The sequence below is a fragment of the Pollicipes pollicipes genome, unplaced genomic scaffold, assembly GCF_011947565.3.
Source record: "Pollicipes pollicipes isolate AB1234 unplaced genomic scaffold, Ppol_2.1 Scaffold_2555;HRSCAF=2994_pilon_pilon_pilon, whole genome shotgun sequence".
Taxonomy (NCBI): Eukaryota; Metazoa; Arthropoda; class Thecostraca; order Pollicipedomorpha; family Pollicipedidae; genus Pollicipes; species Pollicipes pollicipes.
The window spans coordinates 27,661,394-27,731,662 of record NW_023596136.1 but is presented as its reverse complement, the minus strand read 5'-3'; the positions used below and the strand labels follow the sequence as shown (position 1 = coordinate 27,731,662).

Below are 70,269 nucleotides of genomic sequence, written 5' to 3'. Positions count from 1 at the left end.
AATAAGGGTTGCAATTTGTTTGGGGTTTTACCTCGCGGTCGGAACTAACCTCGGCCAGTGACCTGACCTGCCTGGAGCTCAAATTTGCACGCAAACAAATTAACAAGAAGTGGTCAAAGATTTCGCGTCGCTACCCTCCGGCATTTTGTTCTCTAAGCTCGGAAACGTTGAGGAATACGGGTTCTCGGCCGTCCCTTTCTCTGGCCGAGGCCAGCTCAGGCCTTGCCTTCATTTCACATGGAGATGTAATCACACTAAAGCTCTTGTTACGTAAGTTGCTGGGTGCATTTGCGAGGAACATTATCCGCATAGATAAGGCAGTGGTAATATACTTATTCCTCGGAGAACAACCATGAGAATGGAGGTATAGATGAGTTGATATTTTGGCAACATGCCTTTATCAAAACGAATAGCAAAAGTACCTTAAAAATTGCAATTTTGAATTCATTTCTGCTGTTCGTATTGATAAAAGCATGTTGCCGAAATTTCAACGCATGTCTTTCTTCGTTCTGGTTTTTCTCGAAGGAATAAGGCTATTGCTACTGTCTTATCTATGTAAAGCTCTTGTTTGTAGAGGTCGTGACAGCATACGAAAATACAGTTAATAGATTGGGCATGGTCAGATCTTCCTAGAAAAGTGAACTTCATGGAAAACAACCCTCCAACTTTGTCGAGGTCGATGAAAATAGCACAAGAACATATTTTACTATGACGCTATTATGCGAGGTATGTCAACAATGTCAAACAAATGCCTTAAAGCAGTCAATAAATAGAAGGAGAGATGCGTACAATTGCAAGACCACATCTATTTGTGTTCTTAAAATATGAAGTTAGAAGGTGGGATTGACGATGAACACATTATAATTATTGAACCAGAGCATGAGGAAGCAATTTTCGCTTCCGGAAAATTAAGAAGCCACCGGCGACATAAACTAATCCACAATATCAGTTCTCACATTGCTATTGGAGAAAGTTTGATGCCCATGGCTTTCCATGCACCTGATGCTCCAACCATCTCGCACTCCGGCTTAAACCACAGGCACTGGGCTGAAGATATTGAACACAGTCTTGGGGGCACCGGGCCAGCGGGCTTTCGAGTAGGTCCCAGCAGCGTCTTATTTTCAGCAATGTAATCTGACACGTGCTGTGCAAAGAATATACGCTCTCCTACAAGGAAGCTGTTGGGAGGGAGGAGGGCTGCCCCCTCCTAAGATAGCAGCGAACGCGTCCCCCTTCCCCTGCTGACGCCAGTCACGAGACGCCGGGGTTCCCACCCGCCCTGTCAGGGGCCTTCTGCTTGCAAGTGCCTGCAACTGCTGCTCAGTCCCTGCTCAGGGACTGTTCTACGTGTCCTCATAAATAGGTCAAGGAACGTCTTAAAAAGTTGAGCTGCCTTAACCAAATCTCAACTTGATTCTTTCCGTGTGACGTCGTAGGGTTCCTGCTCAGCATTCTCAAAAAGTTGGGGCACCATGGAACCCAACGATTCCTCGTCCCCACCCCTTTGCGGTCATGCATAATATTGGGCCATTTTTAAAACAGCTCAAGCGCGCGTTGGCTGCCAAAATGCCTGTGAACCGAAAACGGGCCCCGTGCATCTAAAATGAACACGATCATCCAGATGAGTGCGAGGATGTAGGGGCTATGAGCGTCTAAAGAGGCCCTGAGCGGCGCGTGGTGCCCCCGAGTACTCAGGGAGGCATAATCTCAATGACCAGGGGGCTCCTTAATGACTAGAGAGCCCTTCAAGACCATCAAGAGCTCAAAAGGCCCCTGACTAGCTGAGAAAGCCTCTGTGCAGCCAGTGGGACGCTGAATAGAGATGGAGCCTGGAGCGTTTAATGTGAATTCTGGACATCCAGAGTAACTGCAGAGGGCGAGGAGCCACAAGCAGCCAAATGGACTCTTCAACGGCGGGAGCGACGTTTCGGCGCCCAAAAGAGCCTTAAAAAGGAGCGTCCAGGTGTTTGTAAGGGCACGCTCGGATGGCTCTGGGCATCCAAACGGCCTGCTCAGTGGCCAGTATTCCCGCAGCAGCAGAGGGCCTTTAAGTGGCCAGACCAACCCCTGAGAAGCTAAAATGACCTTGAGCGGCCGGAGGGGCCCTGCGCAGATGAAGAGTCTCGAGCGTTCATTAGGAGCCCCGGGCATTCATAGGCCCCCTAGGCGCTTAACGGATCGACAAGCAGCCAAAAGAACCGTTGCACGATAGGAGGGGCTGCGGAGTGGCCTCCTGAGTAACTGACAAGGCCCAAGTGTCCAGAGTGCCGTGAGGCTGCATCTAAGTGATACTGCCGACCAAACGGGCCGCAGAGCGGCCAGTGGGTCCTCAGGAGTCAGACGAGCACTCAAGTGGCTAACAGTGTCCCTTGGTGACCATAGGGCCCGGGCGGCCAGCAAGGCCCCTGAGCAGTCAAAGGGCAACGTCAGCGGTCAGAGGGACCCGTGGCCTCACCGCTGACCTCAGAGGTCAGCGGTGGCCTGTTGCCAGGATGGCTCTGAGCTGTGGATGTAGGTTCCTATTCAGCTGAGGGGCGGAGCGTCCAGCCCCCCCCCCCCCAAGTTGGGCTCCAGCCCCCCCCCCCCCAACTTTGGCTCTAGTTCCCCTCTTGCAAATCTCAAAAGGTAACAGGCCAAGTCCGATGAGAAACCCGCTTATTGGCGTATTATTGGGGTGCGTTTCATTATTTTTGGGTCAATGGCCAGAGGCGTCCGAGCACACAAATGACCCCAGGAGGCAGGGGTGTCGCTTTCCAACGTTGACCCGACTTACCCCAAACCTGATTTCTCCCTGGATGTCAGCCATTTCAATTCAGTCACGCCCAGCCGCGTTTTCAAATATTCTCGACAGTCAGAATGTTATGGAACAGCACTCCACTCCGACTCTATGTGCTACTGGATGGGACCAGAGGGTTAAATTGTGAGCCCGGAGTTGATTAGGGTTATGAACAATGGATGCATGACAATGTGAGAATAGCAGGCGAATGCATGGAATACAATGAAGCCAGTAGATTATAAGAACTATTGTGGGCAGCGGCAGCCCAGCGTATGGAAAAGATGGACGAATCGAAATTACAACTTCAGTCAGTAAACGCTTGAAGCCTAAGACATAGTGGCGGCAGTGATAGTCGAAATGCTCTGTAGGGTGTGCCGTAACTCGACTCATGTCAGACGGTCGTAACACGGGAAGAACCTCCTCACTGTTTACACGAACTCCTCCAAATGTCGTTACGTCCTTATCTAAACCTCAGCTCAATACCTTACTAGGTAAGTTAGTAGTAAGTTATGTGTCGCACTAGGAATTGTCCAGCCTCACACCTGCATATCACTCTTAAACGGGCACGAGGTGCAGCACGATTCTGTGTGAAGTTCTTGTTGCAAGCGGGCCAGTTTAAATGAACAGCTGGGTACTGCTGTCTTGAAACGTGGCAGGGGGACACCAAGGAACAAAATGAGCCTCATCGACGATCTTGCAAAATTGTCAACTCCGCAGAGCTAGGTTTTGCAAATTGTTGCAAATGCTGAAAAACCCTGCACATCACACTTGCTGCTAGGGAGGACCTAAGAGGACCCAGGAATGCTCTTAAAAGCTTTAGGCAGTTTAAGTTTCCTCAGTCATGAAATTCAGATTTGCTTCCAAAAATTGCGGGATCCTGCAAGACAGATTTAAGTGAGGCAAAGCATCGTAGAGCCCTGGAACCAACCCCCCCCCCCCCGTCGTTTTCACAAGCCACACAAGAGCCTCCAAAGAAAAAAATACCGTCGTGACGCTATATTGGCAAGCTACGATGGTTCCGCGTCAGCTGATTCTGCAGGAAGCACGCGGTGGGATTACCGCCGATACACTTGTTCGCGCGACGAAGATACTTGTACAAAGTGCTACTACTATTGGACTTCTATCACCTTGAGACATTTATTTACGGAATTTACTCATAAAAATGAGAATTTCATGGAAAGTCCCGCGCCATTTTTAAAAATTAGGAGATGTATAGCTGTGCTCATCGCATATAAGACGAATATGAAGTGCACGATCTCTTAAAAAAAACTTAGCATTGGTAGCATTGGCGCATGTGTTGGTTTACTCTTAAAAGGATTGCTCCACATTTACATGGGGATTTGAACTGGAATAGCCGTCTTGAAGACCTTTCGGCACAGTTCACAACCATGCCCTTCTTAAGATCTAAACCCCTCTTGTTTCTGGGCTACACGCCCGCGCAAATGAGGACGGCATTTCGGGTAGAGTATTTCAACGCCATTTTGACATTTATGACGTCATAAGAATGCCATTCAAATTCTATCTTTTCATAATCCACGGGCGATCAGGACTGAGAAAAATAAAGTGGTCGAGTCGGTCATGTCTGGTGTTTGTGAGCACAATTTCCAGATATAGCGGCTGTCAAGCGGTTCTCAATCAATGTTGTGGAAGTTACGATGGCGCGATTAAATATTAGATAAGACAGTAGTATTAGCCATATTCCTCGGAGAAAACCAGGAGAGTGGAAATATAGTTGGGTTGATATTTCGGCAACATGCCTTTATCGAAACAATAGCAGAAGTGAATCCAAACTCGCGTGCCGATTATCCTGCTCGGCTTTTCACTTTTTAACCGCAAGCCATAGTTTTTACGGGACACCAACATTCCGGGGATTAAACAAACAGCGATTGCCAGCCATTACCACAATACAGTCCCTATCTAAGAATTAAAATGCACGAACATACGTGCGCATGCAAACGAATTCAAGTAAATAGGCATCACGCATCACGCTCCACTCAAACATGCAAGCGAGTTGAAGAAAACAGGCATCACACACGGCGCCTCAGTTATGCATGCAAACGATTTCATTTCAACAAGCATCGCACGTCATGCGAAGGCGCGATGTGTGATGCCTGTTTAATTCAACTCGTCTGCATGTTTGAGTGAAGCGTGATTTGTGATGTCTATTTGCTTAAATTCGTTTGCATGTACACGCATGTTGACCTATCTTAATTCTTAGATTGGGACCGTATCGTGGCAATGACTGACAATCGCTCTTTGTTGAATCCCCGGAAAATTGGTATCCCGTAAAAAAAACGGTGGCCTGCTGTTTTAGAAAAAAGCTGAAAAATCTAGTAGGATCATCGGCAGGCAATTTTGAATTCGTTTCTGCTATTATTTCCATAAAGCCGTGTCGCCGAAATACCAACCCAACTACATCTCCATTCTCTCCGTTTTCTGTGAGGAATGAGGCTAATACTACTGCCTTATCTATGTGAATAATGTTCTCCCCTAATGCACTGAGCAACTTATGCAATTTAATAATGATGTATTGAGAAGCATGTCCAGTAAACAGAAAATTGTGCCGTCTAGAGCAGCCGTTTCTACTTTAAGAAAATGCAAGTAGTGATGAGTGCGCTTGTTTCTTCAATCTGCTGCTTGCTTCAATATCTTCAAATGTGGAACATTCCCTTAAAGATTCCGCCCGGAATAGTGAGTTATTGGGGGTTGTGGACGCCTCGACTGCGCGGTCATATAACACCGTTGATATGTGTTTTACTCACAGCTGCGCAGAAGTTTCAAATTTTGTTTTTACGCGCGGCACGAACTCCTTAGATTGGTGTAAACGGGGTGTCGAAAAAATAACTTTTTTGCGCGTATCACACATATGTGAGTCCTTCTTCCATTGCATTTTACAGACAAATGTGTTTGAATTCATCTCTAAGCACTTTCGAACCTTGGATGGCGTGCCTGTCACGAGATGGTCCGTAAAGAATCTGCCGAAATGCGTCGCTATGAGCCCTTGAGACGCACCTCGACCTGACCCAGCCCGGCAGCTGGTTCTCCTTCATCTATACACTGCTGCAGAATTGTTCACAGATTTTCTCCGTGATTTAGGTTCGGCCCTGACTCCGTCTAGACGCATGAGCAAGAAATCCGTCCTGCCTGCAAATTGCCCGTGGCCCCATTTTGTTCATTTTCCTTTTCGCGCCGGTGCTTGTCGCTGCCAGGCGGTTCATTACTTGGAGCAGCGGCCTCTCCAGTTATCCTGCATCTCAGACACGTGGTATTCCAAGTTGGCCGCCTGCTCCTTGGGGGGGGGGGGGGGGAGGGGGGCTATGTGCAGCTCTGTGAACATCTCAGACGCGTGGTATTCTGAGTTGACCGCTTACCCCTGGGGGGGGGGGGGGGGCGGGGAAGGGGGCATGAGCAGCTCTGTGAACGCCTGAGCAAAGCTTGCAGCCACAACATCAGCTTTGCGCGCTGCTTGAAAGCATCAAGAGGATGGACTCAACCGTGTGACCCGGCCCAATGCTGTTGTTTTGGCGATTGGTCAAGTGTTGGACTTCGAAATCGGCTCATCGCCCCAGATAAGCGCGCGAAGTCATTAGCGGCCCAGACGTTCACCTTGTGAAACTGCAACGTTGATCGCCGTCGTTTTTCTCCTGATTTTGGACTGTTTTGTACTCTTGCGCGGCTGCAGGTACAGATAATCTATTGCAAATTTGTGTGTGCTTGGCTCGAATGCTACGCATCCTTACCTGGCAGTTTTGCTGCTATTTTCCCCACGTTCTGGCGACGCTTGCTCTCGGCCCTACCAGAGACGATCTTTACCACCCTACGGATTGCAGCGGGGCGGTCAGCGCGCTTTTTTAGACAGCGAATCGGCTTACAAATAAAAAATTATCCATCACACACAGTTTGAATGGGCGCTCCTGACCCTTCGCAACTTTCCGCTGATTGACACCTCCCTTAATCGATCCATTAACTTAAGCACGAGGAGCCTCGCTGGGAGTGACCTTGCACGCGGTCCCCATCTTGCGGAATAAAAACAGGCCACGGAACCCGTCCTCCACGTTAACCCATTTACACCCTGCGGCGACAACCGTCGTTGGTCCGGGTCCACGGCGAACGAAACCGCTCAACAGCGGACGGCAGCTGTATCCGGCAGTAGTGCAGTCAGCAGCAGGGACTAAAGTGCACACAGTAGGTGTCAAGTCACGTTTGGGACGCTCTGTAGATAGCGTAAAGGTCAATATGCGACAGAACGTTGAGGAGATGATCGATATGCTGTGAACTCTCACCCAGCAAATCGGGGAGCTGAGGGACGGCGCGATCGTGACGAAGTACTTCAGACCACCCGGAATGAACCTGCCCTGTTTTACATTTTGATGTCCTTGTGTGATCTCATTGGGGATGTTCTCCTCAAAATAAACCAAAACAGAGATAATGCTAAGACTCACGGTCCCCAAAACCCAGACCATATGGGCGATGGCTTGAACGCTGGAATTAATTTCCTTTTGCACAGGATACTTTCGAAATTTAACGTGGATTTTGAATAGAATGTCAATGACCTTTATTTTGAAAACTTGCACAAACATGCCTTCCGATCTGTGTCAAGAAATATGTACATACCGTCGGGTAATCATTCATAACTCCCGGTCGTGAAGGGTTTCTCAACTGCACAGGACAGGCCGGCTCGGGAACGCACATCCGTTTGCTGACAGGAGCCCGGTCCACATCGGGTGCTGGCACGACTCGCCGCCGCAGGGCGTCAGAGACGTTGCCCCCCCCCCCCCCCTCCTCCTTCCAGCGGTGGTGGTGAGCATGGTCTGCGGTGACACGCGAGGAGCGTGTCACGCCTGCCCGGCTGCCGTCAGGCGGACCGCGCAGACGGCAACGACACAGCCCCCTGCGGAGGCTCGTCGGCCGCTCGCCCTCGTCCTCGTCCCCGACCGGCTCGTCCTGCCCGCTCGGCCGGGGACCGCCGGCCGAGCGCCCTGGTCATCTATCGCGAGCACCTGCGACGCGGCCGACACGCAGTGCGGACCGCCGATTGGTTCAGCCGGCGGGCGCGCTGATGGACGGCCCCTGTGGCCGGCGGCGGTAGTTCGGAGTTCAGCCGCTCTTCCGCTGATGAAGCCCGATACAATCCAGGCCTAATCCGGCTCACATCCCCGAGTCCTCGTGTTGTCACATCTCAAGCAAACGGCACGAACTTCTGATCAAGCTAAGGGTCAGACATTCAGTGGTCAGAGGATTGTTACGAACACATCGATGCTAGATGGAGCTGATTATGTTCAGCATTAGTATTATGAGGTGCTAGGACTGCTCACCAATACCATGGTTTGGAAAATATGCTCAAACATAACTTAAGCAATACAATAACTTGTGATCGAGACAATGTGTACCGGGCAAAAGATGTAATGCAATAAATACGCCTGGCATGTGGACATTAACTATTAATGAGTTATTAGCCGCGTATTCTGTACGCACCATGACAAACGCTTTTACACAAAAAATCGTATGCAACCTTCAACGATTTTCGGCATTGCGCACAATGCACATCGAAAGTTGTTTCGTGCTTATTTTACCTGTATCGCAAAGGTAGATAGAAAAAGACATGAATGGAATAAAGTTGAACGGTAAATAGTTGACGGAGATAAGCACCGCCAGGAATGAGACTCGAACTAGAAGAGGTTGAATAAACAAGAAGTGTAAGGGATGGAAATCGACAGGGGCAAATGCCGAAACGGAATAGTCGGGGGACAAAAAACCGAAAGGAATGGAAGCCCATCAGCATAAAGGTCGAATAGGAAAAATCAAAAGGCAAAACACTGTTAGGAATAAAGTTCGCAGGGATTGAAGTGGAACTGGAAAAGTCAACGAACAAAATGTCGACAAGAATTAAATTCGAAGTAAAAATAGGTTATAACAAGAATAGCCCAAAAACGCAAGTGCCGGTAACAAAGAAAGCCAATGCAAAATATATCAAAGGCAGCTAAGTCAAAATAAGTGTCAGTTTTTTCTCGAACTTTTTCGCTTTACAATCTGACCTATATCTGTCGATTTTTAAACGTTTCTTCTTTTTATAGATGAGGCAAGAGCAATAGTCCTATTCCTCGGATAAAACCCAGGAGAATGGGGATGGAGATGAGTTGATATTTCGGCAACATGCCTTCATCGAAACGACTAGCAGAAGTCAACTTCTGCTATTCGTTTTGATGAAGGCATGCTGCCGAAATATCTACGCGTCTATATTCCCATTTTCCTGGTTTTTCTCCGAGGAACAAGGCCATTACTACTGTCTTATCTACGTGCATACTGCTACTCGCAAAACCACTCAACGAGCTACGTAATTTTGCCTATTTTCATCCACTTTTTTGTTCGAATTCTGTCTGTCAACTCTATCCATCGACATTTCAGACTTCACTTTCATTTCTGTCGACAAATAACTGTACCTTCATTGCCAAAAGGATGCTTTTCATTGGCCTTTGAAGGCCAATAAAATATATCCCATTCGAATTTATGTCATGCAGCTTTGTTATTCTACTTTAATGTCTGATACGTTGTTCCCATTCGACTTTGTGTCCTCCTTTTCCGACCCAGCTTTTATTCCTTTCAGCTATTTGCGTTCAGTTTTTTCTTTCGGGTTTTTCCATTCGGTCTTTCATTTATTTTTTTATCGAGAATTACCTTGTCACGCAGTAATTGGTACATGCTTTTTTTGAAGGCCACAACCTAAAAGCAGCTCCTCCATTTGGAAGAGCAGCCCATTTAGAATTTAAAAGCAGCCCAACAGACTGGAGTCAGACTTGGTTCGGTGAGTGTCTCAGTCACCCATAGCCGTCACGTTTACCAGTCAGACTGATGTTGAGGTCAATGTGACGGGTCAACAGGGTCAGTGATTGAGGTTGTCACTAGTTCGACTTTAGACGCTTTATCTGATGCTTCTGATGGAACTTACTTGTATAGTTTTGTTGGCCCCACTAGGTCACATCCACGCGCCGTGTTCACCTAGCTATATATAGCCACCCAAACAGACAGGAATCGTGGCATTGCCCTGGCATCGCCGCCACATACCTGACCTCCCTTTTTTGTGCGCGTTGTTTTCTTATGCGTTTCGCAGTAGCACACAATCTAATCACATTTATAGCGCCGTGGCTTGACCATTTTCGACCGTTGGTCAGTCCTATCCTGGAGCCCGAGCGCAGCTAGCCAGCGTGTTTTCAGGCAAATTGCAATACTTGTAGGCCCCGTAACCTTTGAAGGCCAAAGTTGTGAACGTCTGTCAGAGTGACAACCACACGGTAATCAGGGCGTTCAGCGTGTCCAGCAGACACCTAAAACTATCTTAAGTTCACCATGCTGAATATGCTCCTATTTCAGCCGATGTCGAAACTGCGGACCCGGTCAGCGCGAGTACGCCAGTCCCCTTATCGGGGTTTGTAACTGCGTGGCAGCACCCCGACATTTACGGGGTTGGTCTGCTTACCTCGGGATTGCTTGACCTTCATGATATCCACTATTGTTTCATGTGGTCCTGGAACATACTGCGGCACACATATGCATAACAGCATACATCCTGCGAGTGACTGCGACAACAACGCCAGCGTGAATGTGGCTGAGACCGCCTGATGTTGACTAGACCGGGCATTTAAGAAATGTTGGCCTCCATAGGTGGTACATACGTGACGGTTTATACAAGGTCGCTCTAGTGTTGTCCTTCTGTATCCGCCCACCCGTTTGCGATTCCCCGCCCCCCCCCCCCCCCGCCCGATACACTGGACGGGTTGCCACCGGTCAGGCCGGGGTCACCCCCCCCCCCTCTCCGCGTTCCGACAAGGGCAGTTCCGCCGTGGAGGTGGGTGGGGAGGGGGCGGGGATGGCACCCCGGGCGTCCACGCCGCGGTCGATGGACGGCCGCACGTGGCGGGCGCGGCGGTCCTCTCGGCGCCCCTGCGTCCTCGAGAGGCGCCTATCGACGCGGCCCGCGCTCCGCCGCCGCCGCCGCCGCCACTGGCTCGCCAGCGGCCGGCGCGGGAGCATGGGCCGGCCTGAGGAGCTGCCGTCGCCGGCGCCGCGGCTGCGGCTCCTCACCGCCGCCGCCGACTTCGGGCTCGCCTTCTTCGGCGCCACGCTGCTGGTCACCTGCGCATGGAAGGCGCTCTGGATCCTGATGGACGCGGCCGTGTTTCCCGGCCGGACGCTGCCCTCCGCCTGGACGTCGTTCGTGTTGGGCGCCGTGACCGTCTACCTGCAGACGTTCCTGCGCGACCGGCTGCAGCTGGCCTGTTTCGGCGCCGGCGCCGGCCGGGCGCGGCGCGTCGCCGCCCGCGGCGTCCTGCTGCTCCTCTGGCTGGGCGTGGTGTCGCTGTGGCGTGGCATCTTCCTGCTCATGGACACCGACTCGGGCCTCAGCTGGCTCTCCTACTGCATGTTCGCGACGGCCGGCCTGCTCGTGCTCGGCAAGCTGCGCTTCCTGGCGACGGCCGTGGCGCTGCCGCTCTCGGTCGACGTCGACCTGGCCCGCTCCTTCTTCAGCCACGAGTCGCCCCTCGGCTCTACGGTGAGTGCGCCGCCGCCAGGGAACGGCAGACCAGTGCTGGCTTACCCCGAGTCCTACGCACGATTGCATGGCCCAAGTGCTACGCACGATTGCATGGCCCAAGTGCTACGCTCGCTGGCATACCTCAAGTACTACACTCGCTGCCATGCCCCAAGGGCTACGCGCGTTGGCCTGCCCCAAGTGCTACGCGCGCCGGCATACCCCAAGTGCAGGCGGGAGTTCAACCGATAAGCAGGTTGTGTTTATAATGGGAGGTTATGACAATGTGCATTAGTCCCGTGTTCAAGTGGAGGGGGTGACCTGCTCGCTGTGAGGAAGCGATTCGACCCTTTAGAGATATGAATGTCCAGCGGATCGGTTTTGTTCTCATAGGGTTCAAACTGACAATCGAAGTGTTAGCTCTTGTTTGATATATACAAGCTTATATGTATATTATATATATATATATATATATATATATATATATATATAGGTATGCATATATATATATATATACACACATATGTATACATATGCATATGAACACACATGTATATATACATATGTATATATATATATATATATATATATATATATATATATATATATATATATATATATATATATATATATATACATGAGTGTGTCCCTGTATATACATATTAAGCCAATACCGCGTACCAAGGAAGAAAACCACAACAGAGCAAAACAGATTTTGTAATATCGCGTTTTTACTAGACCTTGAATAGGACTTTCCATGAAGAATATAGATTTACGCATACTTAAAGAGTGCTGTACAGTGAACATGAGCCGCTTTTACATGCTCTCAGCCTGATTGGCTTACTTGGTACGGAGATGGCTACAAACACAAATAAATACACAAAACTGATAATTGTATCCTGAGCAAATGGCTTTGAATCATTGGTGCAGGACTTGGGCATGATCAAATTGGGTAGAGCTTCACATTATTAGGCCTTGACATTTGCCTGCTTACAAGACCGCGGAGATTAAAAGCCGTGCCCATTGGACCGGAAAGGATGCAACAGCACACAGGCTAGTGACGTCGGCTGGTAGTGGACGTCGGGATGAAAAGCAGAGGGTAAACAGCAGAGGGTGACAAGAAAAAAACAGTTAATAAGCGCTCGAGGTCACCTGGCAAAACATTTGGAGTCAAACTTGCTACTGGATTCAAATGCAGGATATATTGTCAGCGTACCTGATGCCAGCGGTCAGACAAGAGAACCACACGCATGTTACGCGCCGGCCGGACACAAAACGCTCTCAGCAGCTCGCGCTCCCCCATCACAACCACAAGGCGTTGCCTCTACGTGAGCAGGTTTGCTGTTGGTGTAACGCACCCCCTGCATCTATGTCATTATAGGATACTATGACGTCCGCGGAAGACGCTACACTTTTCCATGCGTTGCCTGGCAAAGCTCATGTGTACGACAAGTACCAAACTGCTGGATCCGCGCCTGGTGGATCACATGTGTGGCACACCAGCGGAATTTGATCATTCTTGATTTAACAAACCATATGATAATTCAGTTCAGTCAAGCATCGGCTCAAAAGAGACAAAAAAACGGAGCACGTGACAGAAACCTAGAGCCACCCGTCATTCGTCATGCATGTCTCCAAAAACAATTCCTTGAGTCGCTCCTAGACAGCCAAAAACGGGCTCAGATTTTGACAGACTGTGTGTAATCGATTGACAGGTAAAGTCGCCAAGTTTCATAGCCCCAACGGTTTGGAATGCAACATAACACAACATAACAACACAACATAAAACGCTGGCCGGGAGTTCAGTACACCGTTCTACAGGAGGATATGGCTGACACACATACCTTATCCTGCGAAGGAGAGCGTTGGTTTCCATGCGGTCCTTTTTTCAGCACGAGTCAGTGATATTGCGTGTATCACGGCGTGAGTAGCCGTTCTGACATGGCTAGCGGCGGGCCACTGGCGCCCGGCTCATACATCAGAGGGGGAAGTTCTCAGCACGCACTGAAGGCCGTCCGGAGGCCCGCTCGCCAGCACGCGGTCGGCAGGGGAGCTGCCCATCGTGCCCCAACTCGCAATGACGCTCCCGTGCTGTGGGCCCGCCGACCTCGAGAGCTTCCTAGATTTAGCTGCTATGTCAAGAGATCAAAAATTACATGAAATGTAGCGTTACAGGTAGAACATAGGAAGCAGTGACGCGAGGCTGGAGGGATCCACGTGTGTGTATGGCAGGTTGTGTAGAAGCCGGCGCGCGGCTCGTGCGTTGCCAGATACGCCACACGCGTCGGCCTTATGCGCTCTTGGACACCCTCGTTCTGTGTGTCCTCCATTCACCGACGTTTCTCGAATCAAGAACGGGACATCTTTTTCCCAAATGATGGCAAATTACAGATGAATCCAGGTTTCGTCTTGTCACGTGAATGCATGCCAAATGAGCTGCAGCTTTAGATCCCTCGCTCGTCAGACTACGTGACGACTAGTCGGTCGAAGCTCGGCAACACTTGCGCCGGTCCGCGTTCTGGAAAAGGGAGGGTCCTGCGCAGGGGCAAATGCAAGCGGGCCATCTCAGACATGCCCTGAAGGAGCTGCAGAAGCAGACATTTTGCCGTTCTAGGTTTGTGTTGCCCCTGCTTAAACCTCAGCTTCCTCCAAGATAAGATGCTATATCCGCCTTCGGATTGCCCGCACACGCTGTGCGCTAGGTCGATAGCAGCGTTAGGAGGTCGGCTGGTCGGAGTGGCGTGACACGCGTTAGAGGCGAGGGAAGTGAATGTCCACCAACTTCAGGAGTTCATAAACGGGAGGAGTGCAGTACTAATGTCCCTTTGATTTTGTTTGTTTTTAAAACAGATAAACGGGACTGTAATTTCGCTATTTGATGTCCCGTTCGACTGGGTATATGCGCTTAATTATTGTATTCCATAGCGAACAGCTGAAACATGTCAACAACGTATGAAAACAGCCGGCAGGTACAGAGATATGACCTTATTGCGTCGGGTCGAAGTATTGCACCCCGTGCAATGCTCTGGCGTTTCTGTGTCCAGAGTAATCGTGCGAATGGTGATAATGATGTGTAGTGATACATGAATCCCGCTTTCTTTTGACATCAGTCGTGATTTTAGTTTAGGCGTATGTGTGTAGGCCTGCACCCGCTTGTAGTCCATGCAGTTGGCACGGTTCTTTGCACCGTGTTAACACAAGACATCGACAAGGATAGACTCTGCACGGATTTCCACGCGTGGTTGAACCATTCTTGCCCCGCTCTCCGCGGGCACGTCGCGGTATCGACAGTGATAGCCTCTGCGCGGGCCGCCATGTGTGGCTGAGCCATTCCTGCCCCGTTCTCCGCGGGCACGTCGCAGTATCGACAATGATAGCATCTGCGCGGGCCGCCATGTGTGGCTGAGCCATTCCTGCCCCGTGCTCCGCGGGCACGTGGCGAGCTATCGACTGGCTGGTGCCGACCTGGCGTGGCTTAGCTCGCCCCGCGCCGGGGCCGGGCTGCGGGGGTGGATTAGTTCCGCCGCAGTGGCGGACAACAGAGCCGCTTGATGCCTCGCGTCGGCTTAATTCCTTCTTGACCCATCTCATGTGCATTCATCTAGTCAGCAGAGGCCTGTCGACAGGCGCGCTTCACCGCTACCGTTTCATGCCAAGAGGTTTTGAGAACGGTCTCATGAACTTCAAACATCTGACAGAACGGCTGCTGTTGGTGGTAGGTGATTATGTAATCATACAAATGATGCCTTGCTTACAATACAGCTACAAATATTTCGCTTTTAATTGCATTCTTTGTTATGAAATATCGACGGCATAACCTAAGAGGGGCCTCGGCTGGCGGGCATTGCTGAGCACGATTATCGCAGCTTACCTACCATATCAAGCGTTTGCCAACGGCCAAACGCTAAAACTTCAGCTTTTACAAGGTTCAGTGCACATCGGTGCAGCTTCCTCGACCCAACCAATAGTCACAAAAACAGATGTTATCCCAACGGATTAGCTGTGTTTCGCTCCCCAACTTGGCTCGTAACACGCTGCTAAGCGCAGGCTGGAGTTGTCGTATGGCCCACCTGCAGCTGGTGAATACAGGCTTGTCAGCGCTGACATGACGGCCGTATCATCGGGCGGTCCACCTGCAGCCGGTGAACACAGGTTCGTCAGCGCTGACATGACGGCCGTATCATCGGGTGGTCCATCTGCAGCTGGTGAACACAGGCTCGTCAGCGCTGACATGACGCTCGTTCACAGATGGCGGATGAGTACCACCTGCGCAGCATGGACGCCTTCCTGGCCTGCGTCATCACCTGTATCAGCACGTTCCTGTGGCGCGGTGCCTGGGGTATCATGGATAAGTGCCTGCTGCCCCAGCAGCCTGCCGTCTCGTTCGCCATCTCACTGGTGAGGCACGGAGCCACCGCTGTGGCTGATGGGGTGGGATGTTCGCCATCTCACTGGTGAGGCGCGGACCCACTGCTGTCCGACGGAATGGGATGGAGGCTTGATAGTCCAGAGGCCAGGTATTCGTCACCCGGAGAGAGCCTTGCGCCCGGGATGACCACATACATAGCTGTCATCTGGTGACTGGTCAGTGTGTGTGTGTGTGTGGGAGGGGGAGGGGGGGGGGGGGGGCGAGGGACGTGAGCCAACGCAGGGCGCCGGCGACAAAGCACTGTATGGTATAAAAAGATCCCGCTGTGACCCCCTTTGGTAAAAAGCTTGGGGCCAGTGAGGTGCGGACTCGGGTGTCGCTGCCTACGTGGGTCGTGGATACAAGGAGTTTTTCTAATTCAAGGGGGCATTCCACCTTTGTACGGGGTTTGAATTGAGAGAACCATGTTCATAATCATCTCTGCAGTTCACAGCGTTGGCTTTTTTAAGGCTTCTAATCATCTGCTTTCTGGGCTTGACTTGATGCACGTGACTTTGCGCAGCCTCTGATCCGCCGCCTACCGTAAGACACCCGGACATGTATGACATCAAAGGAACGCCACGCGAGCACCACATCTCATTGTCTGCTTTGAGCTCATGGTCGAGAAAGAAAAGCATGGTCACTTAAGCATTCGTTCATTCAAGTGATGCAGCGCCATTTATTCCAACGACAGTAGGCAGTTGGATGAATGTCAGATTTGACAGTAGAAATAGCCTTATTTCTTGGCAAAAAACTTGAGAATGGAGATATAGAAATATAATGAAGAAATATAATCCATCTATATTTCCATTTTCATGGTTTTTCTCTTGGGAATAAGGCTATTACCACTGTCTTACCTATATGAATAATGCTCCTCGCAAATGCACTGAACAGCTTACGGAATGTTAGATTTCGCTGTTGAATGCGCGTCTGGAGCGCGGTTGGTTGGTTGGTTGTTGGATTAAAGCTCTTTCGGCCAGCCATGGTCATTCAGGGCCATGGAATGAAGGCGAGTGGATAACGGTGGGAAGAACTACGTGCACCGGGGGGCCAATTCGCTGATCACAGGGCCGCAAAGGGACCCTACGCGGGAAAAGTGCCGGACGCTCGGACCGAGCCCTCACCAGGGGACATTTAAACCCACTGATGGCTGGTACGGGTAGCCTGCCTTGGGTAAACGGGGTGTCCCAAGGATCAGGATAAAGCAAAACTGACCTCTTTAGGACGGATACTGAAATGTGACACGCGTTTCACCATAACTACCACAGGCATTTGGCCAGTCACCTGGATATATATATATATATATATATATATATATATATATATATATATATATATATATATATATAGTCGTTGAATTCGCATGTGCAAATCAATAACGCAATCTTGCGGCGCATAGAAGCACTAAAGTGAGTCACGCCGTTTGCCACAACATTAACTCTGGCGCGGCAACTCTGGCTGCGATTCTGACGTCATAGAAATGTCCGATGGCGTAAACAAAAGATGACATAATAAGGACCATATTTATGGGCTGGTGAGATTGTGTTATTCAAAGCAGGTTTTGAAACTTAAAATTATATAATAGCTACAGGTGAGCTTTTCCCATCATAATTTATACTGTCCCAATATCTTCAAGTGTGGGACAGTCCCTTTAAGTGCACCACCCCAATGAAACTCATGCAAAACGCTCGGAGTACCTTGCTTAAAAAGGCAGGCAGCCGGAGGGATAAGGAAATACTCACGAGCACGAATACAGTGTAATGAAGCATTTTGGTATATTGGCATTAGTGTAATTATGTATTATCACGTTAAAATAGACACGCTCGTTCATGCAAGCGGGCATTGTGTGATGAGACAATTCGCATCTGACACCGCGCCGTTCCTATGGTGGACGTGACATTAGGCTAGGGCCCAGAAGGTAATTTTGCTCGTGATTGAGAGCCGAAATGTGGCCTTTCCTTGTTCAGCCCGCGAATAATACTGAAGGTGATAAAGCCTCCATTATACCGCCCCCTTTAAGTCAGCAGTGCGCTGCTTCCGAGCCGGTACGCCTCGCCTCGTCTCATGGATCATCATCGCTGTCGTGGCGACGCGACATTCAACAACAACCTGGCACCGACATTCTTGGGATCATGCAAACATCCCCGTTGTGACAGTGAATCGTGGAGTGCTGATCCCGACGTCCGGTCTGGTTTGCGTTGCTCCGGTCCCGTGTTCAGGACCGTGTGTGATCTGACACACCGGGTGCTTCCCGCCAGGGCCTGGGCTTCGGCATCACGACGCTGGCCTATGTCGTCCAGTTCCCGGCTGTCAAGTGGATGCGCTCGCTCTCGTTCGTGCCCGGCCTCTTCGTGCACGATGCACTCGCGCTGTTCGGCTTTCTGGGCGTGATAAACGTGTGGCGCGGTGTCTTCCTCTTCTTCGACACGGTGCTCCACGGTGAGGGCCCTTGGTGGGTGCGCGTGGGATGTCCCCAGCAGCGGCTCAACAGCCATCGTATAGCGTAAACAGTGCCCTCTCGATTATTATGATCTCTCAGAAAGTATAGCTGCTTGGGCTTTTTATCTTAATTTATAGAAGGACAGCTGCATCCTGCCCTTTCATTCGGAATAGCATAGGACTGTTCCGATTGCACCTGACCGCAGTATGGTAACCACGACCGTTACTCCAGCTGACCACAGTCTGAGCCAATCTCCGCCTCTGCTCCAGCTGGTTTGCCGGCCACGTTGCGACTGCCGGTGGCGGCGGCCGTGGTCGCGACATCAGTGCCGCTGCTGATGTTGCTCCGGCTCTCCAAGAACCTGCTGCTGTGCGGCGTCCAGCGCGACGTGCTCGGACCGCTGCCCTTCAACTGTAGGTGTCTGTCGCGCTTGCTGCAGGTGAGGGCGCTTTTGGGGCGGGGAGCCTGCTGCACGCCGCATGACCTTTCGACCCGCGGGACCTGGCCGCGAGCCAGGTCAATCGGGTCGAGGTCATGATCTTTCGGCCCGAGGGGTCTGGCTGCGAGTCACGAGGTCGTGGTCCTTCGAGCTGGAGAACCGGTAAGGAATCGGCTGTCGGCTGCGCTCGGCTTCCGCTTCTGCCGCTATTGCCTCCGCTTCTGCCTCTGCCGCGGGAAAGTTGACGTTGGTGGTGGCGTAGCATGTTGGGCGGTATGAAAGCATGAAACAATTAATAAGACCTCATCATGATCGTCTAGCACACACGACAATAGAACATTGGAAGTTCGGGATGACGTTTGGGTGCGGCACAGTAATGGCTGGTGTGGATCGTGCATTGGTCTGCCCATGGCTAGAGGGTTGCCACATTTGTCCTGTCATGTTGGTGCAACATCTCCCGTGAGGTGTCGCTTGTTTGCCTTGACAACCGCTGGACTTTCACCTTCTTTGAGCGAGGAATCACAGGCGCTGAAGTCTTAGTTCTGATAAATGAAAGCAAGCCTGGCTCAGTCCTACAAATCGAGCGCGTCACACCAGCGTCGCAGCTCATACATATTCGAAAAGAGGCCCTCATCTGCAAAGTTATAGGACACGTATATACGGAACAGCGATGCAGCATATAGGGCCGGATGGGATGGTGTGCTCCGGCTTGATCTGTCCGCGATGCCACAACAGACTTGTGTTCGACTCGAGCTAAATCTTACATCGGCTCGCGAGTTCATTGTTTTGGAGTGAGTCGTGGCTGAGTCCGCTCTCTAGGAAAACTGTAGCTTTGAGTCATGAGCCGAGTCACCCTCTTCGCAAATTTCATGAGCTAAATAGTGAGTTGATCATTTCTAACAACATTGCGTTAGTAAGTTTATGGCACAAAATGGGAACATGAACATGGTAAAAATGGTAGCATGAGAAAACACAGCACACCCCAGACAAATAAGCAGCCCATTTCAGAGTGTTGAAATGAACAGCATGCAACGCAAATAATTAAGCCTTTAGGAAAAATAGCACAAGTTTGTCATTGTATTCTTAAGTAGGCAACACAATATTATTCATCCTGAACCAAAGTTTGCCAAATCTCAGCCAGAAGCCAGAGGTTATTGTATGATAAAAACGGCCTACATTGCTAGATCCTATGCTAAAACCCGTGAAAGGTTGTCTGCTACATATAAAATCCGAGGGCTCGTGACATATTTAATTATTAAATATCAAAACAATGAAGAAATCCATACCTGGCTCATCATTTACTGCTACTTGAACTGCTGTAATCATGCTATTGCTGACGCCACATGAAATAAACAGCAATAGTGGCGAGACAGTTTCGTCTCATATGCGGATGGTATGTCGCGTGATCTCACAGGGATTGCATCAAAACTATTTCCATGCAATACGCAACTTGCAAGTAGCAATTTGGCCTCCAAATTTAATAATTTTAGAGAGCGGGTAAAATGTCGCACAGTACTCTAATCTTTACGCAGGGCGGAGAACTATCTTGTTTTCCCAACTCATTATCGAGGGACCTGATAAGATGACTGTACGGTGTCTCATTCTGTCGGCTGTAGTGCCCGCAGAAACGACGGTCGGCGGCGACCACGTTAGCTTATTTCTAGTTCAGTTGCTCAGTTCAGTGCAGTTCACTTCCTTGCTGGCCGAAAAGCGGGGGTCACGTAATGTGGATTTTTGCCGGGCTTGCTTTTTAGAAAACGGAAGGAATTCGGAAAACTTATTACTTAAGTGAGGAAAACTGATAAAATGTTCGTAACTTATGCTAGCTAATCGCTATTACAAGAAGTGTAATTCGATGTTGAATTGCTGACATGCCATCGCCGACGGCACGGCTAGTGCTGACTAGTGGAAATATGGTTACCCATCTGTGGATGCACTTGGTTGGCACTTTGCTGGTGCCGAAGAAGTCATGAATAAAGGCTAGCAATGGCACAGTGAGTGATTTCATCTCACGGATTTTGAGAGCCTTCAACTGGACACAAGTTTGAAAGTCCTATTCAAACTGCGTAACTTAACATGGAAAAGACTAGTGCATGTGCACGTGGTTTCGCTTTAGAATGCACTCCGAGTAGCCAATGAAATCTTCCGAGTAGCAAAGAAAATTCAGTTTTCTCTGTGTGCTGCAATCGAGAACGCTTGTTGATGAATTCTATTCAACAATGCTATTTTTACGCCCAATTACGCTCTGATGGTACTGCTCGGGTATTCCACCACAAGCCAGTAAATGAAATAGCAAAATAATGCCCACATTCCTCAGAAATTGATAACTATATCTCTTCAAGATTATCTGTTATTCGTGACTTGCTCTGAAACGGTTGGCTAGATTAGAGCAACAGCGACCAAGTTTTCTACCACATTAACGATATCTTCGAATCTTTTGGAACTCAATTTACAAATGTTCATGTTTTGTGCGCTGTAATGTTAACGTAGACAATCGGCAGAAAAGCAAAATACTTATACAGTTTCCAGTTCCCAATCGACTGACGAATGACTATTAAGTCGGTGTTTTACTGTCGAATTTTACGCTTTTACCCCCCGATCTGGCATGACCTGATAAGGCGCGAGAACAGTCAACTTTACGATCTGCTGCTATTGGCAGACCTCAGTTAAGCTTACATCAGTGCCAAGTACCGATGGAGGGACGAAAACGTGCAAAAGATATGGCAAGCATTGATGTAATAAAAATGTTAGTTGTCACGCATGTCTGCGACGTACTTCGATATCTTAATTAGTTAAGGCATGCAATATTCCAATGCGCAGTTTGAGGCCAAATATAGCGATCAATTTTTGTCGCGCAAGTTTTTATGAGTCATTTTCATGCTGAAAGAGCGTACTCTCTGCTGCCTTTGTGACGGGCCGAGTCGTGCAATATTACTCGTGGTAACAAGATCAGTGTCTAAATCGTAGATGTCCAATGTCAAAGCTATCTGTCGGCATATTGAAAGTTCAACGATCGGTAGTTGTTATGTGGAGTGTTCTCGTAAGAGGTAAATGCCCGCAGAGCTCAGTGTGCCTACGCTCAAAACGCCTAAAACAGCAGAGCGGCCACCGTTGCTTTGATTTGGCTAGCATAATTTACCACTGGGTTCTGACCTTATATAACCTGATGAAACCATTTTGATGAAAATGGGGTAGATGAGAGTTTATAAGTTTGTCGTGTCATTACTGAGTTTAGCGAAAATCTTCAGAGAAAGGTAATATTTGGGCCTTGATCACGTTTGAAGTGATCCCTTGGGTCTTTTATCGACGTTTTATGATGGCGGAGTTGCACACTGACTGGCTGAGTGTCATGCTATGTAACGCGATCTAAGATCACAGTGCCAAAATGTTAAAGGTGTGAGGTCTTGTGCTACCACAACAGGTTAGGCTAAAACATTCTACCACGACTATTTTGATATTTTTAATGCTTCCAGGCCAGGAGTAAGGCTTAACTGAGTTAAAGAGCGCATTGTCGAATTATCCGCCCCATGAAAAGGGAGACGAACCCCTGCCGGAGTCTGCGGCTCGTGTGCGCTGCAGATGTGCTGGTCACGTGAGGTTTTCCTCCTTTCAACCGACTGCTGCCATAATGACGCCTGACATTTGCAGAAGCTCGGCTCTCGTGCACGGCTCCCGTCTGAGCCGCCATTCAGGAGATGTAGCGGCGGCTGAGGTCGCTTTGCATACTGCGCTCGGCTCAAGTTCCACACCGCGAGAAAGGCTCAGATTTACTTAGCTAACGAGTCAGCGAGCGAGCGGGCGTGGCTTCTCGGAGCCCGCCGGATGACTCACTTTTACACGGATGCTGCCGCCCTGATTGATTAATGCCGAGCGCGAAGACAATCTGACGCTTGGCCAACTTGCAGGCGACTTACCAACAACGGTTGAACCGTTTAAGTGCGGCTTTTGGGAAACGTTCGAGGAAATGCCGAGTTGGAGCCTAACGCTATCTGAAGCGTTTCGATTTATTCAAGCGCCGCCACACACAATTTCGCCGAGCACATGCGGCCGGCTGGTCCGGGGGCTGGGCCAAGGGAAGATGGTTCGCTTCTCCCAGCGTCGCTTCGACTTCAGGCCTACCGCTCGCCGTTGTCCTGCGGCTTCATGCACCGCGCTCCTTCGGCCAGCACCTTGGGAGGACGGGTGGGAGATACCAGTTTTGGTAAATCGCACGGTTGCATAGCACTTCTTTGATGTTGGCGTTCGAGTTCTGCAGTATTGCCGTCGGCGGTCGTATTGTCCTGCAGTATTGCCGTCTGGCGTGCGCCCGCGTCGCGCGCCAGAGAGAAAGAGAGAGAGAGAGAGAGAGAGAGAGAGAGAGAGAGAGAGAGAGAGAGAGAGAGAGAGAGAGAGAGAGAGAGAGAGAGAGAGAGAGAGAGAGAGAGAGAGAGAGAGAGAGAGAGAGAGAGAGAGAGAGAGAGAGAGAGAGAGAGAGAGAGAGAGAGAGAGAGAGAGAGAGAGAGAGAGAGAGAGAGAGAGAGAGAGAGATGAGGAGAGAGAGAGAGAGAGAGAGAGAGAGAGAGAGCTGCTTTAGGAGGCGGCTGCTCTTTGTCCGCGTCATGCGATTCACCGCTGATACGGTGCACCGCTGAGTGGCGCCTGGTCCTGGCCAGCCACGGCGCCTGGCGCCTGCGTGGTGTCCGCAGCGATAGCCCACGTGCCCACTGGCGCCTACGCAGTGTCGCACTGACGGCCCATGTGCCGAGTGGTGCCTGCGCTGTGTCTACAGAGATAGCCCACGAGCCGGTTGGTAAGTGCGTGGTGCCCGTAGTGACAGCCCACGTGCCGACTGGTGCCTGCGTGGTGTCCACAGAGCCAGCCCACGTGCCGAATGGTGCCTGTGTGGTATCCACAGTGACAGCCCACGTGCCGACTGGTGCCTGCGTGGTGTCCACAGTGACAGCCTACGTGCCGAAAGGTGCCTGTGTGGTGCTGCAGTGCTGCGAATCGCGTTTAGAATTTAGCATTGCGTGGTGCCGCCCAGGATGTGTGCTTACAACTGGTGTTCATGTTTGCTCTGAGCATGCGGAGGCGATGCGATGCGTATTATGTGTAGCACCAGACGAGACCTGAGAGTTCCAACGTCCATACTCCGCTGTTGTTCAAAGCTCGGTAACCGCAGTGAATGGACGGAATGTCGCCTGGCTGACTCAGGCGCAACAGTCGCCATGTCTTGACTCTCATCGAGGAAAACATGTCTTGATATCGATAAGGAGAAGCAACATGACTGGGCATGCGATAGATTGTCGGGGAGCTGCATAGTACGATGAAGTTTGAAAATTCATGGACGAGTTATTGCTGATAGAGGCATGCGCACTTGTTGAAATGTCAGCAAATGAAGCAGCTGGAGCGTTTGCAGCAGAAGCTTGGAATCAGTCCAGTGCGCTACCTCTAGTCAATTATCTATCACACTTCAACAGGCCACGGACTTTAAGCACGTCCAAATTCATTTATCAACACACCGACGCAAAAGACTGGTGCACATGTATGCTCAAAACACCTAGAACGTTACACACAGTTCCCCTGATAATCATACACCCATCAGGACGAGTCGCACGCCTTATTGTCATACGGCTGCGGGCTCGGCCGGTCTGACGGGGCACGCCGCGGCGCGTGGAGGCCCCAGGGCTGCGAGAAGAGCGCAGGCATCTCCTCCAGCCGCACCCCCCGCGTCTCCGGCACGGCCATGAAGAACACGACCAGGCCGACGGCTGTGCAGCCGCAGAAGAGATAGAACGTGCCCTGGCGCGTGATGGCGTGCGTCAGAGTTAAGAACGTCAGCGATACGAGCAAGTTGAAGAACCACTTGACGGCCGTGGTTATGGAGATACAGGTGCTGCGGGCCCACAGCGGGAAGATCTCGGAGGTGATGGTCCACGGCATGGCGCCAAGGCCAGGCGAGTAAACCGAGATGTAGAAGAACATGCCAGTGATGGGCAGCCATGCATAGTCGGTGGGGCACCAGTCGGGCGCCCAGGTGAGCCCATCCACACCCAGCGCAGCGGCGTCGGCGCAGCGGCCGGCCGCCGCCGACGAGTTGTAGGAAGAGACGATCGGCAGGCAGGAGCCGTTGACCGGCCCGGCCGCCAGATCCTGGAAGCAGAAGCCACAGACGCCGGCGCGCTCGCAGGCGTCGCAGGTGCTCGCCGCGCAGCCGGCCGGCCCGGCCACACTAACGGCCGGAGAGGCGCTGGCGCTAAGTTGGAAGCCGGCGCCGAGCAGCAGCAGCGCCAGCGCCGGGCCGAGGGCACTCCAGAGCAGGATGGGCCGGCGTCCGGCGCGCTCCACCAGCGCCAAGCTCACGAACTTGGCCAGGAAGCTGAGTAGATTGGGGATGGAGGAGAGCCAGATGGCCATGCTCGCCTCGCGCACGCCGGCCAGCGTGATGATGCTGGCACTGTAGTAAACCACGGTGTTGACGCCCGACACCTGCTGGAACATCTGAAGGCAGCAGCCGGCGAACAGGGCGCGTCGCGTGGATGGCTCGCGCACCAGCTGCGTCAGCACCGACCCGCCGCCGCCGGCCGCCGCCCTCTCTCGGAGTAGTGCCTCCTGCGCGTCAAAGTCAGCCTTGATCGTCTCGTACTCGTGCTGGACGTGCGCACCGTCGCCGCGCAGCCGGCGCAGCACCTGGCGGGCCTGCTCGTCCCGGCCCCTGGAGACCAGAAAGCGCGGTGTCTCCGGCATGAACGTGAACCCAACCAGCTGCAGGACAGCCGGCACAACACCCAGGCCCAGCATCCAACGCCAGCCCTCGCCGACACCAGAGAGAGCGCCACACACCAGTGATGCTACCAACGTCCCGAGCGTGATTGCCGACGCTGTAAGTGTGACGAGACGGCCGCGGATAGCGACTGGCGCCGACTCGGACACGTACATGGGCACCGCCATGCTGGAGAGACCCACGGCGATCCCGACCACTAGCCGACCGACTAGCAGCACCTCCTTGCCGCCGGCCAGCGCCATGACCAGCGAGCCGGCTAGGAACAGAACACCGGCGCAAAGCAGGACCGGCTTGCGTCCAAATCGGTCGGCCAGCTGGCCGCCGAGCAGTGCTGCCACGCCGGCGGCGCCGACCGTGGCGGACACTATCAGCTCGTGTCAGAAGTCGGTCAGCAGGAACTGGCGGCGCACCAGCAGCATAGCGCCTGACACCACGCCCGTGTCGTAGCCGTAGAGCAGGTTGCTGATGCCGCCGAGCAGAGTGAGGAGGTAGACGAGCGCGCCGTGACCGCGGAGCGTGGCACCGCCACCACCGTCACCATCGTCACCGCCACCGCCGCCACCGCCGCCGCTGCCGCCGCCGCCACCGCCGCCGCCGCCGCCGCCGCCGCCACTCACTGCCACCTCTGGAGTCGACATCGCGCCGCCGCCGACTGGGCGCGGTCCGAGGGCCTCACGGCGACGCAGATACCATGTGTCCCTCGCATTTTTACAGAGCCATATCAAGACGCATTTGAAATGATAATGTTGGCAAGTGCGGTGTCCGAGTGCGTTCCGATTGTGATCGCTCGTATTGACAAAGTGCTCGGTGGCGTTGATTAGGGGTGACTTGGTGTTCTGCCTGCTGTTTGTTGTCGTCTCCCTGGCCTTTTAGGCACCAGCGCATTCGGAGCAAAAAAGTGGACTGAAGAACGCTGTGTTGGCCACTTCCTTGTGCGTGGTGGCTCATCGGAGAGTGGAGGCGGGGAAGGTGTACATAGTGAACTGCCACATCTATTCCGCTGTAATGACAACGAATGTTTAAGGAAGGGAGTCTTGAGATGGAGCCGATGTGTGGAAAACAAACTCAAGGCATGGCCGCAAACTGGAGGATGCTGCTCAAAACAACGAAACACAAGCGTTTGACTGTAAGCGGTTGTCAGCTGCTCTAGCTGACAGCTGTCATGGCTGGCAAGTGGAGGTATAATCACGGTCACGAAATGGTTCCCGTGATTGCTAGTGTTGGAAGTATCCCACACGGAAAATGTATGGCACCGACACTGGTGCCATCTTTCATTATATTCACTACAAGTCAAGACATCCTGGCCGCGGCCATTTCCGGTCACTGTTAGTCACTCAGACCCATCACTGCTGGTTCTAATTTAGCTCTGGTTGCCAGCTATTTGATACCGAAATGTAGCGTATCTAGCTTCGACATAATCATATGAGAGCTATACTCAGTAAGGAGGAGCTGTGCTGCATAGCACGTCACAGTTGGGCTCTTGTTGCATGGTGTGCATGTGCTTGTGTTCTGGGTTGCGTCCCTGCTTGTTGGATTGTTTGGTTCATCATGTTTATGTGCTGTACACTGTATGCAAAAGTGTGTGTTCACGTAGATGAACGCAGGACTATCACTGATTACGCTTATTTGTACGCCTAATACAACACAACAAGCATTTTTATTCTCTGCTCGATCACTGAATACATGCAATTGACCAGTATCCGTAAGGCGTTGCAAGAAAAAGGAAGCAATTTTACTCATTTAACTTTTTTGAGTTTCAGCGCTTGCGTGAGTTCGTACCGTCATCTGTCGTGACTGTGCAGTGCCATGGTCTGTGTGATGTCATGACCTGAGTGATTTAGTGACCTGTGTGATGCTGTAGCCTGTGGGATGCCATGGCTTGAGTGATGCCGTGACTTGGGTTATGCTGTGACCAGTGTGATGTCATGACCTAAGTGATGTCGTGACCTGTGTGCCGCTGTGATCTGTGTGATAGCATGACCTGTGTGATGTCACAACCTGCGTGATACTGAGACCTGTGTGATACCGTGACCTGTGTTATGATGTGACCTGTGTGACGTCATCACCTGTGTGATGCCGTGACCTGTGGGATGTCATGACCTGTGTGACGTCATCACTCGTGTGATGTCGTGACCTGTGGGGTGTCATGACCTGTGTGACGTCATGACCTGTGTGATTTCGTACCCTGTGTCGGTTGTGACCTGTATCGGGCCATGCGCTACGTCGATGATGATCTGTGTCGGCCCATGACCTGTGTTGGTCGTGACCTGTGTCTGTCCATGACCTGTGCCAGGTCGTGACCTGTGCCAGTCCATAACCTTTGTCAGGTCATGACCAATGTCTGCCCATGGCCTGTTTTCAGTCATGACCCTGGGTGCTGACCCACAGGCGAGATCCTTGATCAGCTACGTAGCTCCCCGGCCGACCCAGGCCTGGAGGCCGGGCCGGATGCTTGTGCACATACCGAGAGATACTGACGGCAAGACAGAGACGCTCATCTGAGGGGCGTGGCAGCTTACCTGAGCCGCCGCTCCGGCCGCCGGGGGCGCCACTCACGGACCAGGTCACACGGCGGAGGCAGACGCCAACCGTACGAATCAGTTGGAGCCTGGCGGACGGCCTCGCCCGACAGGAAACCGCCGGCCGCCGACCGCAGAGGCCGCAGCAAAAACGAACGCAAAACGGGTGGAGAGACGAGTTTCAGCGCTTGTTTGCTAGTCTTGTTGACGTCGTGAGATGAGACGACACTTGCACGTATGAAACGCGCTGGTCTCCGGCGAGCTGCGCTCTAACGAGACAGCTAGCGCCAGTCTCTCGCGGGAGCACATATGCATACTGTATGAGCTGCGCCTGCATCATGTGAGGGCACTCGTGGATATTGGCCAACGTGCTAATGTCAGTCCTATGACTATCTGAATGGGCGTGGTAACAGCAGCGTACGCAGAATTGGACAGGTAAGAGGGGGCGGGGAGCACGGCCCGGGCGTTCTCTGTGCGTGCGCCCCCGCACGATAGTGCAATGAGTGGAGTTCTTGCAGTGCTCACATGCAAGTTCAGCAGCTCATGTAAGCAATCAGTTGTGAATATTGCTTGTCCAGGCTGGAGCGGTGAGAGAGAGGCGATGTCCTGGATGCATCACTGGTATGCACTCACATGCACGCCTGCGGTTGTGATTTTGTCGTAAATGGAGATGTGTAGTACGGCGTATGCCAGTATTGTAACTGTTCGATCTGCCAGCTGGTCAGGTCATTTGACGTTGTTTGTTAGCATCCCAGCGACGGCCACCTAATGCTGCCGATTCCACTAGAGTGCAATGGCTGCGTGTCTTAGACGCTAGATGTCTACGCTAAGGTTTATTTGAAATAAAGTTAAGCACGTGTCGTCCGTACATGCTTTCGTTATGGTTCGTCATAAAACAACCGCATAGATGCAATTTTATGCACTGTAAAATATATACATAGAAGCACCAGAAGGAGAATTCACGTTGCGGATGGAGAGGGGAGGAGTTTTCCTGGAGCGTAACCAGCTTGCTTGGCTACCAACCAGCTACCAATAACCAAATGTGAGCGTAACAATGGTCAGATGCTTTGGACAACATACCGCTACATCCAGACGTGGTTCCAAAACATGTTAGACGCTTTTTCGATGCTTTAAAACCATAAACCGGAATGCCGTTGGCTTGCTGTTATCATAAGCAACACGCCCATCTATGTTTCGCGCCTCTAGCCCAGTAAGAAAGCAAACAGAAGTCACCTTTTTGAAACGTTACGCTCAACACAGCGTAACTAGGGGAGGCGGTTTTCCCCAACGTAACTAGTCCGTAACCAAGGATAGGAGGAGCGATAAAAGTGACCCAAAATGTGTAACGTAAGCTTTTGAGAGTCTCAGTAGGAGAGAACAAGCGTCTGCAAGCTTGGTTCACCACTCCTTGAGAAAACGTAGAATTTTGAATTATCCATCTTTTGCGATTTGGTTGATGGTTCTAGCTGCTCTAGATGCCGAGGTATGGTGCAAAACGTAAAAATAGCCGGAAATGGCCGACTCCATCTTTTTGGCTCGTGCACGCGTGGCACACAACACGTGCAACATGACAATGTATGCCAAGTGATTGCTCTTTCCATTCCCTATCAATACATGCTACTCCCGAATGTGTCCTTGCCCCAAGTGCCAGGATGTACACAAAGCGTGTAAACCCGCGGAAGAGACCAAAAGCCATTTTCCTGACTCTTGTGTGGCCGACACATGTAACGTGCCACCAAGCACTTGTGACACCATAAAATCTCGCTCAATGGCTTATCGCAGCATATGTGCACGGTGTGGAGGCGTGTCGCAGCGTTAAGCGTCAAAATCGACGAAATCGGAAAAATACATCCCCATAGCTAATGCGCACGTATCACACGACACGTGCAGTACCACATTGTACACGTTTGTGTGATTGCCCGTTAGATCGTCTATCGAAGCATGCCAGTCCCGACGTACTTTGTTACCTGGCTGCTGAGACATCCCAAAACATGCAAACCCGTCAAAGGAGCAGAAACGTGCAAATCCATAGTTCAACACGTGGGTGCCATGACATCTGGCACGTGTCACCACTAATTACCATCCCGCTCCTACCATTCACCACTGAAGCGCGCCAATCCCGACTGCGTTCGTGCCATGGGTGCCGAGACCTGGCACAAAACGCATAAACCTGTGGGGGAGAGCAAAATCCATATTTGAGCCGCTTCGACCTGCCGTTGCCGAGACATTGGTGCGAGATGGCAGAGTCGGTCGGAGGCAGTCAATTACGGCAGCAAGTCACGTGATCAGAGGGTCGTTAAACCTTGAAACAACTGACGGCGGCTGCCGACGACTGGACGGCACCGTTCCGTTGCGGTGCAAAACCCGCTATGCAGCCCATTAGTCTAGCCTCATTTGCGAGCGGACCATTGCAAAATGTGACCAACCAAAGGGCGGAAAAGAGACAAGATGAACTGACCAACACGCTGATGTCGACTTCAACACCATAATCTGAACAGTTTTGACGGTAGCGGCTTGTATTCGGCGTTGACTTTAAAAACTTGGTGTCTTGCCATTTGTCTTGGAATTTGCAGTGCAACATTGCGTTGCACAAACTCGCGATGTTGCACAAACGCCGCTGTAACTGTAAATATTGGGATACAAAAGGTACGTATCTTCCTACTCTAGGTGCCGAGATGTCACTCAAAGCGTAAAAGTCGGTAAAAAACGGCCGATTTAATCTTGTCACCTCGTGTGCACGTGCCACGTACCACGTGGCGCCTTAAACTTACACCAGCCCGATGGCCCATTCAATTGTATATCTGACTGTAAGTTTCATGTTGCTGCAACCCTTGGTTATCGAGAAATGGATCAGGGGAACGAGGCGTGTCGGGCCGTCAGCCGGACGTCGCGAAATTGGCGTCGCCCGTTTTAAACCTACGGGGATTTTTGCGACCCTTTTCGCTCACCACGCGCTCACGTTATGAAATGCAGAATTTTGACGTGAATCAGACGCGCTCTGCCACCAGGCCTTGCTCGTGCGAAAATATCATTAAAAATTCCTTAGCGGTTAGCTTGCAGGTGATCCGAATGCAGTGACGGACACACACAAACACGCACAGACACACACACACACGCACGCACGCACGCACGCACGCACGCACGCACGCACGCACGCACGCACGCACGCACGTACGCACGCACGCATACAAACATTGCTTCTTTAGTATAGTAGAAGATAAGTAGACCTAATACATAAATGGCCTTTATCCGTACAGGAGAGACTCAAAATCCACTACTAGCAAAACGCGTCTATGTCGTGTGACGGGCGAGGCAAAAATAGGCTTGAGAAAGATCCATTATCACGTAGGTGATTTCATAACTCACCTCATGGAGCCGGATGCCTTTGGCTACCGGTAGCAATAAGTTTGATCAGTGCCTTTCATCACAATTGGCAGGCTCTGGTCCACAGATGTACTATTTGTATGGTATCACATGAGTAACATTGCTTGAAATTGACCGGCTCTGCTTCCAGCCATGCCTGGAAATTTTGCTATGAAACCATTGATTCGTGCCTTCACAATGCTTCGTGGTTTGGGGCAATTCTGTTTTAAGTATTGCAAACAAACGTAAACATTTCCAAGAGATATTACTGACAACAATGTATCCAATAACGTGTGCAGCTTTCACCGTCTAATCTCTCTTATTTGAAGCCAAACGATCTTTTATTCGCAATTATTTTCGTATAATATTTGCTGCTTTCCGGTAGATTACTCCCGCACCTGTGTCGGACAGCTCTGAGATGTTGAAGCGAATTGTGGCCGGCGCCTTCGCCTTTCATCTACATACATTGTGCGATTGGCTTAATTTCGTCAACTGCCCTTTTGCCTGATGCATGAGGCTATCCCCAAAAAATCCCAAAATGATGCGGTAGACAGGTACTTCAGATTTGAGCCAGTTTTCCACACATGTTTCTCAGCTCTTTCGCAATTAGGAAATGTTACGTTTTCCGTGTTGGCAGAATGAGGGAGGTCAAGTCGTATGATGAGCAATGTTGCAATCAAGTTCTGCGTGACCTAATAGTCTGCAGTAAGCGTTTAACAATTTATTACAAATAATTCAGCCCGCATCGCGTTCGGAGTTTGTGATTGAGTCGGGCCGGCCAGGATGTGTGCTTTCAACTGAGTTTCTGCTTGCTCTGTGCATGCGGATGCGATGTTTGTTATGTGTAGACGTCATGCGCGAGTTGGGACCCCGTACGATACCTGACCGTTCGGCACATTATTCAGAGTTTGGTAAAACGGTGAATGGATGGAATGTCACCTGGCAGGCTCAGGCGACACCAGTCGCCATGTCCGGAATCCTATCGAGGAAAATCGGGTCTCTATCGATGAAAGAACGTCCAACGTGACAGGTCATTCGATGGATTGTCAGGAAGCTGCACAGCACGATGAAGGATACGAAACCGTGGGCGAGTTCTGACTGCCAGAATGAACTAAGTGTGCATACTGCGAGCCACCCGACCAGCGTGAACAGAGTGCTTACCCCAAGCTATGCTCTCGATTAACTCTCGAAACGTTGCAAAGTCGTCGCGAGTGTGACGTTTCAAAACAAGAGGCAGGTGCAATTGGCGAACTGTCAGAAAACAAGCCAATTGGAGCGATTACAGCAGAAGTTTGGAATCAGCCCAGTGCGCAACGTCCAGGACATTGTAATAGGCCAAACACTTTAAACACGTCCAAATTCACTTATCAACGCACAGACACAAAAGACTGGTGCACATGCATGGTCAAAACATCTAGAACGCTACGCATAGTTCTCCTGTATATCACACGTCATCAAGACGGGTCGTACGCCTCATTGTCATATGGCTGCAGTTTGGGCCGGTCTGCCGGGGCACGCCGCGGCGCGTGGAGGCCCCAGGGCTGCGAGAAGAGCGCAGGCATCTCCTCCAGCCGCACCCCCCGAGTCTCTGGCACGGCCATGAAGAACACGGCCAGGCCGGCGGCTGTACAGCCGCAGAAGAGATAGAACGTGCCCTGGCGCGTGATGGCGTGGGTCAGCGTCAAAAACGTCAGCGACACGAGCAAGTTGAAGAACCAGTTCACGGCTGTGGTTATGGAGATGCAGGTGCTGCGGGCCCACAGCGGGAAGATCTCGGAGGTGATGGTCCATGGCATGGCGCCCAGGCCAGGCGAGTACAGTGTGATGTAGAAGAACATGCCAGTGATGGGCAGCCAGGCATAGTCGGTGGGGCACCAGTCGGGCGCCCAGGTGAGCCCATCCACACCCAGCGCAGCGGCGTCGGCGCAGCGGCCGGCCGCCGCCGATGAGTTGTAGGAAGAGACGATCGGCAGGCAGGAGCCGTTGACCGGCCCGGCCGCCAGATCCTGGAAAGCAGAAGCCACAGACGCCGGCGCGCTCGCAGGCGTCGCAGGTGCTCGCCGCGCAGCCGGCCGGCCCCGTCACACTAACGGCCGGAGAGGCGCTGGCGCTGACCTGGAAGCCGGCGCCGAGCAGCAGCAGCGCCATCGCCGAGCCGAGGGCACTCCAGAGCAGGATGGGCCGGCGTCCAGCGCGCTCCACCAGCGCCAAGCCCACGAACTTGGCCAGGAAGCTGAGTAGGTTGGTGATGGAGGAGAGCCAGATGGCAGTGCTCGCGTCACGCACGCCGGCCAGCGTGATGATGCTGGCGCTGTAGTAGACCACGGTGTTGACGCCCGACACCTGCTGGAACATCTGCAGGCAGCAGCCGGCGAGCAGGGCGCGTCGCGTGGCTGGCTCGCGCACCAGCTGCGTCAGCACCGACCCGCCGCCGCCGGCCGCCGCCTTCTCTCGGAGAAGTGCCTCCTGCGCGTCAAAGTCGGCCTTGATCGTCTCGTACTCGTGCTGGACGTGCGCACCGTCGCCGCGCAGCCGGCGCAGCACCTGGCGGGCCTGCTCGTTGCGGCCCCTGGAGACCAGAAAGCGCGGTGTCTCCGGCATGAACGTGAACCCGATCAGCTGCAGGGCGGCCGGCGCTGCGCCCAGGCCCAGCATCCAGCGCCAGCCTTCGCCGACATCGGAGAGGGCACCGCATACTAGTGACGCCACTAGCGCTCCCAGGGTGATGATGGACGCCGTAAGCGTGACGAGTCGGCCGCGGATGGCGACCGGCGCCGACTCGGACACGTACATGGGCACCGCCATGCTGGAGAGACCGACGGCGATCCCGACAACCAGACGACCGACTAGCAGCACCTCCTTGCCGCCGGCCAGCGCCATGACCAGCGAGCCGGCTACGAAAAGCACGCCGGCGCCCAGCACCACCGGCTTGCGGCCGAGCCGGTCAGCCAGCTGGCCACCGAGCAGCGCTGCCACGCCGGCGGCGCCGACCGTGGCCGGACACTATCAGCTCGTGCCAGAAGTCGGTCAGCAGGAACTGGCGTCGCACCAGCAGCATGGCGCCCGACACCACGCCCGTGTCGTAGCCAAACAGTAGGTTGCTGATGCCGCCGAGCAGAGTGAGGAGGTAGACGAGCGCGCCGTGACCGCTGAGCGTGGCACCGCCGCCGCCGCCGCCGTCGCCACCGTCACCGCCACCGCCGCCGCCACCACCGCCACCGTCGCCGCTGTGGCCGCGGAGCGTGGCACCGCCGCCGCCACCACCACCGCCACCGCTACCGTCGCCGCTGTGGCCGCAGAGCGTGGCACCGCCACCGCCGCCACCGCCGCTGCCGCCGCCGCCGTCGCCGCCATAGCTGCCGCTCACTGCCACCTCTGGAGTCGACATCGCGCCGCCGCCGACTGGGCGCGGTCCGAGAGCCTCACGGCGACGCAGATAACATGTCCCCCGCATTTTTACAGAGCCATGTCAAGACGCATTTGAAATGATAATGTTGGCAACTGCGGTGTCCGAGTGCGCTCCGATTGTGATCGCTCGTGTTGACACAGTGCTCGGTGGCGTTGATTAAGGATGACTTGGTGTTTTGCCTGCTGTTTGTTGTCGTCTCCCTGGCTTTTGAGGCACCAGCGCATTCGGAGCAAAAAAGTGGACTGAAGAACGCTGTGTTGGCCACTTCCTTGTGCGTGGTGGCTCATAGGAGAGTGGAGGCGCGCGAGGTGTACATAATGAACTGCCACATCTATTCCGCTGCAATGACAACGAATGTTTAAGGAAGGGAGTCCTGAGATGAAGCCCATGTGTGGAAAACAAAGTCAAGGCATGGCCGTAAACTGGAGGATGCTGTTCAAAACAACAAAACACAAACGTTTGACTGTAAACGGTTGTCAGCTGCTCTAGCTGACAGCTGTCATGGCTGGCAAGTGGAGGTATAATCACAGTCACGAAATGGTTCCCATGACTGCCTGTGTTGGAAGTATCCCACACAGAAAATGTATGGCACCGACACTGGTGCCATCTTTCATTATATTCACTACAAGTCAAGACACCCTGGTCGCAGCCATCTCCGGTCACTGTTAGTTCACTCAGGCCCACCACTGCTGATTCTAATTTAGCTTTGGCCGCCAGCTATTTGATACAGAAATGCAGCATATCGAGCTTCGACATAATCCTATGAGAGCTATACTCAGTAAGGAGGAGCTGTGCTGCATGGCTCGCCGCAGTTGGGCTCTTGTTGCCTGGTGCGCATGCGCTTGTGTTCTGGGTTGCGTCCCTGCTTGTTGGATTGCTTGGTCCATCATGTTTATGTGCTATACACTGTATGCAAAAGGGTGTGTTCACGTAGATGAACACATAACTATCATTGATGTCGCTTATTTGTGCGTCTAATACAACACACCAAACATTTTTATTTTCTGCTCGATCGCTGAATACATGCAATTGACCAGTATCCGTAAGGCGTTGCAAGAAAAAAAGAAAGCAATTTTACTCACTTAACGTTGTTGAGTTTCAGCGCCTGCGGTGAGTTCGTACCGTCATCTGTCGTGACTGTGCAGTGCCATGGTCTGTGTGATGCCATGACCTGAGTGATTTAGTGACCTGTGTGATGCTGTGACCTGTGGAACACCATAGCTTGAGTGATGCCGTGACTTGGGTTATGCTGTAACCAGTGTGATGTCATGACCTAAGTGATGTCGTGACCTGTGTGCCGCTGTGACCTGTGTGATAGCATGACCTGTATGATGTCACAACCTGTGTGATACCGTGACCTGTGTTATGATGTGACCTGTGTGACGTCATCACCTGTGTGATGCCGTGACCTGTGGGATGTCATGACCTGTGTGACGGCATGACCTGTGTGATTTCGTACCCTGTGTCGGTTGTGGCTCGTGTCGGGCCTTGCGCTATGTCTGCGATGATCTGTGTCGGTCCATGACCTGTGTTGGTCGTGACCTGTCTGTTCATGACCTGTGCCAGGTCGTGACCTGTACCGGTCTATGACCTGTGTCTGTCCATGGCCTGTGTCGGCCATGACCCCGGGCGCTGACCCGCAAGCGAGATCCTTGATCAGCTACGTAGCTCCCCGGCCGACCCAGGCCTGGAGGCCGGGCCGGATGCTTGTGCACATACCGAGAGATACTGACGGCAAGACAGAGACTGCTCATCTGAGGGGCGCGGCAGCTGACCTGAGCCGCCGCTCCGTCCGCCGGGGGCGCCACTCACGGACCAGGTCACACAGCGGAGGCAGACGCCGACCGTGCGGATCAGTTGGAGCCTGGCGGACGGCCTCGCCCGACAGGAGACCGCCGGCCGCCGACCGCAGAGGCCGCAGCAAAAACGAACGCAAAACGGGTGGAGAGACGAGTTTCAGCGCTTGTTTGCTAGTCTTGTTGACGACATGAGATGAGACGACACTTGCACGTATGAAACGCGCTGGTCTCCGGCGAGCTGCGCTCTAACGAGACAGCTAGCGCCAGTCTCTCGCGGGAGCACATATGCATACTGCATGAGCTGCGCCTGCATCATGTGAGGGCACTCGTGGATATTGGCCAACGTGCTAATGTCAGTCCTATGACTATCCGAATGGGCGTGGTAACAGCAGCGTACGCAGAATCGGACAGGTAAGAGGGGGACGGGGAGCACGGCCCGGGCGTTCTCTGTGCGTGCGCCCCCGCACGATAGTGCAATGAGTGGAGTTCTTGCAGTGCTCACATGCAAGTTCAGCAGCTCATGTAAGCAATCAGTTGTGAATATTGCTTGTCCAGGCTGGAGCGGTGGGGGAGAGGCGATGTCCTGGATGCATCACTGGTATGTACTCACATGCTACGCCTGCGGTTGTGATTTCGTTGTCATTGGAGATGTGTAGTACAGGCGTATGCCAGTATTGTAACTGTTCGATCTGTCAGCTGGTCGGATCATTCGACGTTGTTTGTTAGCATCCCAGCGACGGCCACCTAATGCTGCCGATTCCACTAGAGTGCGTTGGCTGCGTGTCTTAGACGCTAGATGTCTACGCTAAGGTTTATTTGAAATAAAGTTAAGCACGTGTCGTCCGTACATGCTTTCAGTATGGTTCGTCGTGAAACAACCGTATAGATGCAGTTGCATGCACTGTTGAGTGTATACATAGAAACACCAGAAGGAGAATTCACGTTACGGATGGAGAGGGAAAGGAGTTTTCCTGGAGCGTAACCAAAGCGTAACAATGGTTAGAGGCTTTGGACAGCCTACCACTACATCCAGGCGTGGTTCCAAAGCATGTTAGACGCTTTTTCGATGTTTTAAACCATCAACCGGATTGCCGTCGACTTACTGTTATCACAAGCAACACGCTCGTCTTTGTTTCGCGCCTCTAGCCCAGTAAGAAAGCAAACAGAAGTCACCTTTTTGAAACGTTACGCTTAACACAGCGTAACTAGGGGAGACGGTTTTTCCTCAACGTAACTAGTCAGTAACCAAGGATAGGAGAAGCGATAAAAATGACCCAAAATGTGTAGCGTAAGCTTTCGAGAGTCTTTGTAGGAGAGGACAAGCGTCCGCACGCTTGCTTCAACGCACTCCTTGAGGAAACATAGAATTTTGAATTATCTGTCTTTCGCGGTTTGATTGATGGTTCTAGCTGCTCTAGATGCCGAGCATGGTGCAAAACGTAAAAATGGCCGGAAGTGGCCGACTCCACCTTCTTGGCTCGCGCACGCGTGGCACACAACACGTGCAACATGACAATTTATGACAAGTGACTGCTCTTTCCATTCCCTATCAATACATGCTACTCCCGAATGTGTCCGTGCGCTATATCCAAGGATGTACACAAAGCGTGTAAGCCCGTGGAAGAGACCAAAAGCCATTTTCCTGACTCGTGTGTGGCTGACACGTGTAATGTGCCACCAAGCACTTGCGCCACCATAAAATCCTGCTCAATGGCTTCTCGCGGCATGCTAGCCTCGCGTTACCACGTGCCACAAGAGCGGATATTGTCGCGTAAAGCGTCAAAATCGACGAAATCGGCAAAAGACATCCTCGTAGCTAATGTGCACGTATCACACGACACGTGCAGTACCACATTGTACACGGTTGTGGGATTGCCCGTTAGATCGCCTATCGAAGCATGCCAGTCTCGACGTACTTTGTTCCCTGGCTGCTGAGATATCCCAAAGACATGCAAACCCGTCAAAGGAGCAGAAACGTGCAAATCCATAGTTCAACACGTGGGTGCCATGACATCTGGCACGTGTCACCACTAATTACCGTCCCGTTCCTACCATTAATCACTGAAGCGCGCGAATCCCGAGTGTGTTCGTGCCATGGGTGCCGAGATGTGGCATAAAACACGTAAACCCGTGGGGGAAAGCAAAGTCCATCTTTGAGCCGCTTTGACCCGCCGTTGCCGAGACATTGGTGCGAGATGGCAGAGTCGGTCGGAGGCAGTCAATTACGGCAGCAAGTCACGTGATCAGAGGGTCGTTAAACCTTGAAACAGCTGACGGCGGCGGCCGACGACTGGACTGCACCGTTCCGTTGCGGTGCGAAACCCGCCATGCAACCCATTGGTCTAGTCTCATTTGCAAGCGAACCATTGCAAAATGTGACCAACCAAAGGGCGCAAAAGAGACAAGATGAATTGACCAACATGCTGATGCCAATTTTACCACCATAATCTGAACAGCGTTGACGGTAGCGGCTTGTATCCGGCGCTGACTTTAAAAACTTGGTGTCTTGCCATTCATCTTGGAATTTGTAGTGCAACACTGCGTTGCACAAACTCGCGATGTTGCACAAACGCCACTTTAACTGTGAGTACTGGGATGCAAAAGGTACGAATCTTCCTACTCTAGGTGCGGAGATGTGATTCAAACCGTAAAAATCGGTAAAAAAACGGCCGATTTAATCTTGTCACCTCGTGTGCACGAGCCACGTACCACGTGGCGCCTTAAACCTACACCGGCCCGATGGCCCATTCCATTGTATATCTGACTGTAATTTTCATGTTGCTGCAACCCGTGGTTATCGAGAAATGGATCAGGGAAAAGAGGCGTGTCGGGCCGTCAGCCGGACGTCGCGAAATTGGTGTCGCCCGTTTTAAACCAACGGGGATTTTTGCAACCTTTTTCGCTCACCACGCGCTCATTTTGTGAAACGCAGAATTTTGACGTGAATCAGACGCGCTCTGCCATCAGGCCTTGCTCGTGTGAAAATCTCATTAAAAATTCCTTAGCGGTTAGCTTGCAGGTGATCCGAATGCAGTGGCGGACACACACACACGCACACACACACACACACACACACACACACACACACACACACACACACACACACGCACGCACGCACGCGCGCGCGCACACACACACGCACGCACGCACGCACGCACGCACGCACGCGCACACACACACACACACGCACGCACGCACGCACGCACGCGCGCGCGCACGCGCGCACACACACACACACACACACACACACACACACACACACACACACACACACACACACACACACACACACACACATTGCTTCTTTAGTATAGTGGAAGATAAGTAGACCTAATATGTAAATGGCCTTTATCCTCCTTACAGAAGAGACTCAAAATTCACTACTAGCAAAACGCGTCTACGTCGTGTGACGGGCGAGGCAAAAATAGGCTTGAGAAAGATCCACCATCGCGTAGGTGATTTCATAACTTACCTCATGGAACCGGATGCCTTTGGCTACCGGTAGCAATAAGTTTGATCAATGCCTTTCATCACAATTGGCTGGCTCTGGTCCACAGATGTACTATTTGTATGATATCATGTGAGTAACATTGCTTGAAATTGACCGGCTCTGCTTCCAGCCATGCCTGGAAATTGTGCTATGAAATCAATGATTCGTGGTTTCGCAATGGTTCGTGGTTTGGGCAATTTTGTTTTAAGTATTGCAAATAAACGCAAACATTTCCAGGAGATATCACTCACAACAATGTACCTAATAACCTGTGTTGTTTTCACCGTTTAATCTTTCCTGTTTGAAGCCAAACGGTCTTTTATTCGAAATCATTTTCGAATAATTTATTAATTAAAAAATAACAATTCGAAAAGTGGCTTAATTTCGTCAACTGCCCTTTTGCTGATGCTTGAGGCCATCCCAAAAAATCCCAAAACGATGCGATTGACAGGTACTTGAGATTTGGGCCTGTTTTCCACACATGTTTCTCAGCCCTTTTGCGATTAGAAAATCTTAAGTTTTCCGTGTTGGCAGAATGAGGGAGGTAAAGTCGTATGATGAGCAATGTTGCGATCAAGTTCTGCGTGACCTAATAGTCTGCAGTAAGCGTTTAACAATTTATTACAGTTAATCCAGCCCGCATCGCGTTCAGAGTTTATGATTGAGTCGGGCCGGCCAGGATGTGTGTTTTCAACTGAGTTTTTGCTTGCTCTGTGCATGCCGATGCGACATTTGTTATGTGTGACGCCGTGCGCGAGTTGGGACCCCGTACGATACCTGACCGTTCGGCACATTATTCAGAGTTTGGTAAAACGGTGAATGGATGGAATGTCACCTGGCAGGCTCAGGCGACACCAGTCGCCATGTCCGGAATCCTATCGAGGAAAATCGGGTCTCTATCGATGAAAGAAGCCTCAACGTGACAGGCCATTCGATGTATTCTCAGGTTTGAAAATAAGAGGCATGTGTATTTGGCGAACTGTCGGAAAACAAGCCAATTGGAGCGATTACAGCAGAAGCTTGGAGTCAACCCAGTGCGCAACGCCCAGGACATTGTAATAAACCCAACACTTTAAACACGTCCAAATTCACTTATCAACGCACGGACACAAAAGACTGGTGCACATGTATGGTCAAAACATCTAGAACACTACGCATAGTTCTCCTGTATATCACACGTCATCAAGACGGGTCGTACGCCTCATTGTCATATGGCTGCGGTTTAGGCCGGTCTGCCGGGGCACGCCGCGGCGCGTGGAGGCCCCAGGGCTGCGAGAAGAGCGCAGGCATCTCCTCCAGCCGCACCCCCCGCGTCTCCGGCACGACCATGAAGAACACGGCCAGGCCGGTGACTGTGCAGCCGCAGAAGAGATAGAACGTGCCCTGGCGCGTGATGGCATATGTCAGCGTCAAAAACGTCAGCGACACGAGCAAGTTGAAGAACCAGTTCACGGCTGTGGTTATGGAGATGCAGGTGCTGCGGGCCCACAGCGGGAAGATCTCGGAGGTGATGGTCCATGGCATGGCACCCAGGCCAGGCGGGAACAGTGTGATGTAGAAGAACATGCCAGTGATGGGCAGCCAGGCATAGTCGGTGGGGCACCAGTCGGGCGCCCAGGTGAGCCCATCCACACCCAGCGCAGCGGCGTCGGCGCAGCGGCCGGCCGCCGCCGATGAGTTGTAGGAAGAGACGATCGGCAGGCAGGAGCCGTTGACCGGCCCGGCCGCCAGGTCCTGGAAGCAGAAGCCACAGACGCCGGCGCGCAGCCACAGACACAGACGCCTTACCTTATAAGAGCCACAGCAACAATGCAAGGCTTCCAAGCAAGTGGAAAGAACCCGAGACTTATATGGAAAGGCCCTGAGCGATTGAGTGTACCCTGGCTTATGGGACCCCGAAAAAAGGTATAGAGCCTGTCAGGCGAATGGAAAGAGTCAGCGGAGGACAACCTGCACCAGTCAAGAGTGCCCAGGCGAGGAAGCAGATAGCAACCCAACAGCAGCGTCACTCCCTACAAGAAAATGCAAAGAGGTCAAGAGCAACGTGGAAGGCTCTTTAGCAATCAGAGTGGCCCGGCAAGTGGACATACGGCAATCAACAGCGTTATGGGCAATCGACAGCGTTATGCCTTTGGACAACGTAATGAGCCCCAACATTTTCCCGAGTAACACCTTCTCGATCAGCGCAGAGTTAACTTTGTCTGCTTATGAACTCTTAACTCTTAGTGACTGTTTCTTGATCGTCTGTATGCCCCAAAACGTCCAATTTGGTTGTGCTTTTGTTGTTAGAAATCTGCGTCCGTTCTGCCGGTTATGGGCCCCTCCGGAGCCTTCAGCTCATCACGGCATAACCAGGGAGGTATGGTCCCGTGCCCCCCCCCCCCCCCCCCCGCTTCTGCATCCGTCGCCGGCCCGAGCAGCTTTATAGATGAAGCCCGCCATGAACATAGGGCCAGCCATTCAAATAAAGAATGCTCACAACATGAGGCGTAGGCTCCGAACGATCGAGGGTATCCGAGCAGGTCGACATATAGGGCCCCCGTCAAGAGTGTAGGGTTCTTCATTGCAATCGGAAATGCCCAAGACCAAATGTGGAGGGCCCCGAATGATCGAGTGTACCAGAGCAAGTCAACAGGTCGGGGTCCCAACAAGGGCGTAGGACCCTCAATTCAAATATGAAGCACACAAGACCCTGCGCAAATGTCCCCGAACGATGGAATCTGCCCGCGTGTCTTATCAGAAGGGGCCCGGCAAGAGCGCAGGTACTCCATTCAAATAAAAAGTACCCAGAGCCCAATGCGTGGGGCCCTCCATTCAGGTAAGGAAGTACCCAGGACACAATGTGAGAGGGACCCAGAATAATCGAGTGTGCCCATGTATGATAAAAGATGGGGCCCCCGACAAGAGCGTTGGGCCTTCCGTTCAAATATGAGATACTCACGACATGATGTAGAGGGCCCCGAATGATCGCGTGCGCCAAAGCAGGTTAACAGATAGGGCCCCCGAAAAGAGCGGAGGGCCTTCTATTGAAATAGGAAGTACCCAAACCCAGATGTAGAGGTCTCCTAACGATCGAATGGGTCCCAAGTGCCTTTTCAGAAGGAGCCCCGACAAGGCCGTAGGACCTTCCATTCAAATTATAAGTATCCCAGAACCCAGTTTGGAGGGCCCCGAATGATAGAGCATAGCAGGCTTGTCAAATGACCGCGATAGTAGCGCAGGGCTCTGAATTCAAACACCAAGACCCAATGTGCAGCCCCCCCCCCCCCCCCGAACAGTCTGGTGTGGCCGGGGAGGCGAACAGACGGGGCCCCCGGCAAGTGCTAGGGCCCCCATTCAAATGGGCGTGCCCAAGACCCAATGAAGAAGGCCCCGAACGTTCGAATGTGCCCGAGCAGGTTATCAGATAGGCCCCCACAAGAGCGTAGCACCACCTCCCTCCCATTCAAATGAGAAGTACACAACATCCAGTGTGGAGAGTCCCCGAACGACCTAGCGTGCCCAAGCAGGCTATCAGATGGGCCCCGGCAAGAGAAGGGCATAGGGCCCTAAGCAAGGGACAGAAAACTGGGGGCGACCTAGACGAAGGTAGAGGGCCCCTGGGCGTATCGGAGATGTGTAGGTAGGTTGACCGTGACCCACGTAAATGGCCCCTGAGCAGCCGAGAGTACCCCGGCAGGTTAAGATATGGGGCCTCGGCCATAGCTCACAGAGCACTTCTGGCGGATGGAAAGCATCCATGGAAGGGCCCTTGACTGACAAGGATGTCCCGGCACGCTGGCAGGAAGGGCCCAGCAACAGTGTAGGGTCCACCGATCAAATGCAAAGCATTCAAGGGCAACGTGGAAGGCTCCTCAAAGATCGGAATGTCCCTGCAAGTGGGCATACAGGTCCTCCAGAAACAGCATAAGGCCCTTAGACAGCGCAATATGCTTGGAGTTCCCAATTCACAACTTTTTCAATCATTAAAGATTGTTTTGACTTCTTGTGGGCCCTTTACTTTCGCTTGCAACTATTCTTGGTCGTCTAGAAATCCAGAAATGTCTATGCTTGTTTTTTGTGTTAAAAACTGCACCTATTTGACCGGCTATGGGCCCCCTTGGAGCCAATGAGCTCCTTCGGGGCCTAAGGGGGACCATGGTCCCGTGGCCCCCTCTGGATTCGCCCCCGGTTATAGGTTATGTTTGTTATATGGTTATATTAGGCTGGTTATGTTAAGCGTGCCTTTACCTGTTAGTTAGTTTAGCCTCAACCATCATTCAGCGTTTGATAACCAGCAGGTGACACTTATATGCAAATGAGCCCCCGAAATGAAGAAATTTTATGGTTATGCTGCATAGCACTTAATTTGTGGTTTCTCGCATCAAAAATATCTTCCAACGGTTTCTGAGAGATTTGGCTCCAGGTGACAATTTAGACGGTTCCAAATTCCGTTGGGGCGGAATTACGTTTTCCCATCTATCAGCATGACGTCGTGACGCCTTTGAGTCGCTGTGACGCCAGGGCATTAAGATCTGAACCCGGTTTCAACCCTTGTTTTTCAACTCTTTCGCAATTTGCGAATGTTGCGTTTTCCGTGTTGAAAGAATGAAGGTCAAGTCGTGGTGATGCGTAATGTTGCTGGAAAGCCCGGTGTAAATGTTAAACACTTAACAAAAAACGGCCTTTTATCATTGCGCTTGTTGTTGCATATCATTGTAGAAACCTGGTAGCTGTCGTTATAAGTACGTTATTTCTTTTCAAGTTACGCGGTGTAAAAGTCGGGCAGAACTGGTTCGCTCAGACTGATAATTTTCTCAAAGATCAAAAAAGCTTCGCTAGCGGCGCTCAGCCCGCAGCCCTACGTGCATTCACTGTTTACGAAGCCACCGATCGCCGCTAGCTGATCAATGTCAGATTAGTAGCATGCATCTGAAATACATCACACTGTCATGATAAGCGTTGCTTGCTGTGCCGTTCGGGTGGGGGGCCCGCTTGTCGGCAATTTCTTTCATTCTTGGAATGAATGCAGAAATTGTTTTGTGCAATGTGTGCGCTGGTTGTGGCCATTTCATATACTATATAACCTGCAAAAAGGTTTCAATTCCCGAGTCATCGTTATCACATAATTGTAGTCGGGTTCAAACAAGACAGACTGTATTTCGCATACTGCACAATCTGTCGCAATATTCGATGATGCTCCAATTATAGCGACATTATGCTGCTCTAAGTGAAGCATCAAATATAACTGATACTATTTACAAAAAGCTTCTTTTTTCTAAATATAACCTTTTCCTTTTAGCTTTTCTCAGCGGTCCTGTTAACCGACTTGAACACAAAGCTTTCCTTGAGTTCGTCCAATCTGGCAATGCGTGCATAGTCCATAAAGGCGGCAGCACGGCCGCCTCGGTGACCTCCCAACTGCCGGCGGTGCCGCCCCGTCACCAGCGGTCCGAAATAGTCCGGTGGAGAAGACCGGGCCGGGCCGGGCTGACCGGCGGCGACAGTAGTGGCCTCGGCGTCCCGCGTCCCGCCGGCGCCGGCCGTGAGAGCCGTTCCCTCAGGCCGCGCTGACCTCCGGTGACCTCAGACCGCTGACCTCCGGTGACCTCCTGTGACCCGGCCCACCAGCCAGCCATGACGCTCTCCGACGACCCTCTGCTCTCGGTCGACTTCGAGGTGTTTGGTCACGTGCAAGGTAGGAGCGGCGCTGAGCAGCTCGCGCAGCTGAGCCGCGAGGGAGGCCTCAGGTACCTGTCAGGTGCCTGACAGGTGTCTGACAGGTACCTGTCAGACACTTCTGACGGGGGGATGTGAACCTGGACAGAAGGGCCCCAGTGCTGTAGACAATTACGATAAGGTTTTTCCAGAGCACGCTGTCATGAACAGGTGCGTCCGCGGGATGAATCATGCGTGCAAAATGTGGTCTTGACCCAACACTTTTGACCGCCACCGCACCAGGTTTTAAAACGCCATCACGCATCACACATCACATCACACACACAACATTATTGGCTTATACTGTATAGGCGACGTGATTAAATCTTCAGGGGATTCGTGTTACATTTCAAGCCCGTGAAAATCAAAGAAGCTTTCCAGGGCTGGTGTAAACTCAAAAAACGATGTCCCACTTTTTACAAGATGTCTGTCGCGAACATTCAAGGTCCGTTTGGTGAGCAGCAAAGTCAAGAACGTGGAATGAATGCCGTTTGAAGAACAGTTTGGCTGCATGAGGAACTTAGGCAAATAATCTGGCTCGGACTCACATCGAGGCAATGCCTGTCATGCCATGCCAGACCCGCCCAGTGTGTGGCAAGAGTTTGGGCTGTGCACATCCCGCCGGACGCTCAGACCATTATCACTGGCCTGGGCTCACATCAGTACGGGGTAGGCTTCAGGACCACTCGTTCCGTCACCGCGCGCCGGCGTCCAGGTTGCAGATGCGCGGCCCCACCACACAATGCATGGGACCGGGCTGGCGGAGATCGACCGCCATGGCCTGATCAGTCATCGGCCATCTGCGGGCGACAGTGGCCTACTCAGGCACGTCTCATCTGTCGGCTGCGGCCGTCCTCCGCTCCGCCCGGCCGGCTATCGGTCAGGCCGGCCGTCCGCGGCGGTGCGGCCCCTTCCCACCCTGGTACCGGCGGCCGCTGTCCACCCCGGCACTGACGGCCGCTGCCCACCCTGGCACTGACGGCCACTGCCCATCCCGGCACTGGCGGCCGCTGCCCACCCTGGCACTGCGGCCGCTGCCCACCCCGCCACCAGCGGTCGCTGCCCACCCCGGTACCGGCGGCCGCCGCCCACCCCGGCACTGACGGCTGCTGTCCACCCTGGCACCGGCGGCCGCTGCCCACCCCGCCACCGGCGGCCGGGCAGCCGGGCCGTTCCCCACCGTGATCACCAGACCGACAGACCGAGCCAGACCGCAGGTGGTGACCGCCGCTCCGTCGGAGCCGGCGTCAGCTCGGCAGACCAGTGACCGGACGGGCTTGTGACCGCAGCTCGCAGCTGGGCTGTCGGTCACCGCTGTCGCTGGGGACCCAAACGAGCACAGCTGGTCGCAACGGATCGGTCTTCCCCGGGCCGGCCGGAAACTCGGGCCTATTGTACGCCGGCGAGCTGGGGCCGCTCGCCCCAGGCGGTCCGCCGGCTGCCATCTATTTCCCCCGCCTGCGGTGAGAGGGCGGCGCGCACACAGGCGTCAGGCGTCAGGCGTCAGGCGTCTTCAGGCTGAAACCCTCGTCGCTCACCCGTCCGAGTGCGCGTCCGACGGCGGCGGGCCGGCCGCTGTGGCCGGCGCCGCCGCCGCCGCCGCCGGGTCAGCGGCGGGTCGGCAGCGCGCCCTGGCCGCGTGCCAGCTGCGAACGGTGCTCGCCGCAGGAGCCAAACGGCCACCGGCGACAGAGACCGAGCACGGGATGGTCGGCAGCGCCCAGCTTCCATTTGCATCCATTTCGGCCGGCTTTGTCTCTAAGCGTTGGTCGCGGCTCAGTCGTTTTCTCGCGGCTGGAGGGTAGAAACGACCATCTTTTACCGGATCAACTCACTGGGGTGTTTATTTTGACACATATTCACGTGCTTGCGTAATGAATTAGGGGCGTGTATGTGTTACCAGTGTGCATGTATTTTGGGAGCACATTTTCACGCAAAACACGTCACAAGTTTTTGTTCAATAGTGGACACAATTCAAGAGACATAGGCACGGTGGCCAGATGGATTTGGAGGTAGCAAACCTTATAAAAATGTACGTTTCTAGCTGGCTACCCTACGAGTGACCTTAGTCTACCTCTGCACGCTATGAATGCTCTGATCGGAAGCATGGTGGATAAATAAGTGTTCCGTAATGAAAATCGGTATAACGGTGGAAATCATTGCCGCGCAATTTCCGGTGATGAATGTCATCAATCAACACCAGACGACCGATGCCGTTACTGCGTCAATAACGGCCGCGGCCGGCGTCGCCCTCCGGGAGTCCGGGCCGATGGAGCGATCATCGGCGCGACCTCCGGCGGCGGAGACGATGGCGTCCGGGCGTCCCCGCGGTCACCCGCCGCGTGTCGGCGAGGCCGGGTACGTGGGCCGGGCCGGAGCCGGCGCCGCCCCGCCGGGCACGCCCGTCTATCGACCTTCTACCGCCCGGCCCACGGGCACCGCCGCTCCACTCCACAGCAGGCCGTATTCCGTCAACACGCTGCGGTGTCAATTCCCTGGACGGAGGTGCTTTAGGTAAACACGGTAGAAAGCCGAGAGGATGTGCGAGCTCTTTCTGACGTACCGTGCTGACGGAATTACATGGTTGTCTACCACTTCCCGTTCCTTCCAGTTAGTCCTGCTAAATGTGTAATCGATCGCGTTAAGAACAGTTGCGCTGGTGCCATAAACACGCGAGATGTCGAGGAAATGGTGACCAAAATGAATGGTACAATACTACGCTCATCAAGCCAACACACAGGGGGGGGGGGGGGGGGGCAGACAGGAGTACAAGGCCTGAATGAAAAGTCACTGGCCAGTCAGCGTCATCCTGACTTTATCATCTGATTGGAGGTATCATCGCCGAAATACAGACAGGTGTTCAACAAAAGCATCATATGAAGTAAAGGAGCATGCCTTGCAGCAAGCACACTACTGTGACATGACTGCTAAGCTTAGGCCAAAACTGAAGCATATCGTGTTACAGGCCTGTGTTTCTGGTTCTCTAGTCGATGGTGTCGTCGAACGCTTCCACTAAATATAGACTTCGAAATTCAGTACAATGGGAAATTTCACAGGCGCAGGAACGAGTTTGGCTGGAGGAGGGACGGGATCCCTGTTGTTTTCAATACTTACCGGGTATTGTGTGGTAACGGGGTTTTCACTCAACCCCCCACCCCCACCCAACTCTGACATGGAAGTTAGCCGAATCCGGGAAAACCTGTTTTGGGCATAGTTTAGGTGAAGGCTTAGCTCACCAACATATTATATAAAACTGTATCTCTGATGGTAATTTTTGGAAGAATTGGATTCCGAAAAAGATTTCGCCGAAATGCACCAAAAATTTAAAATTAGGAGATCATGCTCGCCCCTATTTCTTGGCTCCAGGCAATCTGAACGTCACTGCTGCTTTTCACCTCGCGATAAACACAAGTGATCCCTCCGAGTAACACTGGTCGCATTCGCGCGCACCTCACAGCTCTGTTTGCCGGCAGCTCCCATCATGTGCGCCCCATGCCTCTCCCCTCCCCCCGTTCCCACGCAGACGAGGTCCCGCTCCAGACCACTCACACATGTGGCGGCCGTGGGTCGTGCACCCTGCTACTCTAGAACGGTCCCCCCCGTTGGCGGCGCGACCGCGGGTCATCCGACCGGCCTGTGTCTGCCGTGACCTCTCACCGCCGCCAAACTCGCCCAAGGCGTGAGCACTCCAAACTCCGGAAAGGTCACCACATAACCGCGCGCGTGCGAAACGTGTGGGGCAGCCGGCGCGCCGCAGCCGTTAATAGCAATCGACCTCAGCTGACCACGTCTTGCCCCGGCCGATCCTAATCGACCCGAGCGAGCGACCTGAGCGTACAGCCTGACAGGCATCCTGACGAGGCGGACGCCTCCCGTTCCCGCCCCCTCCCCCTCCTCCCGGTGATTCGTTTCGCTCGGGCACTGGCGGCCCGCCGCGGTTGGCGGGCGGGTGGCGACCGTAGCGTTCAGGCGGCGCGTCGCGCGCTGACAGCAGCGAGGCGCTCCTTCATCGCAGCCGACGCGGCCCGTCCGATGGCCATCGCTCGAGGCCGGTCTCTCTGTGGCCGTCCGATGGTCATCACTGGGGGCCGGTCTGGCTGGGACTGCTCGATGGCCACCACTCGGGGCTGGTCTGGCTGGGACCGCTCGATGGCCATCGCTCGTGGCCGGCCTCTCTGGGACCGTCCGATGGCCATCGTTCGGGGGTCAGTCTGTCTGGGACCGCTCGATGTCCAACGCTCCGGGGCCGGCCTCTCTGGGACCGCCCGATGGTTACCGTCCATCCAGGCCGGCCGGGTCTGGCGGTCGGTCCGGCGGGCTCGGCTGGCGGCAACCGCAGCCGCTGATTGGGTGCAGGTCTGCCCGACGACCCCGTCGTCACTGCTGAAGGCCGCTGATGGCACTGATCAACCCACGCGGTCGATAATGAGTTCGGCAGTTAGGGAATGAATCACACACTGGAACTGATATTTTCTGGCTGCGGAAAGTGAATGTTCTTCTGTAGATGTTTCCAGGGCAGCATTTAAGGATGATTGAGTATTGATCGAGGAATCATTTAAGTCGCGGGTATACCGTTACTCGAGCTTGTACTTTACGTAACAATGCAACTCTGCGCGAGTGTCATCGTTAGCAGCGAAATCGCTCTTGTAACATAAATAGTTTATGTCCTCGGCCACAGGCAACGGGCCGTATTTCTTATTGTGGGGACCTTGGCTGACCTAGGTCAGTCCGTGCAACAAGGCTTCTCAATTTTATCTTTCCAACTGCCGTAGGCACTAGCTCTTTCACGCAAGTGTTGCATTGTACTGAATATATATATATACCTCTATATACCTCTATATACATATATATGCATATATACTGTATATATTACCTACTATATACATATATATGCATATATACATTTATTATATCTCTCTCTTCTCTCTCTCTCTCTCTCTCTCTCTCTCTCCTCTCTCTCTCTCCTCTCTCTCTCTCTCTCTCTTCTCTCTCTCTCTCTCTCTCTCTCTCTCTCTCTCTCTCTCTCTCTCTCTCCTCTCTCTCTCTCTCTCTCTCTCTCTCTCTCTCTCTCTCTCTCTCTCTCTCTCCTCTCTCTCTCTCTCTCTCTCTCTCTCTCTCTCTCTCTCTCTCTCTCTCTCTCTCTCTCTCTCTCTCTCTCTCTCTCTCTCTCTCTCTCTCTCTCTCTCTCTCTCTCTCTCTCTCTCTAATTTAATCGTTTGTCACCAAGGCCGATCAAGAGAGCCGGTAAAGTTCGTTGCGGAAGCGTTTTTGTAGATACAACTACCGACTTCTTTAGTAGACCGGACGACCTTCCAAGGGTTTCGCAACTGCTTATCCTAGTTCTCGTGCATTGGAGATTTGGTGCCATGTCAGGTTCCTGGCTAATTCTGTAAGCGTGAAAAGAGCCACCATGGCCCTAATTACAAGCAATGCATTGCTTCGTTGAGCTCTTTGACTGTTATGGTTCATGGAAGGCAGTGTGAACAAATTGTAGTTTTGTACCGGTGCAGTGTTCTACTTTTAACAGGTGCAAAGCTAAATAGAACAAACATACGCTCCCATAGCCTGGTGAAAATCCAGCTACCATAAAAGGCAGATACGAGAGGAATAAACAGACACTCCCCAAAGTTAAACAGGCATAAATAGTTTAACAGTTCCGAAAGTTAACAGACATAGGCACTGCATTAACATCATGACTTTACTAGGCTGCAAATATTGCTGGGTGGGTGGTTCATAAAGTAAGAGTTCAGGCACATATCCTGGCGTGCAGGACCAGTTGTGAAACACGTCAGCTTTCAAAAGTGATCAATGTTAACTTCTCATTCACTTACTGACTCATCTCAACGACCTGAGGGAAAAATATGTTAGGCTACCTACCTACGGTGGGCCTAAAAAAATCACGACCCTTTGCTGGCTCCTGCAGTGTAAGTTGTCCGATAATCCTGACCACTGGCCTACGCGGCATATATAGGCGATAGGTGACTTGCTGCAAACAAGGTCGAGCGGTAAGACGAACTAAACAATTATACGTCCTCGCAGGCACGCCGGTTAAAGGGAGGTATACTTATTTTTTATAGCTACATTTCAGAAATGCATGAAGTGATAAACTACAATTCGTCCAATTGGTATTTTCTTTGCAACATTGTGAGTTATTATTTCACGCAGCCGTAACGTTGGGCGAAAAGTCCCGCATTGCGAAAGTGCAATCTGACATAAGTGTTTGGGTATCTTAACATTGGAGGCCTATGGCCCCATGCAGAGATTTGAAGTTCCGTCACGTTGGAACAGCTGCCAGGTAGCGTGGGAAGGGTGTTGAGCATATGAAGCGGCGTGCGAGCGGGCTCTGGCGTGACGCTAGCGGTACGAGAGGCCCCATCAATGTTGAGGGGACTCGCGCGTAGTGTGTATGGCCAGCCGTTTACACCGTGCCGTAGGCGTTGCGTGGCGGTAAGTTCGTTGAAGGTGATGTGCGAGATGTTGCGTGTTCTCTCCCTTCATCAGAAACCGTGCACGCATGTTCGACAGTCACAGGCGTCTATGGGGTTGTAGGGAATAACTTCTGCGTTTTCAGAGTGATAGGACACGTGCTGCCAAAGCTGCCATGGTGACGCCTCTCCGGTCCTCGGCCATTGCAAAAAAATCGGCATAAACACCATCTTAGTTCGTATTTTGCGTTTCCAGACGGTGTCATTCTGCATTGCTAGAAATGCAGCAAAGCGCGGGTGTGATCAGGAATGCATGTAACAGAAGCGTTTATCCTCAGGCTGCTTCTTCCCGAAATACCTGAAGGAGATGTGCGACAGCCACGGAGTCACCGGCTGGGTGAAGAACACCAAGCAGGGCACCATCTGCGGGAAGCTGCAGGGCCTGAAGACGCAGGTGGACGAAATGTAAGCGGTCGCGCGCCGACCGGCCGCGCCTCCCGAGGGGCGGCCGAGCGGCCGGCCTCGTCGGCACGGACGGCGGCGCCAGCTGGCGGGCCGACGCCCCCGACGGACGCCCCGTGATTAACATCGCATCCCGCCGTCCGAAGTTGGCTGCTGGTCTCCGTCACTAACAGGCGCCGGAAGCGCCTATCGCCGACGCACGGCCGCTTTACGACTGCAGAACGGCCCGGTCAATGGCCGCGCCCCAGCGCTGGGCGCCGCCGCGTGGTGCGCGACCCCGCTGGAACGCCAACGCAACGCACTCGTCTGCTTTACTATTTCATTGGCTTAACGTCGTACGATATTGATATGCTCCGTCCATATCCGCCCACAGAAAGCGCCGTTCGTGACCGCCTGCAGCTGAGTGGTGGTGTCGGGCCCCGACCAATTTATGGCAGCCATGCGGGTTCTTTGACCACAGTCGCCGCTTATGCTTATCGACGGACAGCTGCCAAGAAAAGGCAGGCTGAAACGGGGTCGGCCGTATCAAGGCATCGCTCCACATGTTGAAATATTGACAAAGACGTGTCTTTTAGCTGCCCAGTGAGTCTAAGAGGTATTATATGGGGCAAATTACAGAATTTTTCATAGGGTTATTCTTGGGATTCCATGTACTGCTGCCAAATTTTCGACCAAATTGTCTCCAAAAACCAGGCGTGCCAGGTTCACAACAGAATGAGCCATGAAGAAGCCTGCCTCTTGCTTTCTCGTCGCCTGTTTAGATCTAGAGCTCTTTTTACAGGGGTCTGCTCCGACGCAGGTTCGGAAGACTACCATCAAATGGGAACTGTATAGACATCTGCTCTTTCGTGTGTTTTAGCGTAGCGCATCATTTCTCCTGAATGTCATTTGTGTGCCCATACGTCCGACGTGGACAGTGGCCAGCCACGAACTGGCGTAGTCGCTCACAGTCTGAGGGAACTAATCATTTAGTGGACAGGACTGGAAACCGCCCCCAATTCGATGACGGATAGTCGCGCTTCGTCTCACACACCCATCACGCGCAGTCACAGAGCGGCGCTGGCGGGCCGCCGGCTGCCGACATTGATCAGGACAGCAGCCGGTGAGCTATTACCGCGGTCGCCGCGTCCGGCCGTGCCGCACATCTCGGCGGCTCTCTCAGCCATGGCCCGCTCTGCCGGCACCGACCGCCCCCTCTGCCAGCACCGACCGCCCTGCGGCGCGGTCCCCTCTGCCGGCATCGGTCGCCCCGCGGCGCGGGCTGCTCTGCCGGCGCCGACCGCCCCGCGGCGCGGGCTGCTCTGCCCGGTCTTGTCGCCTCGCGGCGCGGGCTGCTCTGCCGGCACCGACCGCCCCGCGGCGCGGGCTGCTCAGCCGGCACCGACCGCCCCGTGGCGCGGGCTGCTCTGCCGGCACTGACCGCCCCGCAGCGCGGGCTGCCCGCGGCACGATCGCCCCGCGCATGGCTGCTTGCTGGCACCTCCCGCTCCGCGGCGTGGGCTGCTCCGCCGGGACCGGCCACCCCGCGGCGTGGGCTGCTCTGCCGGCACTGACCGCCCCGCGGCGCGGGCTGCTCCACCGGTCTTGTCGCCTCGCGGCGCGGGCTGCTCTGCCCGGTCTTGTCGCCTCGCGGCGCGGGCTGCTCTGCCGGCACTGACCGCCCCGCGGCGCGGGCTGCTCCGCCGGCACCGATCGCCCCGCGGCGTGGGCTGCTCTGCTGGCACCTCCCGCCCCGCGACGTGGGCTGCTCCGCCGGGACCGGCCACCCCGCGGCGTGGGCTGCTCTGCCGGCACCGACCGCCCCGCGGCGCGGGCTGCTCCACCGGTCTTGTCGCCCAGCCCCCGGCGGAGGAAGACTCAGCGCCCGCAGGGATTAGCGAAGGCACAAGATAAATGGATGCATTGGGAAGCGGTGCATGAGGGCGCCTACCGGCACGGTCAGGCGTGAGGGCAGGAATCCGGCTGGGCCAAAAGCCACCCACTCTCCGTAAAAGTTATGCGTTAAACCTTTATGGTGATGCATGGTGATATAAAAATCACCGACTTTGAAAGCGTCTCCCGCTTTTTGTCTCCACTTGATCTCAATTGAGCGCAGCCACCGGCAATGCACATACAAGCTAATTAGGTGATGCAAAGGAATGGAAAATCGTGATGTGTTGCCACGATTGCTGATGTAAATCAGCGTAACAACACCAATGATAAGAAAACGGAGCAATCAGTGGTGTACCGACTTAATGCGGCTACTGCCAGAGTAAGACAGTAAGAACATCATTCACATAACATCTACCAAAAGTTATACGTGGGTTTGTGCACCGACCATGCATGAGGGTCGGCGAATGGCTATGGAATTCGGGCACACGTGAGTTAAGTTGCAGCCGATGCCACCAGGGCAACGGCCATTCGCACGACCTCAGAATGCGATCAATCACCTGCGATCATACATAAGATACTTCATGACACTTCGTCGAAGAAGGCTGCGAGTGTTCGCTGCATGCGATCAAAGAGCGGCACACAATGCATCTTGCCATGACAGCTACGCATCAATTTATCCAGAAACTGGCGTTCCAGGTCTCAGGAGCCCAGGCAGCCTCTGTCTGAGCTGTGTCAGAGCACACCGTCGCAGGTAGAGAGCCAGTGCAGGGATTGGAATACAAGGGTCCGGGAATGAAATAACTATTGATTCCCCAGGTTACATTGCTCCAATTCCAGGGCCGCAGTTTCAAGAAAGAAAAAAAAATCATTTGCGCAATATTTTGACTGAAGCAGCATTACGACGAAGGCAGTTGTGTTACTTTCCGGGACGAATCTGTACAAACATAGATATGGGAAGAGTCAACCAAATGTTACAGTAACACTAATCTCCGATGGACGGTGGTTCCACTATGCAGCAGCAGCTAGTTATTTATTGGTGCACACTATGAGCTGGGCCCGGTGATACCATCCGTGCAAACAAACAGCCCGCTTCGCAACAGGCAGTACGGAAAACTGCGCGCAACGTTCGAACACGGTCTATAGAAACGCTGCACTCTCTTCACGATAATTTAGCAAAGGCGACGACCCATGTGACTGCAGGGTCGGGTTTCTCTACCCTCTCTGAGGAAATCGGAAAAAATGTCTGCTACGGTTGCACTGTCGAAGAGTACGTTTCCACCGTGCGTACATGACAGCGGTAACGGAACGCGTGGCGCCAAAAGCGTGCAATAAGGAAGTAAATGATCTCGGTTAATATTGAAACATTTCTCTGGAATGTGACGTTTAAGAAGCCAGTCACAGCTGTAAGCAACGTCGACTCACAGCAATGGTAGCTGTGACAATCCGCACGCGGACTCACAATCACAAAACATATTTTTTGTACACTCAAACCAATCGACTTTATTACGTTGCGGTTAAGTAGCACGAATGGCGTGATATAATTGGAGGACGTTTTTGGTCGTCGCGTCGCATCACGCAAACTCATGATTTTATTACAACAGACAATCGGTCTTGGAATGAACTTTACCAACGTTTTATCCTCATATGGATAACATAAAAGTTAATGGACAGGTAATGCCTTTATTGGTGATGATTGAGATGACCGACATAGAGTAATTACAAGGAATTCGTTAGCTGACAACGTTATTTGAGAACCCATCTGAAAAACCAATTTTGCGGTTCAAATCTGACACACCTAATCTATATTCGCGTTTATGCAACCGAATTAATTCCCCCAAAATTGGAACAGCACGAACGGCCACGCAGTGTTTTTCTCCGCTATGGTGTTTTGAAACATAGTCTTGTTTGTGAGGAGGTATTTAGTGAGCCTTTCGGGAAATCACAAAGCAATTCTGGCTAGCTAAGCCTAAATTTTCAAAACCTGATCGACTTACATATTTCGTCCCGTTAAACGAAGTATGACTTCTTTTGTAACGGTGGAAAAGTAGAAAATCAGTGGTCCTCAGCGAATTGTTGGCTCTACACGCCATGCACGATACAAGTTGTATCGTCTTGACTATTCGATCTGCAGCTGCTTAACTAGAATGGTTGTGCAATGTGTGTATTCCATATCCCAGCTGTTTGTCAAGTCATCCGAGTTCAATGCCACATCGGGTCAAATATTAGAGTTGACATCAAATTAGTCAACGTATCATACGCTGAAATGGCTGGTATGCGTCTCTGGCACCGCAAAGTTTTGTGAAGGTCATGGTTACTTCAGTTCAAGCCTTGGTAATAACCAAAATTCGTATGGGTAAAATTTTTACAGCCCATCGGTGTCATCGTCGCACATTACGGTTGTAAGTGCAAGGGCAGGCAATGCCATGGTTTCTACAGATTACGGGTTGGCCCAGCATGTCCTCACATTAACTCGGGAGGCAAATTGCGCCATTGTTAGACCTGAGCTAGTTCCATGTTCCTGCGCTCGAAAAGTTACGGGAAGAAACCCAACACGTTACCGAGGACGAAATGCCCTGCGTGCAAGATGCAGATCACATAAAGAGCTACCGTCCATCTCGTTCTTGACTTTTCATGGCAAGTGGGATGAAGAACCCGGCAGCGAATCGCACCTTATTGCAAAAAAGAAAGGGAGAGAAAACGGGATGAAATAGCCGAGACTGGCGAGGGGTAAATAATCCCGATGTAATCTCGGGATTTCCAGGAATCCCTCGTCTCCCGTGATTAGTTATTTGACGAGGCCGGGAGCTCGGAATTGAGAATTAGCGCCGCAGTCCACATCCCCAGGCTCATCAGGCTCGCCACTTTGCCCATAACTGTATCATCGGCGGAAGGCCGCGGCTTCTGACTAGGCCATGCCACAGCACTCCATTGTCCAGAGGGCCGGGGCCGCCCAGGCTAATGTCGACCGAAGTCGTCGACCCCGCACCAACTTCGCACGGCCGAGTCAACTGACCTGCAAAACTGACCGAGTCAACGGTCTGCCGGTGGCGCCATCTTTGCGTCCCATCTCGGACGTGGCACCAATAGCCGGTCGGTGCTAAATGGAACCAATAGTCCGCTGGTGTCGATAGTGTGCGTACCTGTGCACCAACAGTATGTCTGTGATGCAGTCGCTGTACATATCAGATGTGGTGGAGGTGGTCTGCCGGTGGTGCCGATTCTGTGCGCCGTCCCTGATGTGGCAGTCCACAGTCGGCCGGTGGTGCCGACTCTATGCACCGTCCCTGATGTGGCAGCAGCAGTCGGCCGGTGGTGCCGACTCTGTGCACCGTCCCTGATGTGGCAGCAACGGTCGGCCGGTGGTGCCGACTCGGCGGGTCGGCCGGCCGCCAGCGTCGCCACATTCCGTGGATCGTCGCCAGCGGCGGCTGGCCGACGCGGTCGGTGACGGACCGTCACAACACTGGCAGCCGACACACGGGGACCGGGCAGGCGCCGCCGACCGCCGCCGCGGGGGAAAACACGCACCTCCTTGTGATGGCGGTGTCGCAAGACCAGACGGATCGTAAATGGAGGATTGCAGGCTCTCTTGGAACTCTTGGAAGGGAACGAGAGTTGGCCAACGGAACGGGCACATTGCTTTGACAATCCGCTGTAACAGGTACCGACCACAGCCCGAGCTGTGACCCAATGACGGATCTATCATCAGGTCTTAGAGGTGACCAAGTTCTGAATACCGCGTCACTTTCCCCAAATCAAGCCCGAACAGGATCATCTACTTGTCCACCGCCCCGGGGGGAGAGCAGGACCCAGCTGGTGCATATCTGTCTGTCTGTGAACTGAACTGAGCGTACAAAAGCAATCTGTACATCAGAGGTGCCAGTGTTGTGACGGCCTCAATGCATGCATACCTGTCTGTCTGTGAACTGAACTGGGTGTACAAAAGCAACCAGGGATCAAGATTTGTCCGTCCTCGTAGCTCAATAGGTTAGAGTGCCTACCTGCTAACCTAACCGCGGCTGGGTCTGGGTTAGGGTCGCTAGACGTGCTCGCTATTTACCCCTGGCTGGGAAAACCCGTAGCTGCAGGCAGGGGTTCGCTCAAGGTCCGATGAGGCCGGAGGCTGGGGAACTGTACTAGTCCTTGCGGCCCGTTAAACTTCAGCCGCAAAGTTTTGCCGTAGACCTCGAATTTCAGGCTCGGATGGCGGCTCACATGTCCCTCATCAAGCACTGCCTGGCGTGAGTTCGGATCCCAGACGTGTATCCAATGAGAAAGGGTCGGACTTAATTTATAAAAGAAAGAATAACGCAAATGTGTGTGACATCATGCGTTTGCGACACATGGATGCCACGTTAACACAGCCAGCCATATCAAAGATCGAACCGTGCGATATGAGGCCGACCCCAGTGCGTGATCCCTCCCAGCTGTGCTGCAGCTTCCGCGCCAGCTTACGACCGTTCCCAGGTGGCTCTCACCATCCGGCCACAGGTCGTTAATTAGCCTGGCGTATCTAAAATTAGATGAGTTATAGCCAGGTAGCTGGTGCTTAATGCCGTTAGGCGCTCGTCTAGACTCTGACGCCCGTGGCTGCCAGCAGCACGTCTGGAGGTCATTCAAATCAAGCGCAGAAAGTCAGCTGATGCACTGTATCGCTCTAAGAAACACGCCTGGAGGTCATTAGGATCAGGCGCAGAAAGTCAGCTGATGCACTGTACCGCTCTAAGAAACACGCCTGGAGGTCATTAGGATCAGGCGCAGAAAGTCAGCTGATGCACTGTACCGCTCTAAGAAACACGCCTGGAGGTCATTAGGATCAGGCGCAGAAAGTCAGCTGATGCACTGTACCGCTCTAAGAAACACGCCTGGAGGTCATCCAAATCAGGCGCAGAAAGTCAGCTGATGCACTGTATCGCTCTAAGAAACACGCCTGGAGGTCATTCAAATCAAGCGCAGAAAGTCAGTTGATGCACTGTACCGCTCTAAGAAACACGCCTGGAGGTCATTAGGATCAGGCGGAGAAAGTCAGCTGATGCACTGTACCGCTCTAAGAAACACGCCTGGAGGTCATTCAAATCAAGCGCAGAAAGTCAGCTGATGCACTGTACCGCTCTAAGAAACACGCCTGGAGGTCATCCAAATCAGGCGCAGAAAGTCAGCTGATGCACTGTACCGCTCTAAGAAACACGCCTAGAGGTCATCCAAATCAGGCGCAGAAAGTCAGCTGATGCACTGTACCGCTCTAAGAAACACGCCTAGAGGTCATCCAAATCAGGCGCAGAAAGTCAGCTGATGCACTGTATCGCTCTAAGAAACACGCCTGGAGGTCATTCAAATCAAGCGCAGAAAGTCAGCTGATGCACTGTACCGCTCTAAGAAACACGCCTGGAGGTCATTAGGATCAGGCGCAGAAAGTCAGCCGATGCACTGTACCGCTCTAAGAAACACGCCTGGAGGTCATTAGGATCAGGCGTAGAAAGTCAGCTGATGCACTGTACCACTTTAAGAAACACGCCTGGAGGTCATTAGGATCAGGCGGAGAAAGCCGGCTGATGCACTGTACCACTTTAAGAAACACGCCTGGAGATCATTTGGATCAGGCGGAGAAAGTCAGCTGATGCACTGTACCGCTCTAAGAAACACGCCTTGGGGTCATTCAGGTCAGGCGCAGAAAGTCAGCTGATGCACTGTCCCCCACTTCAAGTAACACACGTGTGGTAGACATGATGCGTGACGAGTGTGGTAGACGTGCGAGTAGTTTAACAATAAGACTATCACGCATTTCTTGCATTTGTTGATATTTGTTGTCTTGGTAGGCCTCATATGGTACTCATATCGCAGACCGTGCTCCTCTGGTGCGAGGGACATGGAAAGGATCATGTCCTTGAGCAAGTGGGACTGGGTCCGGTACATGCTGTACTAATTAGACGGACGGGGACAGAAATATTTGGATTTTTAACAGCCAATATCATCCTGCCATGTCGCGAATTGGTGCGCATCTCAGCTTAGTTAATACAGATGCCTATCACCCACGATCATTTTCTTCTCTCCGTAAGTCGTTAAGTGCATTTGCGAGGAACATTATTCACGTAGGTAAGACAGTAGTAATAGCTTCATTCCTGGGAGGAGAAACCGGGAGAATGGAGAGATAGATGCGTTGATATTTCGGCAACATGTCTCTATCGAAACAATGGCGGAAGTTGTGTCAGTAGGTTATCGGCTGTCCAGAAAGTTCCATCTTCTGCTATTGTTTCGATAAAAGCATGCTGCCGAAACATCAACACATCTATGCCTAGATTTTACTGTTTTTTTTTTCTTCTCCGAGGAATGCGGCTATTACTTATGTCTTATCTTTTTAGTTTCATTTGATTCGAGTGGAAAATGCAGCGACGCGAGCACTGACTGGGGTTATTGGCTGTGCATAGTAGTCATTTGATATATCAAAGTGAGAACTTTCGACCAACCTGATTCTTTGAGCACTTTCGGACGGCCAGCTGGTCCATGCCTGGACTTTGGATCGGACTTTGAGCAAGAACTTCCAAAAACGCCCACACCGGAGTGAAGCGACCGCTCTCAGTGTGGGGCCGCCGTGTTGGATCTTGGCTGACTGGCGGTGCGACCAGAGCGACCTCTGTAGCGGCGGCTCACGTTCCATACACGTCAAACAGCCGGCGCGCGCTGTTTGGGCAGCTGAGTGACCCGACACGGGCTGCGGCGAACGGCAGAGAAAACCAGGGGCTGCGACAGACGGCAGTGTGGACCAGGGGCTGGTACAGACGGCCGTGTGGACCAGACTTTTCGCTCATAAATTTATATTTCTGCTGATACTTGCGCACGGGTCACCGAAACCTTTCAGTGTAGCCGTCTGAGTTTCGGACAGCCCCTAGCAGTATCGTGTAATAGGTGCTGGGACGTGAGAACCTGAGTACCAGTGATGTTCGTGAGGTTTGTGCAATGTTCTCGGTGCCTATTAATCGCGAAAAGGAGTTTTTTAACCTAATTCTTGGTATGGATCAACGTAGCCTTCCGGCATAGCCACCTGTATATCGTGCAGCTCTTGGCAAAATACTGTGCATCATATGCTGGGATGTGGACGCTCTTGTTATCGATCATTTGGACATTTTTGGTGGCGGCGTTTACGCAGAGTTGGAGCACTTTCTGGATTCAAACGTCTTGTTTTTAAATGTAATTCTTTGTTTAACCGTATCTACCAGTGACGATGGACAGCATGCGCAAGGTATCGAAACATGGAGAATAAAAAAATTAACCGACGTTTTCTTGATAACGTCGTTTAATCTGTTTATCCTGGCATGCTAAAGATTGATAACTGCCTCCCAGACCTATGAAATCATGAGTTCCATTTGTGTTTGTGTTCGTTTGCTAAATTGCTGCCGTTCGATCATATGCTCGCAAACATGGTCATGTCGTGAACAGCTTGCTAACATATTTTTGACATTGTTGCATAAAACAATGCAGTTCACACATGCACATGTAAAATGCCAGGGGGATGATAGTAACTGTGATTAAGTCCTATGTGTCGCCCAGATAGTTAGGATATGCCGTAAGACACGCATGCGGGGTGGGAAAGAGGTAGTCTCTTGAGTGTCTCCTTGAGTGATGGTCTCTTCGAGTGTCTCACTGTTGAGGTTGTATTCGTTTGTGTTCGTTTGCGCTCTTGTCGCCGGCCCGCTAGCTGTTTGCGAACACACCCTGCTCACGAACAGCCTGTTCGTGTTCATTTATTATTGAAAACTGACGGTTGCCAAATCTTGCTTTAGGCTCCAGTACAGTCCATAATCATCACTAGAAATAACGCCCGTGCTAATCGCCCAACGCCAACAGAAGATCATCCGTGTAACAAATACCTAAGCTATCGCACCGCTGCAGCTTAGTTCCGCCTCGGCAATTGATCCGGAGGTCCCCATCACAGCGTGTTCGTTCCGCCAACAGAGTCGAGTGGATGACGAGGACGGGCAGCCCGGGCTCCAAGCCCGAGCGCTGCGACCTCTCCAACACCATCTACATGAACGCGCAGGACTTCAGCAGCTTCTCGGTGCGCTTCTGAGGGGGCCTCCGCTGGCGTCGCCGCCGGGCCCTGCTGCGCCCCTGCGGCGCCCGCCCACCCGCTGGCCGGCTGGTGTGGCGGGGCGCTCCCGCCGGGTCCCGAAGCGCCCCTGCGGCGCCTGTCCGCCCGCTGGTTGGCTGGTGTGGCGGGGCGCTCCCGCCAGGCGGTCGCCGAGCATCGGTGATGTCGGAACAATGCGCGACGCCCTAGGAGATGCGCTGCTGACTGATAACGGCCAGCGCTCATGTCGATCTGTGCTTAATCGTTGGGGCTGACGGCGCTGACAGACGGCCTCCAACGGCGGAGGATTCCGCCGCGAAATTCGCTGGCCCGCTGTCCCTGGGGAATGTCAGACGCGCGGCGGACATCGGGGAGGACTGACGCGTGCCGATGCCGCCGATGGTATCCCGCCCCCGCGACGTACCCCCTTTGGTCTTCGCTGGCCTGCCGCGGTCCGCTGGCCCGGTCCAGACCTGCAGTGAAGTTGGATTCGTCCAGTAACAGGCCGGACAACTACCTTAGTGATCGGGGGCGTCACGGACGGGGACTGCTTACCAGTAGTGACAGCGTGCTCAGGCGGGACTGAACATTGTGGGTCCGCCCAATGAGCTCTGTTTCGTGCTTGGTTTGTAAATACACGACCAGGTGGACGACAAACTTTCTCGAAATGAAAAGGCGGTTGTGGGAATGCTCCTGCGCTGAGTATCGTAAGGGTAATATAATCATATGTTAAAGCCCCCTGTACCAATAGTTCAAGGCTATTGTGTTTCCTTTCATGACTATTGAATATGTCACGCCAAACCACGTGCACATATGGCCGTTGCAGGAGTAGAAAGAGAACATGAGATGGACAAACACAAAGGCATAGCTCTTTTGAAAGGAGCTGGGACGGTAGACACGACGCGTCATGGCCAATCACAGTTACGAGTGCAATATTTTGCATTGGCGCTGGAGCTTGTTTACATGCTATGTCTGGAATTCGTTGCCCACGAAATGATATAAGATTTTCTGACATAATCATAGAATTTCATTAGCTCCAGCGGATACCAGTTATAAAAAGGTTATGTGAAACCCGGGTTCCACTCTCGGGATACAGGCACATCATTCTGCTGCGTTTTGGAGAGACTCGATATAGCGACGACTAGGCTAAGTGGGTCCCAAACGTCAAGCGACATGACAGCAGCCGGCCAAAGAGATGCCAAGGAAACAGACAGAGAAGGGCCTTAGTTTGTTTCGGAAGGCAGGCTAGCAAATATAGCGCATTTGGTCTTGTCTATGTTTGTGATGCTTGTAGGTTAGCAAGAGCCATTCCAGACGCTGATATGTTCACTTGTTTTCCAGGGGCACGATTTTCATCGTTTTAATTTTATTTTTAACTTATTTTACTGGAGCGCAAGCCAGAAGCTACCCACAGATGCAGCCCTGTTTCTATCTCAAAGCAAATGAATTGAAGTCTTGAATCTACAGATATATTGGGGGCCTGCGAACGTACATTGTGGATCGATATGGGGTCACAACTTTGCATGAACATGGCCAACCTTTCTTCGTCTGGGAATTTTTAGCCTTCAGTCGGAACCGATCAGCGAACAAAAGTGACAATTGTTTGTGACATAGATATGACAAACCATTTGGCAAAATTCTGTGAAATTTTGTGACAAAATTACATGAAATTATGTGACATGACAACATTATATAAGATCATTGCTGAAAATGCGCAGCTCGCGAGCCTTAGAAACAGCAATTTTGACACCAAGCGCTGCAGTCTCCACATGCCGCGCGGCGTCGCCAATGTGCGAGATAAAATGATAACGCATCGGAAATAAGGATCTTTGAACATTTTAGGACATTAATTCTTACGTTTAGAAGGCATATTTTACCTGTCCAATTAATAAATTGATGAAAGAAACGAATTAACAAACAAAGTAAATGCCGCAGCCGTGTGTTGTCGACAGCGGCCAACTTCGTTCGGTTTTACTTAAACTGCAGCTCAAGCCATTACTGTTGCTGTTCGCAAGATTGCGAGCGCGCAGGCCCAAAACTGTTTATGTGAATTACTTCACAAGTCGTTTCTGCAAAGGGATGAACACTCACAGGCAAACGTGATGGTCTTTTTTGTGTTTTACCTCATTTCGATCCATTCTATTAACTGATCAGACCCCTTACGTTCTTCCGGGCAAGGAACCTCGTGAGTAGGCACCAGGGGGCACATTACCGTTCCCGGACAAGGGCTGGAGGTACTGCTCCGTCCCAGCGCGGGATGCCCACCGACTGTTATTCTGGTGACACAAAGGAGAGGTCTCCTGATCGATCTGGAGATCATTAGAGAAACACATCATACAATGGTCCTCTTCCTGACGCAGCATACCCTCTGACCCGGGCAGTTGGCCCCAGAGCGACGCAGGACCCGTCGTTGACGCAACAAGATCCCTTATCGCCCCAGATGCTCTAATAATTGGCACAGAGGTTCCAGTTCGGCTTTACGGACCCTTAGTTGAGATGGGATGAAGGACTGGGGGCCCTGACTTAACCTGACCCGTTTGGTGCTGATGGCCCTGACTGACCAGAGCCCTTCTGTCGTCTCATTGTAAACTCTCAACATAAGTTCGCTCACATCGTATCTCCTTTCTTTGTCAGAGCGTCCCTACCAAAGCAAGAGGTCCTTTGGCATTTGGGGTCCGCCCCTGTCCCTATTCAGCATATGTTCCTGGGGAGAGCACATGCCCTCCGTGCCCCTCCCTCTATCTGCACCACTGCTCCCGATGCATTCCTTAAAATTTGTTTGATGCCAATCTCACCACTGTTTTGCCATTTTGTCTCAACCCGGTCAAGTGTCATTTTTTTTCGCGCTTGCCAAACGATTTGATGGAGTATTTTAGAATATGTCGCCAGAATAAGAAAAATTATTCATTGAACATTGCAGCGGTTCAGTGGGCCAAAACAGATTATAATTTTCAAGCGAACATACAAATGTGGTTAAAGGAACCGTTCTTTTGGCCCAAAGAAGTCCGCAGAACAGATTGCAACATATAAAACTGCAAATGACTGCCAAATTGCCACTTAAACGTTTGGCATTCAGCCATAACGTTGCAGAATAACATGCGTCATAATGAAGGTATCACTGTTTGGTACTCACATCTCATAAGTCCCCCCTTAAGTCAAAGCTTCGCAGAATTATCGCGCAATAAATAGGAAACACGTCTTAATACGAGAGATGTCAAACAGGTCAACTGAGCATACCGCAATTTGATACATATCAAACTTGAGAGCGATTATCAGTGGACCCCTTTCGGAATGATTTAAGGGTACATGCTACCACGGTCCACCCGATCGCAAAATGGACAACGGAATAAGACAGAAGCCGGGAGTTAGGAAAATAATTTGCAGCCGCTCGCAGAGTAACCCATTACTGAATTAGTCTCTTATGGTACCTAGTCGGTTGGATCTAATTAATGATGGGTGGACCGTGTGTGTGGAACACGACGGCGTAATACCAGCGCGAGAAATGAACCACGCGGAGCAAAATCTTTGATCAAACTTGCCCGCTGATCAGTGAAAACAAGGAGCTCATGAAAGCGGCATCTCCGCCGAGAGTCAAAGCTCGCCGGGGAGGGAGGGGGGGGGGGGGGGGAGGGGGAGGGTTGCGGTCGGTTTTGTGGGGTTGCAGACGTAATATTAAATATTGTAAGAGATGGGAGCACTTGGTCCCATTGCACATTGCCGTGGTAGATCCATGTATTCGGGGATTAGTGGTGTTCCGAATAGCACCACTTTGAAACAGCATGGAAGTGTGCGAGACGGCGATGGCATCAGGAACTTGAAAGGTGAGGAGGCCGATATTCGTTGGGTCTTCATCGTACAGGACACCTTCTCCTGCTGGTACACCTCCTAACGTATTTGATGGTATTGGTTACGCCTGTAGTTACTTCGCAATAACATGTACAATTTCCTGGGAGCGTTGACAGTGGCAAAGTTAGTTGTGATTTCCAATGTAGCCACCTCTCTACGAGGGCACGGGAACTAGGGAGGCCAGGGGCCTGAGGCCTCCAACTTTTTCAAGGTTCAACATAGGCCATATGAGCGTTGACTGGAAAGAAATAATGAAAAAATGGCTTCCCCACCCCATCCACCTTAACCGACCATGGAAGGAGTTCCATTGCCCAGCTTCTCCAATACATGAGAAAAAAGGGCTACAGTGGAAATGGATGTGTTAACACAAGCAAGCATGTAGCAGTCTACAATTCAAGAAATGTACATATCAGTTCTCATATAGTTCCAAGCAACCAACTACAACGTATGCATTACTGATCGCCATGTTACTTGGGCCCCCTCTCGACCACAAGTGCCTCCTGTCGGTCTTGACAGAATCCCGCTCCTTCCCCCTGGTCATGTAAAATGGGGCCTACGCTTTGTCCGAAGAGGGACTCCTGCCCTATCGCATCGCGAGCATATCGGTCCTAGCGAGGGCCGTACTACGGAACATCTTAGATATATACGGTGCACTGCTTTCTCAGCATCGTCTCCGTCACGAGACACTGTGACGGAGACGATGTGCTCGTCGCCCGTCGTATCCCGGCTCTCCAATCCATAGAGACCCGTCAGGTATGACAGGGCCTTTGTTCAGAAACCCCACCAGACGTCAGTGTAACCTCACCAGACGTCAGGCGTAGCCAGACGTCACCTGGATTGAAGGTCACCTGAAGGACGCCGACATCGTCGCTGCTACGTACATCACTTTCTCCTATCTGACATAAGGCATACGACTGCTGATTTCAGGTGAATCGATCCTGGTTAATTTGCTCAGTCGTAACTCACAATTGTGATTCTTATTCGGCTCTGAATTCGGGAAATCGGAAAGATCTTCCCTTTGCCTCAGTGCCAACAGTTGACGTGTGACATTGTTTCCTGTAGGTGTTTTTTACCGTTATGTTGCGATCAGTGTTATCGTCGGTGTTGATCATGATCGATCAATGTTATCGTCGTCTATAAAGAAACTGCGCGAGTAAACGAACTCAGCTTTGTCATATTTTGGTGAACGGTACAGACGACGTAAATGTGATTAGGCCGGTCGCGAGAAAAGACTACACCTACCTCGATATCAAAGGAAATGTTCCACATTTGAAGATATATTTGGGAAAGCACAAAGCCTGTTTTGAATAGGGGACGTTAAAGCCAAAGTCTTGCTTCTGTTTTTGACCTTAACGCTGTTACACTTACAGCGGTTGCATCCAGGAGCACAGCCAGGATTTTCTTGAGTGATGAGCCCGTATTTGGGTGAGCACGCATCACGCCGATTTTTGACTCCATCGGGAACCCCCTATATTGGAACAAAAAATCTGGGCCTAGGGAGGGGGGGGGGGCACTCTTGGCTGTAGCCTGGTTGTATCTAAGATTCAGAGACGGATCCATCCCTTGGGACCGACAATCAAGGGCCCGATGGGCGCGAAAGGCTGACCGTGGGCCGTATGGGAAAAAGAATGAGCATCCCCAGGTGAACACAAGTTGGCCATATCAATAGGTATATATGACCTCATTTTGATCTGCAATCTACGTTCAGTCCTCAAGGCCCGAATATCTCCGTGGCACCCTGAACCATGCCCCTGATTTTGTTAGTGCACGGACCCTTACGCTTTTGGCGCCTTCTGAAATTCGGGATAGGGGTTCTCCACAGCATGACCAGTCCGGAACATGCACCATCATTCTAGGACATTTTCTGGATTAGTACATAATGCCTCGGATGATGACCGTTATCATTGTATACTAGATATGGATAGATCATTGTATACTAGATATGGATAGATCATTGTATACTAGATATATACTAGATATACTAGATATGGATTTCGAGGGTTGTCCTAAAGAAATAGATGCAGAAAAAGACACATTCGTCCCAGGGATGTCAATTTGCGTTCTTGTGTAAAAGCCCTGGACTCCAATGTGAAGTTTGCACCCCACAGCATTGGCTTCCTCCCTCTGCTCAATATTTTTGAATGATATTTGACAACAGCCTAGGAAAATTGAATGGCACACAAAGGCTCTTTCTGTGGCCATGATTTGAGCATGAGCACTGTGCACTGTACACTGTGCACTGTGCACTGACCATGAGCACTGTGCTACTCAAATTAAGGAATATATGACAAATAATCCAAACAAAACAATAGCATTGCCAATAGCAAGTGTGCTAAAACCATTGAGAAACACACATTTGGGGAGGTTATGTCGCTGGGTCGTGGGCTTACGTCCCAAATTTTTTTTTAATGACAACGCCTGGTTCGTCCGCCATGTCTGATGACAGTCTGTGGTTACCATGGGTGTAGCCAGAGTCTTGGTGGGGAGAGGCACTGAGCTTGATGGAATGCCCCTGGCTCCCCAAAAAATCACCCGAGTTGGGCCACCTCTGTGGAGGCCAATGCTCTCTATGCCGGTGGGCAAATACTTTAAGGGGCCGCGTGGGCTGAACACATGAACACCAGGGGCCCATTGCCTTCACCTTTTAGGCCTGAGTGACCTCGCAGTCCCAGCCTGGGGAACTCACCCGCTACCATTCTAGAGACACGTAGGGTCGGGGCCCCCAGTCGATCCGGAGGCCCTGGAGGGGCACGCGTCTTGCCTAAAGTCACCCCTGCGGCGCACGTGGTCATCAGACAGGTAATACGGGTAAGACGTTACGTGAACTGTGCATGGAGGTGGCTCCACGATGGATGACGATGAGGCGGGCTTTTGTGCAGGAGAAAGTGGGACGCCTGTTGGGTGTTTAACGTTATTGTTTTTGTGCTGAAACATGTATCGGTCCCCTCCCAGACGCAAAGGCCCCCTGACCAGTGTGGCTCACTCTGGATCGACGCATGGCCCTTGCTTATGCAAAAGGACCCCTTAGGCCACATAAAATCAAATGATTGACACAGCAACCCCATGCTGGCTTACCAGGCTCCTCGTCAAAATGGCGTGTAGGGCACCCGTTACTGGACCCCTGGCTAACGTAGCCCCCTTCCACTGTATGACGGCCCCGACTACGGCGGCGCCACAGATCTTGAGATGGGTGGTCGGAGTTTCCAGGGACGTACTGGACAAAATGGGGCCTCCCATAATGGGGGAGGCCTTCAGGGGCCTCCGGGACAGTGTCGTACTGAAGGGGGAGGGCACCGAGGGCGTGTACCCCCTTATCAAAGTGTTTATGTGTAAAGTGTCAGAGAACACCTATGTGAGTATCAGTGAATGCTTGCGTAGTTTGGCGAGCACTTCTTAGAGGCGCTCGCGTTCCCCTCCTTCCGCTCCAGGCGGAAGGCCGCGGCCACGGGGCTAAGAGAGGAGGCGGTAACAAGGAGAAGATTCTGGAGGCTGCCGGCGCGAGGACGGACGTGCCGGCGGGACGGACTGTGACGAGCGCCTGTAACGAGTGTCAAATACAGACGTGACTGACGTGCCGTATGTACTAGTGAGCCGGAGGGAAGACACCGGAACAGGAGACCTTGCATATGCATCATCTCTAAGTAAATAAACGTCGATATTTAAAGAAATCCAGAGAGAGCCTTCTGAGCATCCAGCAAAGGGTCTCGTTATCCTAAGGCAGGGCTATCCCAGGCTATTCCAGAAAAAAGCCTCCTGATGTATAGAGGGGCTCCTAATCCTGAAAAGAATGTTTTCAAGCCATGAAGGGGCCTCCGAATCTAGCTGAAGGTCTTTGTCATCCCAAAACAGGACGTCCTGACCCGGAGCCTCGGGAATCTGATGCATGAAAGGAGGACCCTGTTCCAGAAACTGGAAGTAGATGGGCCTACTAACCCAGAGCAGGGGCACCCTATGCCGTAAGGTGGCCTC

General features: G+C 52.3%; 5 protein-coding genes across 5 annotated transcripts; 2 read left to right on the top strand and 3 right to left on the bottom strand.

Moving 5' to 3' along the window:
* The first annotated feature begins 11,105 nt into the window (after positions 1 to 11,105).
* Positions 11,106 to 28,814, top strand: LOC119103728 (uncharacterized). Its single transcript, XM_037227364.1, has 5 exons — positions 11,106 to 11,324; positions 15,552 to 15,701; positions 17,970 to 18,150; positions 18,421 to 18,590; positions 27,742 to 28,814. Exons 1-5 carry the CDS (start codon positions 11,154 to 11,156, stop codon positions 27,853 to 27,855), a joined length of 786 nt encoding a protein of 261 aa, XP_037083259.1. The 5' UTR covers positions 11,106 to 11,153; the 3' UTR covers positions 27,856 to 28,814.
* Positions 23,618 to 25,891, bottom strand: LOC119103718 (proton myo-inositol cotransporter). Its single transcript, XM_037227353.1, has one exon. The coding sequence runs from the start codon at positions 25,593 to 25,595 to the stop codon at positions 24,171 to 24,173; it is 1,425 nt and encodes a 474-aa protein (XP_037083248.1). The 5' UTR covers positions 25,596 to 25,891; the 3' UTR covers positions 23,618 to 24,170.
* A 3,185-nt stretch (positions 28,815 to 31,999) lies between the features above and the next one.
* On the bottom strand, positions 32,000 to 34,119 carry LOC119099842 (proton myo-inositol cotransporter). The gene is made up of 3 exons (XM_037222940.1): positions 33,665 to 34,119; positions 33,327 to 33,628; positions 32,000 to 33,241 (listed from the first exon to the last, which is right to left on the bottom strand). Exons 1-3 carry the CDS (start codon positions 34,113 to 34,115, stop codon positions 32,690 to 32,692), a joined length of 1,305 nt encoding a protein of 434 aa, XP_037078835.1. The 5' UTR covers positions 34,116 to 34,119; the 3' UTR covers positions 32,000 to 32,689.
* Positions 34,120 to 41,115: 6,996 nt separating this feature from the next.
* On the bottom strand, positions 41,116 to 43,670 carry LOC119099835 (proton myo-inositol cotransporter-like). Its single transcript, XM_037222928.1, has 2 exons — positions 43,644 to 43,670; positions 41,116 to 41,667 (listed from the first exon to the last, which is right to left on the bottom strand). The coding sequence occupies exons 1-2, from the start codon at positions 43,668 to 43,670 to the stop codon at positions 41,116 to 41,118; spliced, it is 579 nt and encodes a 192-aa protein (XP_037078823.1).
* A 1,730-nt stretch (positions 43,671 to 45,400) lies between these two features.
* On the top strand, positions 45,401 to 62,475 carry LOC119103708 (acylphosphatase-2). The gene is made up of 3 exons (XM_037227342.1): positions 45,401 to 45,610; positions 52,394 to 52,520; positions 62,340 to 62,475. Exons 1-3 carry the CDS (start codon positions 45,550 to 45,552, stop codon positions 62,452 to 62,454), a joined length of 303 nt encoding a protein of 100 aa, XP_037083237.1. The 5' UTR covers positions 45,401 to 45,549; the 3' UTR covers positions 62,455 to 62,475.
* Positions 62,476 to 70,269: the final 7,794 nt, after the last annotated feature.

Bases quoted from the DNA above. Each gene is read 5' to 3' on its own strand.
- LOC119103728 (XM_037227364.1), top strand. From the start codon at position 11,154: ATGGACACCGACTCGGGCCTCAGCTGGCTCTCCTACTGCATGTTCGCG. The intron at 15,702-17,969 runs GTGAGGCACGGA...GCTTCCCGCCAG, and splicing joins TCTCGTTCGCCATCTCACTG to GGCCTGGGCTTCGGCATCAC. The intron at 18,591-27,741 runs GTGAGGGCGCTT...GCTGACCCACAG, and splicing joins GTCTGTCGCGCTTGCTGCAG to GCGAGATCCTTGATCAGCTA.
- LOC119103718 (XM_037227353.1), bottom strand. From the start codon at position 25,595: ATGGCGCTGGCCGGCGGCAAGGAGGTGCTGCTAGTCGGTCGGCTAGTG.
- LOC119099842 (XM_037222940.1), bottom strand. From the start codon at position 34,115: ATGGCGCTGGCCGGCGGCAAGGAGGTGCTGCTAGTCGGTCGTCTGGTT. The intron at 33,629-33,664 runs GCGGGTCGGTGC...TGCGCGAGCCAG, and splicing joins GAAGGCGGCGGCCGGCGGCG to CCACGCGACGCGCCCTGCTC. The intron at 33,242-33,326 runs GTTAGTGTGACG...TCTGCTTTCCAG, and splicing joins GCGCCAGCGCCTCTCCGGCC to GATCTGGCGGCCGGGCCGGT.
- LOC119099835 (XM_037222928.1), bottom strand. From the start codon at position 43,670: ATGCTTTCCATCCGCCAGAAGTGCTCT. The intron at 41,668-43,643 runs GTGAGCTATGGC...TTCTGCTTCCAG, and splicing joins CCATCCGCCAGAAGTGCTCT to GACCTGGCGGCCGGGCCGGT.
- LOC119103708 (XM_037227342.1), top strand. From the start codon at position 45,550: ATGACGCTCTCCGACGACCCTCTGCTCTCGGTCGACTTCGAGGTGTTT. The intron at 45,611-52,393 runs GTAGGAGCGGCG...GTTTATCCTCAG, and splicing joins GGTGTTTGGTCACGTGCAAG to GCTGCTTCTTCCCGAAATAC. The intron at 52,521-62,339 runs GTAAGCGGTCGC...TTCCGCCAACAG, and splicing joins AAGACGCAGGTGGACGAAAT to AGTCGAGTGGATGACGAGGA.